This window comes from Daphnia magna, linkage group LG3 (assembly GCF_020631705.1).
Source record: "Daphnia magna isolate NIES linkage group LG3, ASM2063170v1.1, whole genome shotgun sequence".
NCBI classification, from domain to species: Eukaryota; Metazoa; Arthropoda; class Branchiopoda; order Diplostraca; family Daphniidae; genus Daphnia; species Daphnia magna.
The window spans coordinates 13,764,138-13,832,274 of NC_059184.1; the positions used below are offsets into that span (position 1 = coordinate 13,764,138).

The 68,137-nt window shown below is 40.4% G+C and overlaps 6 protein-coding genes and 3 long non-coding RNA genes across 13 annotated transcripts in view; 6 read left to right on the plus strand and 3 right to left on the minus strand.

Annotated features, from left to right (window-relative positions):
- Nucleotides 1–10,953: 10,953 nt before the first annotated feature.
- LOC116918431 lies at nt 10,954–29,845 on the minus strand. The gene is made up of 34 exons (XR_006644425.1): nt 29,695–29,845; nt 29,212–29,327; nt 29,053–29,143; nt 28,875–28,988; nt 28,708–28,791; nt 28,526–28,646; nt 24,145–24,372; nt 23,793–24,074; nt 23,377–23,734; nt 23,013–23,308; nt 22,862–22,894; nt 22,595–22,716; nt 22,356–22,501; nt 20,754–21,121; nt 20,577–20,669; nt 20,197–20,503; nt 19,998–20,127; nt 19,781–19,925; nt 19,518–19,704; nt 19,318–19,431; nt 19,002–19,077; nt 18,781–18,916; nt 18,093–18,260; nt 17,769–17,961; nt 17,423–17,640; nt 17,244–17,322; nt 17,130–17,183; nt 16,769–17,071; nt 16,622–16,707; nt 15,271–15,416; nt 13,482–13,592; nt 13,178–13,416; nt 12,658–13,103; nt 10,954–12,293 (listed from the first exon to the last, which is right to left on the minus strand). It is a non-coding gene; the product is annotated as an uncharacterized LOC116918431 (long non-coding RNA).
- On the plus strand, nt 11,781–17,132 carry LOC116918420 (bumetanide-sensitive sodium-(potassium)-chloride cotransporter). The gene is made up of 24 exons (XM_032924123.2): nt 11,781–11,859; nt 11,927–11,976; nt 12,039–12,224; nt 12,332–12,589; nt 12,666–12,834; nt 12,919–13,014; nt 13,097–13,115; nt 13,192–13,429; nt 13,512–13,626; nt 13,699–13,838; nt 13,900–14,005; nt 14,075–14,175; nt 14,244–14,481; nt 14,546–14,667; nt 14,733–14,868; nt 14,931–15,142; nt 15,217–15,458; nt 15,522–15,736; nt 15,806–15,941; nt 16,006–16,115; nt 16,190–16,304; nt 16,367–16,506; nt 16,566–16,677; nt 16,761–17,132. The coding sequence occupies exons 2-24, from the start codon at nt 11,953–11,955 to the stop codon at nt 16,894–16,896; spliced, it is 3,366 nt and encodes a 1,121-aa protein (XP_032780014.2). The 5' UTR covers nt 11,781–11,859; nt 11,927–11,952; the 3' UTR covers nt 16,897–17,132.
- On the plus strand, nt 18,767–24,185 carry LOC116918422 (bumetanide-sensitive sodium-(potassium)-chloride cotransporter). 3 transcript variants are annotated; one of them, XM_032924125.2, is made up of 23 exons: nt 18,767–18,902; nt 19,323–19,433; nt 19,527–19,721; nt 19,793–19,952; nt 20,025–20,120; nt 20,186–20,204; nt 20,283–20,520; nt 20,579–20,693; nt 20,777–20,916; nt 20,997–21,102; nt 21,172–21,260; nt 21,337–21,574; nt 21,633–21,754; nt 21,821–21,956; nt 22,032–22,243; nt 22,302–22,543; nt 22,613–22,773; nt 22,847–22,982; nt 23,036–23,145; nt 23,214–23,328; nt 23,400–23,539; nt 23,595–23,709; nt 23,785–24,185. In XM_032924125.2, the coding sequence occupies exons 1-23, from the start codon at nt 18,858–18,860 to the stop codon at nt 23,918–23,920; spliced, it is 3,177 nt and encodes a 1,058-aa protein (XP_032780016.2). In that variant the 5' UTR covers nt 18,767–18,857; the 3' UTR covers nt 23,921–24,185. The 3 variants fall into 3 exon arrangements, with proteins under 3 accessions (XP_032780016.2, XP_032780017.2, XP_032780018.2); XM_032924126.2 differs by having other exon boundaries at nt 19,796–19,952; XM_032924127.2 differs by having other exon boundaries at nt 19,530–19,721.
- LOC116918425 (putative ankyrin repeat protein RF_0381) lies at nt 24,900–28,003 on the plus strand. Of its 2 annotated transcripts, XM_032924131.2 has the most exons (5): nt 24,900–25,196; nt 25,260–25,750; nt 25,838–25,953; nt 26,046–27,216; nt 27,247–28,003. In XM_032924131.2, exons 1-5 carry the CDS (start codon nt 24,991–24,993, stop codon nt 27,843–27,845), a joined length of 2,583 nt encoding a protein of 860 aa, XP_032780022.2. In that variant the 5' UTR covers nt 24,900–24,990; the 3' UTR covers nt 27,846–28,003. The 2 variants fall into 2 exon arrangements, with proteins under 2 accessions (XP_032780022.2, XP_032780020.2); XM_032924129.2 differs by having other exon boundaries at nt 26,046–28,003.
- On the plus strand, nt 28,832–29,332 carry LOC123470713. The gene is made up of 2 exons (XR_006644427.1): nt 28,832–29,171; nt 29,231–29,332. It is a non-coding gene; the product is annotated as an uncharacterized LOC123470713 (long non-coding RNA).
- A 2,737-nt stretch (nt 29,846–32,582) lies between the features above and the next one.
- LOC116918160 (hemicentin-2) lies at nt 32,583–42,259 on the minus strand. 2 transcript variants are annotated; one of them, XM_045171291.1, is made up of 8 exons: nt 41,836–42,259; nt 37,744–37,936; nt 36,860–37,117; nt 36,584–36,783; nt 35,181–36,452; nt 33,960–35,147; nt 33,513–33,863; nt 32,583–33,425 (listed from the first exon to the last, which is right to left on the minus strand). In XM_045171291.1, exons 1-8 carry the CDS (start codon nt 41,870–41,872, stop codon nt 33,217–33,219), a joined length of 3,708 nt encoding a protein of 1,235 aa, XP_045027226.1. In that variant the 5' UTR covers nt 41,873–42,259; the 3' UTR covers nt 32,583–33,216. The 2 variants fall into 2 exon arrangements, with proteins under 2 accessions (XP_045027226.1, XP_032779666.2); XM_032923775.2 differs by having other exon boundaries at nt 33,960–36,452.
- An 11,790-nt stretch (nt 42,260–54,049) lies between these two features.
- The window catches only part of LOC116918158, a 17,528-nt gene continuing 3,440 nt past the window's right edge, over nt 54,050–68,137 (plus strand). Inside the window, exons 1-18 of the mRNA XM_032923769.2 lie at nt 54,050–54,373; nt 56,186–56,357; nt 56,539–56,761; nt 56,889–57,162; nt 57,228–57,416; nt 57,507–57,745; nt 57,829–58,204; nt 58,278–58,348; nt 58,436–59,661; nt 60,094–60,221; nt 61,804–61,970; nt 62,032–62,672; nt 63,033–63,580; nt 63,713–63,907; nt 66,881–67,114; nt 67,169–67,406; nt 67,466–67,862; nt 67,939–68,137. The exon at nt 67,939–68,137 is cut by the window's right edge and continues 1,263 nt beyond it. Of these exons, the coding sequence (XP_032779660.2) occupies nt 54,065–54,373; nt 56,186–56,357; nt 56,539–56,761; nt 56,889–57,162; nt 57,228–57,416; nt 57,507–57,745; nt 57,829–58,204; nt 58,278–58,348; nt 58,436–59,661; nt 60,094–60,221; nt 61,804–61,970; nt 62,032–62,672; nt 63,033–63,580; nt 63,713–63,907; nt 66,881–67,114; nt 67,169–67,406; nt 67,466–67,862; nt 67,939–68,137 (5,826 nt within the window). The 5' untranslated portion in view covers nt 54,050–54,064. The remainder of the gene's footprint in view (nt 54,374–56,185; nt 56,358–56,538; nt 56,762–56,888; nt 57,163–57,227; nt 57,417–57,506; nt 57,746–57,828; nt 58,205–58,277; nt 58,349–58,435; nt 59,662–60,093; nt 60,222–61,803; nt 61,971–62,031; nt 62,673–63,032; nt 63,581–63,712; nt 63,908–66,880; nt 67,115–67,168; nt 67,407–67,465; nt 67,863–67,938) is intronic.
- LOC123470711 lies at nt 60,460–61,621 on the plus strand. The gene is made up of 2 exons (XM_045171293.1): nt 60,460–60,623; nt 60,690–61,621. The coding sequence occupies exon 2, from the start codon at nt 60,690–60,692 to the stop codon at nt 61,494–61,496; it is 807 nt and encodes a 268-aa protein (XP_045027228.1). The 5' UTR covers nt 60,460–60,623; the 3' UTR covers nt 61,497–61,621.
- Nucleotides 64,365–65,419, minus strand: LOC123470712. The gene is made up of 2 exons (XR_006644426.1): nt 65,155–65,419; nt 64,365–65,067 (listed from the first exon to the last, which is right to left on the minus strand). It is a non-coding gene; the product is annotated as an uncharacterized LOC123470712 (long non-coding RNA).

The window sequence follows — 68,137 nt, forward strand, 5'->3', positions numbered from 1 at the left end:
CAACTTAATTTGTGGTTTTTAACGTTTAAATAAAAAACTATAAGACCAATAGAAAAATAAACATGATTTCCGTGATTTTCATTCAATTCTGAATCGAAATCATGTATTTTAAGCTTAATTTGAAATTTGGCCAAAAATGAAAAAGTGGGAAGGGTATAGCCTTCCCACTTTTGCCAAAATCGGCCAAAAACGACATCTCTTCAAATTCTCCCAAAAATCACACGATATAATCGAAATTAAACGCTGATTTCGATTTAGTTAATGGTTTTCTGGTTAAACTAGCCGTTTTAAAAATTAACGAAGACAGTGCTGTTAGCGCACCAACTTAATTTGTGGTTTTTAACGTTTAAAATAAAAACTATAAGACCAATAGAAAAATAAGACTGATTTCCGTGATTTTTATTCAATTCTGAATCGAAATCATGTATTTTTAAGCTTAATTTGAAATTTGGCCAAAAATGAAAAAGTGGGAAGGGTATAGCCTTCCCATTTTTGCCAAAATCGGCCAAAAACGACATCTCTTCAAATTCTCCAAAAATCACACGATATAATCGAAATTAAACGCTGATTTCGATTTAGTTAATGGTTTTCTGGTTAAACTAGCCGTTTTAAAAATTAACGAAGACAGTGCTGTTAGCGCACCAACTTAATTTGTGGTTTTTAACGTTTAAATAAAAAACTATAAGAACAATAGAAAAATAAGCCTGATTTCCGTGATTTTCATTCAATTCTGAATCGAAATCATGTATTTTAAGCTTAATTTGAAATTTGGCCAAAAATGAAAAAGTGGGAAGGGTATAGCCTTCCCACTTTTTGCCAAAATCGGCCAAAAACGACATCTCTTCAAATTCTCCAAAAATCACACGATATAATCGAAATTAAACGCTGATTTCGATTTAGTTAATGGTTTTCTGGTTAAACTAGCCGTTTTAAAAATTAACGAAGACAGTGCTGTTAGCGCACCAACTTAATTTGTGGTTTTTAACGTTTAAATAAAAAACTATAAGACCAATAGAAAAATAAACATGATTTTTGTAATTTTTATTTAATTCTCTAATCGAAATCATGTATTTTAAGCCTTAATTTGAAATTTGGCCAAAAATGAAAAAGTGGGAAGGGTATAGCCTTCCCACTTTTGCCAAAAATCGGCCAAAAACGACATCTCTTCAAATTCTCCAAAAATCACACGATATAATCGAAATTAAACGCTGATTTCGATTTAGTTAATGGTTTTCTGGTTAAACTAGCCGTTTTAAAAATTAACGAAGACAGTGCTGTTAGCGCACCAACTTAATTTGTGGTTTTTAACGTTTAAATAAAAAACTATAAGAACAATAGAAAAATAAGCCTGATTTCCGTGATTTTCATTCAATTCTGAATCGAAATCATGTATTTTGCTTAAAATTTGAAATTTGGCCAAAAATGAAAAAGTGGGAAGGGTATAGCCTTCCCACTTTTGCCAAAATCGGCCAAAAACGACATCTCTTCAAATTCTCCAAAAATCACACGATATAATCGAAATTAAACGCTGATTTCGATTTAGTTAATGGTTTTCTGGTTAAACTAGCCGTTTTTAAAAATTAACGAAGACAGTGCTGTTAGCGCACCAACTTAATTTGTGGTTTTTAACGTTTAAATAAAAAACTATAAGAACAATAGAAAAATAAGCCTGATTTCCGTGATTTTCATTCAATTCTGAATCGAAATCATGTATTTTAAGCTTAATTTGAAATTTGGCCAAAAATGAAAAAGTGGGAAGGGTATAGCCTTCCCACTTTTGCCAAAATCGGCCAAAAACGACATCTCTTCAAATTCTCCAAAAATCACACGATATAATCGAAATTAAACGCTGATTTCGATTTAGTTAATGGTTTTCTGGTTAAACTAGCCGTTTTAAAAATTAACGAAGACAGTGCTGTTAGCGCACCAACTTAATTTGTGGTTTTTAACGTTTAAATAAAAAACTATAAGACCAATAGAAAAATAAACATGATTTTTGTAATTTTTATTTAATTCTCAATCGAAATCATGTATTTTCCGCTTAATTTGAAATTTGGCCAAAAATGAAAAAGTGGGAAGGGTATAGCCTTCCCACTTTTTGCCAAAATCGGCCAAAAACGACATCTCTTCAAATTCTCCAAAAATCACACGATATAATCGAAATTAAACGCTGATTTCGATTTAGTTAATGGTTTTCTGGTTAAACTAGCCGTTTTAAAAATTAACGAAGACAGTGCTGTTAGCGCACCAACTTAATTTGTGGTTTTTAACGTTTAAATAAAAAACTATAAGAACAATAGAAAAATAAGCCTGATTTCCGTGATTTTCATTCAATTCTGAATCGAAATCATGTATTTTAAGCTTAATTTGAAATTTGGCCAAAAATGAAAAAGTGGGAAGGGTATAGCCTTCCCACTTTTGCCAAAATCGGCCAAAAACGACATCTCTTCAAATTCTCCAAAAATCACACGATATAATCGAAATTAAACGCTGATTTCGATTTAGTTAATGGTTTTCTGGTTAAACTAGCCGTTTTAAAAATTAACGAAGACAGTGCTGTTAGCGCACCAACTTAATTTGTGGTTTTTAACGTTTAAATAAAAAACTATAAGAACAATAGAAAAATAAGCCTGATTTCCGTGATTTTCATTCAATTCTGAATCGAAATCATGTATTTTAAGCTTAATTTGAAATTTGGCCAAAAATGAAAAAGTGGGAAGGGTATAGCCTTCCCACTTTTGCCAAAATCGGCCAAAAACGACATCTCTTCAAATTCTCCAAAAATCACACGATATAATCGAAATTAAACGCTGATTTCGATTTAGTTAATGGTTTTCTGGTTAAACTAGCCGTTTTAAAAATTAACGAAGACAGTGCTGTTAGCGCACCAACTTAATTTGTGGTTTTTAACGTTTAAATAAAAAACTATAAGACCAATAGAAAAATAAGCCTGATTTTTGTGATTTTTATTTAATTCTCAATCGAAATCATGTATTTTAAGCTTAATTTGAAATTTGGCCAAAAATGAAAAAGTGGGAAGGGTATAGCCTTCCCACTTTTGCCAAAATCGGCCAAAAACGACATCTCTTCAAATTCTCCAAAAATCACACGATATAATCGAAATTAAACGCTGATTTCGATTTAGTTAATGGTTTTCTGGTTAAACTAGCCGTTTTAAAAATTAACGAAGACAGTGCTGTTAGCGCACCAACTTAATTTGTGGTTTTTAACGTTTAAATAAAAAACTATAAGAACAATAGAAAAATAAGCCTGATTTCCGTGATTTTCATTCAATTCTGAATCGAAATCATGTATTTTAAGCTTAATTTGAAATTTGGCCAAAAATGAAAAAAGTGGGAAGGGTATAGCCTTCCCACTTTTGCCAAAATCGGCCAAAAACGACATCTCTTCAAATTCTCCAAAAATCACACGATATAATCGAAATTAAACGCTGATTTCGATTTAGTTAATGGTTTTCTGGTTAAACTAGCCGTTTTAAAAATTAACGAAGACAGTGCTGTTAGCGCACCAACTTAATTTGTGGTTTTTAACGTTTAAATAAAAAACTATAAGAACAATAGAAAAATAAGCCTGATTTCCGTGATTTTCATTCAATTCTGAATCGAAATCATGTATTTTAAGCTTAATTTGAAATTTGGCCAAAAATGAAAAAGTGGGAAGGGTATAGCCTTCCCACTTTTGCCAAAATCGGCCAAAAACGACATCTCTTCAAATTCTCCAAAAATCACACGATATAATCGAAATTAAACGCTGATTTCGATTTAGTTAATGGTTTTCTGGTTAAACTAGCCGTTTTAAAAATTAACGAAGACAGTGCTGTTAGCGCACCAACTTAATTTGTGGTTTTTAACGTTTAAATAAAAAACTATAAGAACAATAGAAAAATAAGCCTGATTTCCGTGATTTTCATTCAATTCTGAATCGAAATCATGTATTTTAAGCTTAATTTGAAATTTGGCCAAAAATGAAAAAGTGGGAAGGGTATAGCCTTCCCACTTTTGCCAAAATCGGCCAAAAACGACATCTCTTCAAATTCTCCAAAAATCACACGATATAATCGAAATTAAACGCTGATTTCGATTTAGTTAATGGTTTTCTGGTTAAACTAGCCGTTTTAAAAATTAACGAAGACAGTGCTGTTAGCGCACCAACTTAATTTGTGGTTTTTAACGTTTAAATAAAAAACTATAAGAACAATAGAAAAATAAGCCTGATTTCCGTGATTTTCATTCAATTCTGAATCGAAATCATGTATTTTAAGCTTAATTTGAAATTTGGCCAAAAAAAATGAAAAAGTGGGAAGGGTATAGCCTTCCCACTTTTGCCAAAATCGGCCAAAAACGACATCTCTTCAAATTCTCCAAAAATCACACGATATAATCGAAATTAAACGCTGATTTCGATTTAGTTAATGGTTTTCTGGTTAAACTAGCCGTTTTAAAAATTAACGAAGACAGTGCTGTTAGCGCACCAACTTAATTTGTGGTTTTTAACGTTTAAATAAAAAACTATAAGACCAATAGAAAAATAAACATGATTTTTGTAATTTTTATTTAATTCTCAATCGAAATCATGTATTTTCGCTTAATTTGAAATTTGGCCAAAAATGAAAAAGTGGGAAGGGTATAGCCTTCCCACTTTTTGCCAAAATCGGCCAAAAACGACATCTCTTCAAATTCTCCAAAAATCACACGATATAATCGAAATTAAACGCTGATTTCGATTTAGTTAATGGTTTTCTGGTTAAACTAGCCGTTTTAAAAATTAACGAAGACAGTGCTGTTAGCGCACCAACTTAATTTGTGGTTTTTAACGTTTAAATAAAAAACTATAAGAACAATAGAAAAATAAGCCTGATTTCCGTGATTTTCATTTAATTCTGAATCGAAATCATGTATTTTAAGCTTAATTTGAAATTTGGCCCAAAAATGAAAAAGTGGGAAGGGTATAGCCTTCCCACTTTTGCCAAAATCGGCCAAAAACGACATCTCTTCAAATTCTCCAAAAATCACACGATATAATCGAAATTAAACGCTGATTTCGATTTAGTTAATGGTTTTCTGGTTAAACTAGCCGTTTTAAAAATTAACGAAGACAGTGCTGTTAGCGCACCAACTTAATTTGTGGTTTTTAACGTTTAAATAAAAAACTATAAGAACAATAGAAAAATAAGCCTGATTTCCGTGATTTTCATTCAATTCTGAATCGAAATCATGTATTTTAAGCTTAATTTGAAATTTGGCCAAAAATGAAAAAGTGGGAAGGGTATAGCCTTCCCACTTTTGCCAAAATCGGCCAAAAACGACATCTCTTCAAATTCTCCAAAAATCACACGATATAATCGAAATTAAACGCTGATTTCGATTTAGTTAATGGTTTTCTGGTTAAACTAGCCGTTTTAAAAATTAACGAAGACAGTGCTGTTAGCGCACCAACTTAATTTGTGGTTTTTAACGTTTAAATAAAAAACTATAAGACCAATAGAAAAATAAACATGATTTTTGTAATTTTTATTTAATTCTCAATCGAAATCATGTATTTTCAGCTTAATTTGAAATTTGGCCAAAAATGAAAAAGTGGGAAGGGTATAGCCTTCCCACTTTTGCCAAAATCGGCCAAAAACGACATCTCTTCAAATTCTCCAAAAATCACACGATATAATCGAAATTAAACGCTGATTTCGATTTAGTTAATGGTTTTCTGGTTAAACTAGCCGTTTTAAAAATTAACGAAGACAGTGCTGTTAGCGCACCAACTTAATTTGTGGTTTTTAACGTTTAAATAAAAAACTATAAGAACAATAGAAAAATAAGCCTGATTTCCGTGATTTTCATTCAATTCTGAATCGAAATCATGTATTTTAAGCTTAATTTGAAATTTGGCCAAAAATGAAAAAGTGGGAAGGGTATAGCCTTCCCACTTTTGCCAAAATCGGCCAAAAACGACATCTCTTCAAATTCTCCAAAAATCACACGATATAATCGAAATTAAACGCTGATTTCGATTTAGTTAATGGTTTTCTGGTTAAACTAGCCGTTTTAAAAATTAACGAAGACAGTGCTGTTAGCGCACCAACTTAATTTGTGGTTTTTAACGTTTAAATAAAAAACTATAAGACCAATAGAAAAATAAACATGATTTTTGTGATTTTTATTTAATTCTCAATCGAAATCATGTATTTTCAGCTTAATTTGAAATTTGGCCAAAAATGAAAAAGTGGGAAGGGTATAGCCTTCCCACTTTTGCCAAAATCGGCCAAAAACGACATCTCTTCAAATTCTCCAAAAATCACACGATATAATCGAAATTAAACGCTGATTTCGATTTAGTTAATGGTTTTCTGGTTAAACTAGCCGTTTTAAAAATTAACGAAGACAGTGCTGTTAGCGCACCAACTTAATTTGTGGTTTTTAACGTTTAAATAAAAAACTATAAGAACAATAGAAAAATAAGCCTGATTTCCGTGATTTTCATTCAATTCTGAATCGAAATCATGTATTTTAAGCTTAATTTGAAATTTGGCCAAAAATGAAAAAGTGGGAAGGGTATAGCCTTCCCACTTTTGCCAAAATCGGCCAAAAACGACATCTCTTCAAATTCTCCAAAAATCACACGATATAATCGAAATTAAACGCTGATTTCGATTTAGTTAATGGTTTTCTGGTTAAACTAGCCGTTTTAAAAATTAACGAAGACAGTGCTGTTAGCGCACCAACTTAATTTGTGGTTTTTAACGTTTAAATAAAAAACTATAAGAACAATAGAAAAATAAGCCTGATTTCCGTGATTTTCATTCAATTCTGAATCGAAATCATGTATTTTAAGCTTAATTTGAAATTTGGCCAAAAATGAAAAAGTGGGAAGGGTATAGCCTTCCCACTTTTGCCAAAATCGGCCAAAAACGACATCTCTTCAAATTCTCCAAAAATCACACGATATAATCGAAATTAAACGCTGATTTCGATTTAGTTAATGGTTTTCTGGTTAAACTAGCCGTTTTAAAAATTAACGAAGACAGTGCTGTTAGCGCACCAACTTAATTTGTGGTTTTTAACGTTTAAATAAAAAACTATAAGACCAATAGAAAAATAAACATGATTTTTGTAATTTTTATTTAATTCTCAATCGAAATCATGTATTTTCCGCTTAATTTGAAATTTGGCCAAAAAGAAAAAAGTGGGAAGGGTATAGCCTTCCCACTTTTGCCAAAATCGGCCAAAAACGACATCTCTTCAAATTCTCCAAAAATCACACGATATAATCGAAATTAAACGCTGATTTCGATTTAGTTAATGGTTTTCTGGTTAAACTAGCCGTTTTAAAAATTAACGAAGACAGTGCTGTTAGCGCACCAACTTAATTTGTGGTTTTTAACGTTTAAATAAAAAACTATAAGAACAATAGAAAAATAAGCCTGATTTCCGTGATTTTCATTCAATTCTGAATCGAAATCATGTATTTTCCGCTTAATTTGAAATTTGGCCAAAAATGAAAAAGTGGGAAGGGTATAGCCTTCCCACTTTTGCCAAAATCGGCCAAAAACGACATCTCTTCAAATTCTCCAAAAATCACACGATATAATCGAAATTAAACGCTGATTTCGATTTAGTTAATGGTTTTCTGGTTAAACTAGCCGTTTTAAAAATTAACGAAGACAGTGCTGTTAGCGCACCAACTTAATTTGTGGTTTTTAACGTTTAAATAAAAAACTATAAGACCAATAGAAAAATAAACATGATTTTTGTAATTTTTATTTAATTCTCAATCGAAATCATGTATTTTCCGCTTAATTTGAAATTTGGCCAAAAATGAAAAAGTGGGAAGGGTATAGCCTTCCCACTTTTGCCAAAATCGGCCAAAAACGACATCTCTTCAAATTCTCCAAAAATCACACGATATAATCGAAATTAAACGCTGATTTCGATTTAGTTAATGGTTTTCTGGTTAAACTAGCCGTTTTAAAAATTAACGAAGACAGTGCTGTTAGCGCACCAACTTAATTTGTGGTTTTTAACGTTTAAATAAAAAACTATAAGAACAATAGAAAAATAAGCCTGATTTCCGTGATTTTCATTCAATTCTGAATCGAAATCATGTATTTTAAGCTTAATTTGAAATTTGGCCAAAAATGAAAAAGTGGGAAGGGTATAGCCTTCCCACTTTTGCCAAAATCGGCCAAAAACGACATCTCTTCAAATTCTCCAAAAATCACACGATATAATCGAAATTAAACGCTGATTTCGATTTAGTTAATGGTTTTCTGGTTAAACTAGCCGTTTTAAAAATTAACGAAGACAGTGCTGTTAGCGCACCAACTTAATTTGTGGTTTTTAACGTTTAAATAAAAAACTATAAGAACAATAGAAAAATAAGCCTGATTTCCGTGATTTTCATTCAATTCTGAATCAAAATCATGTATTTTAAGCTTAATTTGAAATTTGGCCAAAAATGAAAAAATTGGGAAGGGTATAGCCTTCCCACTTTTGCCAAAATCGGTCAAAAACGACATCTCTTCAAATTCTCCAAAAATCACACGATATAATCGAAATTAAACGCTGATTTCGATTTAGTTAATGGTTTTCTGGTTAAACTAGCCGTTTTAAAAATTAACGAAGACAGTGCTGTTAGCGCACCAACTTAATTTGTGGTTTTTAACGTTTAAATAAAAAACTATAAGAACAATAGAAAAATAAGCCTGATTTCCGTGATTTTCATTCAATTCTGAATCGAAATCATGTATTTTAAGCTTAATTTGAAATTTGGCCAAAAATGAAAAAGTGGGAAGGGTATAGCCTTCCCACTTTTGCCAAAATCGGCCAAAAACGACATCTCTTCAAATTCTCCAAAAATCACACGATATAATCGAAATTAAACGCTGATTTCGATTTAGTTAATGGTTTTCTGGTTAAACTAGCCGTTTTAGAAATTAACGAAGACAGTGCTGTTAGCGCACCAACTTAATTTGTGGTTTTTAACGTTTAAATAAAAAACTATAAGAACAATAGAAAAATAAGCCTGATTTCCGTGATTTTCATTCAATTCTGAATCGAAATCATGTATTTTAAGCTTAATTTGAAATTTGGCCAAAAATGAAAAAGTGGGAAGGGTATAGCCTTCCCACTTTTGCCAAAATCGGCCAAAAACGACATCTCTTCAAATTCTCCAAAAATCACACGATATAATCGAAATTAAACGCTGATTTCGATTTAGTTAATGGTTTTCTGGTTAAACTAGCCGTTTTAAAAATTAACGAAGACAGTGCTGTTAGCGCACCAACTTAATTTGTGGTTTTTAACGTTTAAATAAAAAACTATAAGACCAATAGAAAAATAAACATGATTTTTGTAATTTTTATTTAATTCTCAATCGAAATCATGTATTTTCAGCTTAATTTGAAATTTGGCTAAAAATGAAAAAGTGGGAAGGGTATAGCCTTCCCACTTTTGCCAAAATCGGCCAAAAACGACATCTCTTCAAATTCTCCAAAAATCACACGATATAATCGAAATTAAACGCTGATTTCGATTTAGTTAATGGTTTTCTGGTTAAACTAGCCGTTTTAAAAATTAACGAAGACAGTGCTGTTAGCGCACCAACTTAATTTGTGGTTTTTAACGTTTAAATAAAAAACTATAAGAACAATAGAAAAATAAGCCTGATTTCCGTGATTTTCATTCAATTCTGAATCGAAATCATGTATTTTAAGCTTAATTTGAAATTTGGCCAAAAATGAAAAAGTGGGAAGGGTATAGCCTTCCCACTTTTGCCAAAATCGGCCAAAAACGACATCTCTTCAAATTCTCCAAAAATCACACGATATAATCGAAATTAAACGCTGATTTCGATTTAGTTAATGGTTTTCTGGTTAAACTAGCCGTTTTAAAAATTAACGAAGACAGTGCTGTTAGCGCACCAACTTAATTTGTGGTTTTTAACGTTTAAATAAAAAACTATAAGAACAATAGAAAAATAAGCCTGATTTCCGTGATTTTCATTCAATTCTGAATCGAAATCATGTATTTTAAGCTTAATTTGAAATTTGGCCAAAAATGAAAAAGTGGGAAGGGTATAGCCTTCCCACTTTTGCCAAAATCGGCCAAAAACGACATCTCTTCAAATTCTCCAAAAATCACACGATATAATCGAAATTAAACGCTGATTTCGATTTAGTTAATGGTTTTCTGGTTAAACTAGCCGTTTTAAAAATTAACGAAGACAGTGCTGTTAGCGCACCAACTTAATTTGTGGTTTTTAACGTTTAAATAAAAAACTATAAGACCAATAGAAAAATAAACCTGATTTTTGTAATTTTTATTTAATTCTCAATCGAAATCATGTATTTTCAGCTTAATTTGAAATTTGGCCAAAAATGAAAAAGTGGGAAGGGTATAGCCTTCCCACTTTTGCCAAAATCGGCCAAAAACGACATCTGTTCAAATTCTCCAAAAATCACACGATATAATCGAAATTAAACGCTGATTTCGATTTAGTTAATGGTTTTCTGGTTAAACTAGCCGTTTTAAAAATTAACGAAGACAGTGCTGTTAGCGCACCAACTTAATTTGTGGTTTTTAACGTTTAAATAAAAAACTATAAGACCAATAGAAAAATAAACCTGATTTTTGTAATTTTTATTTAATTCTCAATCGAAATCATGTATTTTCAGCTTAATTTGAAATTTGGCCAAAAATGAAAAAGTGGGAAGGGTATAGCCTTCCCACTTTTGCCAAAATCGGCCAAAAACGACATCTGTTCAAATTCTCCAAAAATCACACGATATAATCGAAATTAAACGCTGATTTCGATTTAGTTAATGGTTTTCTGGTTAAACTAGCCGTTTTAAAAATTAACGAAGACAGTGCTGTTAGCGCACCAACTTAATTTGTGGTTTTTAACGTTTAAATAAAAAACTATAAGACCAATAGAAAAATAAACCTGATTTTTGTAATTTTTATTTAATTCTCAATCGAAATCATGTATTTTCAGCTATATTTGAAATTTGGCCAAAAATGAAAAAGTGGGAAGGGTATATCCTTCCGATTCCTTCCTATATACATTTACCTGAATCTTGATATCGTGAATGAAACTTCATCTTTCTTCAGTTGCGGAAATCTTTAAGAGTTTGACATTTCAAAAAGCGCAAAAATCCATGGGAAATACATATACTTGTCAAGAATTAGTTATCTGGGGATTGCCAGCACGCCGTACTGCAGTTCAATAAGCACAGCTAACACATTGCATTATTTATCACCGATTTTTCTTCCAGAATGCATTTTACAATTTTCCGATTCCAAGCACAAAGGCACCTATTGGACGTCACTGCAGACGCAAGAAGAATTTCCATTAAAATGACTAGGCACTTGCATCCCTTTCCAAAATATCTTATTCGATTGACGTAGAAATGTCGCAAGCAAGCGGCCACCGTATAAATGATTTGAAACGTAGACACATCAGTTCAAACAAACCCAATTTTAATTATTAACAATTTAGGATTCCAATGCCGATTTTGCGCTTTTTGTTAAATAGGCCATCATCGCTCTTTGACGCAGACAACTTCAGCTCTTTTGATCAAACAATCATCTATTCTAGCTTCTCTTTGCCAGATGTTTACAAAGGATATGTCGATCCTTCATTAACTTTGTTTACTTAGATTAAGAATTCTAGGCACGGCGAAACAGAATATGTTTTTCTGTTTTGCGTCAGTGCTGAAGTCATATAAACCCTCATGTTTTGAGGTAAGAATCACATTAGGAACGACCCCTTATCCGACGGAGGACAAAAATGCAGACGAAATACGGCCGAGTGTGAAAATTCCCTCAAACAATACGAAATTTGGGAGTAATTTCGCTAGCGGTTACACTCCCTTTGTTTTTCTTTTAATCTATTGGCATTTCAATTTGTTTAGCCGTGGTAGAAGACCAAAGGAGCACAATGGATAATCAAGCATTTGAAAACGTGAGTGATAATAGAGTGAAAACAAAAGCTTACCTCGACGTAAAGTTTCTTGCATTCGAAAGCCAACAGAAAAAGACGGATCCACTAGGGCAAATGCGAACACAACGCTTGATGTGCCCAGCCCACCAACTAATACCATCCGGGTTCGGAAGTTAACTCCTAAAATCAATATGATACATTATCAAAAGAGCCAAACAGATCTCTTACCGACATTACATGAAATACCAACAGCAAACGATAACGAACAGGTAACATTTCCATCAAATATCAATAACCCGAGCAGAACAGTAGAGGATTTGTTTTTTCTTCCACCAATTCTGAAAACCAAAAGATTCAACGTCTGTATTTACCATAGGAACAAAGTCCATTGGGGCACATGAACGAAAACAACCCTGAACATGCTGGAGCATCTGCTTTGATTCAAAAAGGAAAAGCTTCGGCCGCTACGTTTCGCAAATTGGTGCGAAACATGAGCCGCGATGTCATGCCCAGTATTGACAATTACCGTACGTCATATCAAAGACAAACATCAGTCCGACCGAGCTTACATGAGCTATGTAATCCCGAGGCTGCAGTTGCCAACGAGGAAGTGCTACTTGGTGATTTGAACGATGTAACAAGTCTCTACGCACTAATTTAAGTATTTATAGTAAATTAATGCAAATAATATGTATGCAATACCTTGTCAGACACCGACTGAGGAGAGCCCAGCCAAAATTGAAGAAGCTCTAGAAGAAACCGTGGTAGAGAAAGTCAAATTCGGTTGGATAGAAGGCGTTTTGATCCGCAATATGATGAGCATCTGGGGGGTGATGCTTTTTCTGAGGCTTTCATGGGTGGTAGCCCAAGCAGGAATAGGTGACTTATTTCCTCATTGGCTAAAAAGTAGTACCCCCTTTGTTGCACACCTGACCATTTTTCGTAATTTTTTTCCCCACAAAGCTGAAACCTTGGTGATTATCGCCATTTCGACTTTTATAACTTTGGTGACTGCCTTATCCATGTCTGCCGTCTCAACCAATGGAGAAATCGGTGGAGGTAAAACACCGTTAATTTGTTCTGCCAATTAACATCCCAGATTCTTATCGCAGCAACACGTCTGTTTCTATTTTATATTCAGGCGGTACCTACTTCGTGATGTAAGTTACTCAACCCACAGGGGATTTTTACTAATAAACGAAAAATTGAAAAGGGGACATACTTTGAGCAATTTAGGTCGAGAGTGTTGGGTCCAGAATTCGGCGGTTCAATCGGCATCATCTTTACCATCGCCAACGCAATGGACTGCGCACTCAATCTAGTTGGTTTTTCTCAAACCGTTCAGGACATGATGAAAGAATACGGTGGGTACATCATCTTCGATGGAGGCCTCAACGACATCCGCGTCATCGGCACCGCGACAACAATATTTACATGTACTGTTTGCGGCCTTGGACCCTACTATGAAACAAAGGTAGAATTGTGTTACTCCATGTTAAGGTAATTCTAAACCAATCAGTCCACACCTGTCTCTTTCACAACTTCGGGTATGCTAGATGAAGAACATTATGATGGTTATCATGCTGGTAGCCTTGTCAAATTTCGTTGCCGGCAGCATCGTGGGTCCCGAGAACGAACTGGAAGAAGCAAAAGGATTCATTGGCTACAGTGGTACTGTGTTGACACATAGAGAAATCATTGCATTTATTAACACTACAAATTTGACCATATTTTTATGTGCAGTCGATACACTCAACGAAAATTGGAAATCTGCCTACTTCGTCACAGACGGTCAGATGCAGAATTTTATTTCCGTCTTCTCGGTTTACTTCCCAGCAAGTATCGGTATTCTTGCTGGAGCAAACGTGTCCGGTGACTTGAAGGTTAGCAAATTCTTTTTGAATAAAAGAAGCGCAATACTTAAAATCTTCATCTAAAACTTAGAACCCCAATTCGGCTATTCCTAAAGGAACGATTTTGGCGATCATACTTTGCAGCATTGTTTACGCTGTAGTAGCCATAGTTTTAGGTGCAACAATGGTGCGGCAAGGTGACACATTTTTTGGAAAATGTTTTAGGAAATGTTAGTGCAACTCGGATTTTTAATTTTTCTTTTTAGCTACTGGAAGCGTCATAGACTTGGCTAATGGAACTAGCTTACTTTGTTCTACTTTGGTGAATGGTACAAACTGCACTAGTGGACTTAATTATGATTACCAGGTACATCACGTTTTTAGATCGATTCATTGAAAGGGATCTAAGAAAATTTCCCTGACAAAACAAAACAGGCGATGTCTTTGGTCTCTGCTTATGCGCCACTAAACTATTTGGGCTGCATCTCCGCTACAATGAGTTCGGCTCTGTCAGATTTCGTTTCTTGTCCGGCTCTACTTGAAGTCATCGCGGCCGACAATATCTATCCTTATTGGATGATTGGTTTCTTGGGGAAAGGATACGGAAAATCAAAGCAGCCACTGCGCGCAATCACGTTTACTTTCCTTTTGACTTTAGCTTTCGTACTTATAGGTAAACATCAATGAATGGCAAAAAGAGTTTCATTCACCTACGTTAACTTTACCGATGTTTTTAGCCAAATTAGACACGATAGCGCTGTTGATCTCGGATTTCTTCCTCGCTACATTTGCCCTCATGAACTTTTCAACTTTTCACATCAGCTTAGTGAAACCAATTGGATGGCGTCCAACTTTCAAGGTAAACAATTATCTATTTTAGCTTCAACACAAAATCACATGCGCAAAAGGGGTTTTCTAATTTAGTACTACAACACTTGGCTGAGTCTCTTGACGGGCATTCTATGTATCGCTTCCATAATCCTCATCAGTCTTCCCATAGCTATGATAACAATAGCTATCGTCCTGTTTTTCTACTTGTTGGTTCTTTACCGCAAACCAGGTAAGTCACTCACGAAAACACGGGAATATAAATAGCAACACATCACCGTTTTCTTCCTCTAGAGGTTAACTGGGGATCATCTACCCAAGCGCAGACATACAGGGCTGCACTGTCAAGCATTCAACAACTTGCCCATATTGAGGAACATGTCAAGAACTACCGGCCACAAATCTTAGTCCTAACAGGACCTCCCAATACCCGCCCTGCTTTGGTCGATTTCGCTTACCTAATTTGTAAGAATAATTCGCTGATGATCTGCGGGAACATCGTTCAAGTAACCGAAATTTCCATGGACTGTTTTAAGATATCGTACTAATTTTTTTTTTTTTTTGTGGGAATACACTATAGGAACGGCTAACGTACGATATGCGTTCTAAGCTGCAACAAAAGGCTTATAGATACCTGCGATTCACGAACATTAAAGGATTTTGCGTCGTCGCGGATAATTCAAATCTCCATTCGGGTGTGGCTGCAATGCTCGGCCTCACAGGAGTAGGCAAAGTCTATCCGAACATCCTCATGATGGGATACAAAAATGATTGGGCAACCTGTGAAGGAAATTCATTAGATCAATACGTATTGGCTATCACGTAAGTTTATGATGCAACACGCGATAGAAACCAAACTACTTGAAAAAATTGAACACATTTTAGGGCTGGTTTCGAAATGAACGTGGCGGTCGCTATTCTTCGCCTTCAAGAAGGACTAGATTGTACGGAAATATTGGCTGACATCGACGACTTTATCCTGAATAAAACTGCTACTGGAAACACGGAATCGTTCGACAGCGTCGCAGACCAATGCAATAGCTCAACATCTACTCTGAATTCCAACTTATCGCCATTCCCAACGACTAGCCCTACAAGAAGTAACGAACAACTCATTTGTGGTTTAAGTTCGCAGAAAGATATTTTTCTTGTCTTTTTAAATCTGCCAGTTAGCCCCATGAGCAGCGTGGAATCCGTAGACGAATCCGAGTCGAGAGCCGACACTGAAGGAAGAGGTGCTGTAATGCTCGGCGTCACGAAAAACAAGCAAAGCAAAAAAAAGAAAAAACAGGCTATTACTTTTAGGTATTCTTAATACCCCTTCTCTTGATCCTCAGCAAAGATATCAAAATTTGCTTGATTGCGATAGGGACCCCGAAGGAAACGAGCTGCCAAAAAGCGTAATGAACAAGATAATCCTATTCCAGAGAAAACAGAAGAAAGACACTATCGACGTTTGGTGGCTGAGCGATGATGGAGGTATGATTCCAGCCATTGGTTTCTACATCTCTATCGTCTCATTCATTCCATGCCACTTATGTTGATTTGATTAGGTTTGACACTACTATTGCCGGTCCTTATTAACAGTCGATCAAATTGGTCAGAAACTAAACTGCGCATTTTCTGCACGGCTTCCGGTGTCGAAGAACTGGAAAAGGAACACAAAGGGTTGGTCTTTCTATACTAATTTACATAACTTTCGTAACTATCTCCCGATTTAAAAAATTTAGGATGGCAGTTTTACTTTCGAAATTCCGAATAGATTACTCTGACCTTGTGATCATTAGTTATACGAATACGGCTCCCAAAAACAAAACCAAGACGTGGTTTGATGGCATAGTTCGACCTTTCTTGCAACCAGGGACTAATGGTTTGATCTTTACCCGATCCATCTTCCCGCAACTGACTAATAGTTCTAAATACTCTTAGGGCCTCGTATAAAGCAGGCGGAATTCGAAGCTTACCAATATAAAACCGATCGTTACCTGAGGTTACGGGAGTTACTCTTGGATCATTCTTCGGATTCCAACCTGGTTGTTATGTAATAAGGCGTTTCAAAATTTAATTCCACCTGTTGTGCAAGAACGATAATAAGTTTCGTATTTTCACATTTTCAAAAACTAGGACCTTACCCATTCCCCGAAAAGGAGCCTGCAGTGCTCATTTGTACATGGCTTGGTTGGAGGCTCTTACAGCAAATATGCCACCTTTTATGCTCGTTCGAGGAAATCAAACGTCTGTTTTGACATTTTACTCCTAAAAGCGTCAAGTAGAATAGTCAATAAAGTTTTCTTTTCAATTTTCTTAAAAATCCTTTACCATTGCCCATATGCGCCCGATTTCTAATTTTGTTTATCTCATGACCTGACTTTTGTTACACCATTTCGATCAAACATCTGAAGAGGGTCTTCCTTTTCTGGCATACAAAGAAACATCTACCATAAAACAGTCTAGATGGCATCATTTTAAAACAGAATAAAAGAAATTTATTACTTTGTTGTGTTTTTCACTTTAGCTTTAACGGCACTTGATGGTTTTTTCTTCTTCCTGCAACTCAATGGGATGGATAGAAGCTAGGTTTGATAATGCACATTCACGGCAATTTACCTTTCAAATCGCTTGTTTGGCCATTGAAGGTTAGAAACTAGATGAAGAGATTTACGACCGAGTCGACATGTCGTTTGGTCTACAGAAAAATATCATCATAAGCATGCTTTTGCTTATAAATAGAAATTTAGGGTGCAGCGTAAAAACAAAACACACTTTGTTTTGACGGCCAGACGTACCTGCCAATGGATCCATTTAATTAACGCTACTAGGTTGTGGTTGCATCTGGGATCTTGTTGACATAAAAAGTCTAGGGATAGCCTAAATTTTAGGTGACAGCAACTTTCAATTTGTTGACATGTTATATAACATGTAATACGTAATTTGTAATATGTCGCCCACTTATGCAGCTCGTAGGAACTTTTGACCAGTAACCTACCAGTACCAGTACCGGGACCTAAATTTTAACAAACATGAATAAAACACCGCAATAGTTAAGGTACTTCAACAGCAAGATAGTTTAGTATCCTACTAGCATATTACCCGATTAAAAATTCACTTAATTTCTTAGACAAAAAAACTCACCCTGAAAAGTCCCAAGTTTCTTTAACACCTTGAAGTTTCGTAGACTCGATGCTAACGTCGGCTCGTCCGGCATGGGTATCGACTATAGGCAACGCGTTTCTAAGCACAAGTAGCCATGGATGAAAATGGTGACTAACAACTTATGTTAGTAAAGACGAAGAACGTTGATGCAGCGAATGACGACACAACTGTGCTACATTAAATAAAGCGAGATAAAAAATTTTGGTTACGATAATTTCACAGCAGACGCAGCACGAACAACGCAAACATTGCTTTGGGAATGCACCACGATATTTATTTATACGATGTTTTAAATCTTGATACCTGAAGCTGGTCTTTCTTCATTTGAAGTCGATGGCGTAAAGAATTTGGAAGCATTTGCACAACTTTAGAAAACAGCCAGCAAAATAATGCTGTCTCTTGCTTTTATCAAATTCGATTTTATATTCCTAGATGTTACGTGTTTTCTTGGTGGGGGTACCGGTTCGATAACTAGAGAGCGAATAAAAATGATCAGAAAAGCCAAGCAAAATACCTTACTTAACTGCTTTCGGGACTAGTGATGGACGTGTTTTCTAGTTCGTCTTTGTATGAGCTACATGGAAAATCCTTCTTCAGTGTGCAAAATTACAATCAAGTTGTGGCAAATGTTAACTTTCATCTCTTAGTGCTTTTTCATTAGGTACCCCCAGTAGATTTTTGTTTTCCAACACCAAGTGAACAAAATTTAATTCCAAAGGTTAGACCACAATGGCAATAGGATAAGGAATAAGCCTAGATTAAGATAAACATCGTTTCATCTTACGTCACTTTTGGCCTACTTACTGAACTTTGATAGCAATTTTAGTCTACTATTTCGACTTCGAACTTTACTAGACCCCATACACGTATCCGTACAATGAGAAACACGACACTATAAATAAAAATGTGAATAGGACTAGAACTACTGTTGTACACACTAGAGACAGTCATAACTATTGAAGAGTGATGTGTCAAATTCTGGTATAGTTACCTCTTGACTATTGAGTCAGAAACGTTGTTGTCCCTTTTCAGCGCAAATTTCGTAACATAAATCAGGTATACTGCAACATGGAAGATACGTTTGAAAACAGCGCGAGGAAATCATCGACCGAGGTAAAGAAGCACACCTGTAACAAAACCATTTAATCATCTAGATTTATTGATCACATATGTAATCCTTATACTGATTAATGCCTTTGCAAAATTACTTACATTACGCTAAAATGGCATGGTTTTTCATCACGATCATACGCAATTACTGTAACGACTTCATCGTTCCCTCTGGAATCTATAATTGAGGTCAAAGAACAAACAATTTAAGGCTACATCGTGATACAGGTCAATGTGCGAATAAAAGGGTGTTTGGGTGAGGTATAAAGTGTATAAAGTTAAACCAAACGTGAAGAGATAAGGTGCTTTGATAGAGTGCTTTATCTGCAAATGACCAATAAATACCCAAAAACCCAGATTTAATGGGAGCAGTAACGTCTTTGTCAGTGCTAAGTTCGACAAATAATTTCACACTTACAACAGGAACGAAGAAACAGTTCGGTGCGAAAAATATCAAGCGAGAGACCAAACCGCCGGATTACACTGGCTACAATTACATCAGGCGTTATCATGGATACCAGCGACTTAAAACCTGTAAGGATGCAAAATGCTTTATAAAAACAAAACAATATTCGAAATAATGTTTTATGTTTTCCTTTCTGCTTTAAATGTCCTTACCGATTCCAGCAGCCAATTGGCAGCGAAGAAAACGTCGCATCAGAGCAGGAAGCAATTGTAGCAAGGGCAACCTTGACTTTTTCCAGAAATCCTGATCGTAAGATTAGTCGTGACACCACACCTCATATTGACAACTATCGAACTCAACATTCGTTGATCCGGCCAACATTGCCCGAACTCTTTAATCCTAACGGAAATAACCAGGTATTATTATCACATACTGCATATTCTCTGTCTCGCCCTTGCATGGCAAATCCGATTACTTTCACAACCAGCAGCAACCAGTTGAAGAGGAGGCAGTTGAAGCACATCACGATAATCGAGTAGGCGACAAATTCGGCTGGATCGAAGGAGTTCTCATTCGCAACATGATGAGCATTTGGGGTGTTATGCTCTTCTTGAGGTTGACTTGGGTGGTCGGACAAGCGGGAATAGGTTACTGCCATTAAATATTATGGTAGAAAATATAATTAACATTACTGAAGTTGAGATTTTTTGCGGCAATAGGCGAAACTTTGATTATCATCGCGATTTCAACATTCATCACTTTGGTGACGGCTTTGTCCATGTCCGCTATCTCAACGAACGGAGAAATCGGCGGCGGTATGACCTAGAATTTAAAAAGTTTCATACGCTCGCAAGTAACACTTAACAACTTGAATTTTCAGGTGGAACTTACTTCGTTATGTAAGTTAAGACGTCATTCATTTTCTAGCTGCACGAGGAATATTCACGCTAAGACGTTGCCTCCATGCCACACTACAGGTCGAGAGTGTTGGGTCCGGAATTTGGCGGTTCGATCGGAATCATCTTCGCCATCGCCAATGCGATGGATTGTTCTCTCAATGTGGTTGGTTTCTCGCAAGCCGTGCAGGACATGATGAAGGAATATGGAGGCGTAATTATCGTCGACGGAGGAATCAATGATATTCGCATCATCGGCACCATTACTTTGATATTCATCTCTGCCATCTGCGGTCTTGGAGCTAAATATGAAACCAAGGTTAAACACCATTAAAACTGAAAAATAAGATCTTAAAATTAAAAAACTGTCTCAACAGATGAAGGATGTCATGTTCGTCATTATGATGGCAGCGTTTACGAATTTCATTACTGGGAGCATCATGGGGCCTTCTACCGAGGCTGAAGAAGCTAGGGGATTCATCGGATATAGCAGTAATGTTCAAACAATCAAGCTACATTTCTGCACAAAAAATTATTATGAAGTGTTAATACCTTAATACAATTTCTGAGTGTAGTCGACTTGCTGAACGAAAATTGGAAACCGGGATATACCGTCACTGCTGGTCAAATGCAAAATTTCATATCAGTTTTTTCTGTTTATTTTCCAGCCAGTATCGGTATTCTTGCCGGAGCCAATGTTTCAGGGGATTTAAAGGTAAATGCTTTTGCGTTTATCCAGTTTCGATCTTCAAGTAAACGGGCATATCTAAACAAGTTACTTTTGATTTCGCACAGGATCCCAACAAGGCTATTCCTAAAGGGACTATTTTAGCTATTATTATTTGCAGCATCTCGTACGCTGGAGTAGCAATCATTTGTGCGGCTACGGTTGCTCGTGCAGGTATCCCAGTAGTCATTTCCTGTATAAAAATAAAATAACGTTATTCAAAATGTGATCCATACATGACAGCAACTGGAATCGTTGAAGATCTTAACAATGGAACAAATTTGAACTGCACAATTAACGAATGTAATTACGGCCTTTATTACGACTATCAGGTAAAAGAGACAAGGCAGAAAAATGCCACCATTTTCTTGATTCAAATCAAATACTAATGAGAAATCAACAAATTAGGCCATGGCTTTAGTTTCTGCTTTTGGTCCACTCAATTACGTGGGGTGCTTTGCCGCAGCTTTGAGCTCTGCCTTGTCAGATTTCGTTTCTTGCCCAGCTCTGCTCGAAGTCATCGCAGCCGATAAGCTTTACCCTTACTGGATGGTCGGCTTCTGGGGAAAAGGCTACGGGCCATCAAACAAGCCATTTCGTGCTTTCGCTTTTACTTTTGTATTGGCTATGGCTTTCGTGCTTATCGGTAAATCGGGCTCGCATTTATATTACGGGACAAGCTAGTAATCACATTTTTCCTTCAGCTGAATTGGATGTCATTGCGCTGCTCATTTCAAATTTGTTCCTTGCTACGTTCGCACTGATGAATTTCTCGACATTCCATGTCAGCTTAATTAAACCGATTGGATGGCGGCCGACTTTTAAGGTATTAAACTTCAATACAAAACGAACGAATTTAATGGGTGCTAAACTTAAATTTTGACATTTTCAGTATTACAATACTTGGTTGAGTCTGCTGACGGGAATTCTTTCGATCGCTTGCATGATGCTCATAAGTCTTCCCACAGCCATGATAACAATAGCTATCGTCCTGTTTTTCTACTTGGTGGTTCTTTATCGAAGCCCAGGTAAAACTCGCGGCTCTAGTTTTTTAATTTTATGCATTCCTAATTAGTTTCGAAATTTGATAACATTTATCGAAGAGGTAAACTGGGGATCATCCACGCAAGCGCAAACCTATCGGGCCGCGTTGATCAGCATTCAACAACTTGTACACATAGAGGAACACGTAAAGAATTACAGGCCACAAATTCTAGTTTTAACCGGATATCCCGGCACTCGCCCTGCCTTGGTTGATTTCGCCTACCTCATTTGCAAGAATAATTCGCTCATGATCTGCGGCAATGTCGTCGAGGTAAACCTTCTTTTCTTTACTCATTTATGTCCCACCCTTAACTTATTGTTTTCAACAGGAAAAGCTAACATTTGAGGCGCGTTTAAAGTTACAACAGAAAGCCTATAGATACCTGCGGTTCACAAACATCAAGGGATTTTGTACCGTTGCAGATAACTCGGATCTCCAAACAGGGGCGGCTGCAATGCTTGGCCTCGCGGGCGTAGGCAAAGTCAAGCCCAACATCCTGATGATGGGGTATAAAAATAACTGGTCAACCTGTGACAGAAATTCATTGGATCAATATGTGCTAACCATACAGTAAGTTATTGCGGAATTGAACGAGATGAAAGGTATTGGTGAAACACTTACGCTAATCGTCCATTTCAGTACGGGATTCGAAATGCATGTGGCAGTGGCTATCCTTCGTCTCAAAGAGGGATTAGACTGCTCGGAAATTGTGGCCGACATCGACCAACTCATTTCGCAATCTTCTGATAAAAAGGTGAAAGACAAGAAAAGAAAAACAGTTGATAATTCAGTGGTTTCAGGTAACTAATTAAATAGCTTTACTGGTCGTACAGAAAAGAAATTTTTTATTTACTCATCCTTTTCACTTCAAAGCGAAGGAAAACATACCAACAATAGTCGAGCCTTCAACAGAGTCGACCGCTGTACATATAGAAATCCGACCGGTCAAAGTAACAAAGAAAGATCAAAAGATAAAAAATAAAAAGGTGGAAGAGAGAATCGCTCTGAGGTAAGCAAACTTTTAAATCATTTCCAATACCTTTCATGATTTCAATCGTACAGGGACGTTGCCGGAAACCCACTACCAAAGAGCGTACTAAACAGTATCGTCTTGTTCCAGAGAAAGCAGAAAAAAGACACCATCGACGTTTGGTGGCTAAGCGATGATGGAGGTAGTCGAAGCATTGAAAATATGCGCTAGTATTTCCAAAACACTTTTTCTGTCGTGTCATTCAACTAGGGTTAACACTCCTGCTGCCCGTCATCATAAACAGCCGATCAAATTGGTCAGAAACTAAACTGCGCATTTTCTGTACGGCGTCCGGGGTCCACGAACTGGAAAACGAACAGATAGGGTTGGTTTTTGAACTGAAAGGTTATATGAACAAATGACCATGATTTACATGCTTGCCTTTTTATCATCCAGCATGGCAATGTTGCTATCGAAATTCCGGATTGATTACTCCGATCTCGTGATTATTACTGACGTGGATGTTCCACCGAAAAGCAAAACCAAGAAGTGGTTCGACGACTTAATCCGACCCCTTTTGCAATCAGCAAATAACGGTTTGCTTTTTATCGAATATTCATCAACGATTTCGATAACGTCTCTCAATTACAGAAGGGCCTCAATTAACGGCCGGAGAACTCGAGGCTTTCCAATATAAAACGGATCGTTACCTGAGATTGCGGGAATTGCTGCTAGACCATTCATCTGATTCGAACTTGGTTTTCATGTAAGAAAACTGATTTCCCTGATATCTAAAATAATAACAATTGCTAATCACATTTTCGTTTTAAAATTAAATAAGGACCTTACCCGTAACTCGAAAAGGAGCCTTCAGTGCCCCACTGTACATGGCTTGGTTGGAGGCACTTACTGCTAATATGCCACCATTCGTGCTCGTTCGCGGAAATCAAACATCCGTTTTGACATTTTACTCTTAAAATGTTGACATGAAAAAGCTCTGCGTCTATGATATTGACTGTCGTTACTCGGTGTACTTGCAGCTTCTTCCTCTTGGCTGACTTGCAGCTCTTCCTCACTTGCATTCTAGCAATTGTTTTGGTTTCTGCTTACGTACGGTTTCTCAAGAGACTCCTAGACAACATAAAGGAAAAGTTCCAAGTTTATGAAAAAGAAAGTTATTTAGTTATTATTATTTGTTGACCTGTATCTTGACGTTATCAATTACACTTCATCGTTCCACAACTGCGGTAATGTGAAAATGTTGGCCGTCACTGTGCGTCCATCTGTCGGTATCGCGTCAAGTTGACCATTTCGTCTAAATCCTGGTGTCATTGAAGACAATAAAATCTCCATTAGGTTATTATGCATTTGGCCTCCTTTCAAAATATTTCATTCGGTTGGCGTAGAAATGTCGTAACTAAAAATCCACCTGTATAAATGATTTAAAAAGTTCGATTCAGTTACGTGATAGAAACAACATTTCAAACCAACTCTACTTCAATTGTTAACAATTCAGTATTATTCCCTGTCCAACGTGCGCATTTAATATGAATAGGCCGTATATTGCTCGTTAGATAAAGGGATAGCATAGGATGAGACTGACCCAGAGCGGCACTACGTGCAAAGCGAAGGCGCAACACACATTTGGCGATAACAAATGTTAAGTAGAGACTTGCATCAATAAAAAAAAAATGCATTTAGAGTTAATTCCGTTTCGAAAACATGTAACTAGCTTTCTTCGACAAGAAAATTATCGGGCGAAATTTTAACGAAAAGCATCAAATTGACTATATGAAAATTTCATGCGGATTGACATGTAGGCGGAAGCAGCAGTTATTGTTAAAGGCTTTCATCCAAACCTTTGTTCAACAAATAACCCAACAGATAACCTCAAACCGATTTCAGTTTCCATAATCTAATGTCAAATTTTCCCCTAGCAACTTGCACACGTCCCTGTTTCGCTAGTCTTCAAGTGCAATCAAATGAATGAGTTGAAACGTTGTCGCATTCTTGCTCAAATACTGTCGCAAATGAAAACGTCCAGAAAATGCAGTACGACAAGAAGGAATTGTTAGGAAAAGGTGGATACGGTTCAGTGTTCCTTGGCTCATTTGAAGGCAAAACGGTAGCAGTCAAACGAATTGAGCTGATTGGTGAAGACGTCCTAGATGACAACGAGCTAAAAGCTCTCCAGCAGTTAGATCATCCGCATGTTATCAAACTCCTTCACTTCGAAAGCGATGATAACTTCAAGTAAGATTTTTTAAATGTCATTTCGAATGAGAAACAGAACCTGCACAGTTATTGGCCTTTCAGGTACATAGTTTTGGAACTATGCAACGCATCATTGGATAAGCTGTTCCTAAAACCAGGCGATTCTGAGAAATACAACGGACCTATGCCAATTCAGATCGAAATTTTCCTCCATTTAGCATATGGTCTTGAATATATCCATTCGCAGAAGGTAATCCACCGAGACATTAAGCCAGAAAACATTCTGATTTTCGTGCAAGGCGAACAAGCCACATTGAAGTGGAGTGATTTTGGATTGTGCCGACCCGTGAATGAACGAGGAACATTCACAATGACCGGAATCAAAGGAACTCGGCTTTGGTTAGCTCCTGAGTTGTTTGAAATTCTTGATAAAGACCAAGCCCAGGAAAAAACAACACGAGGCAACGTCAACAGCGATGTCTTCGCAGAAGGCCTTGTCTTCGGTTGCATTCTCTTGAATGGAAACCATCTCTACGGCCCAGACGATGAAATTATGACAAACATCAAACACAATAAAGCGATTAATATGGATAGTGAGTTTTTTTTTTTTGTTTTAAGATCAGTCACTATCACAGGCACATACGCACTAACGTTAAACCATTTAATATGTTTCATTGTAGATATTCACGATTCGCATTGGGCACGTAGTTTATTAGAACAAATGTTGACTACCACACCTGAAACGAGAATCACATCACGAGATGTCGTTAGTGAGCTTCAATCCATTAAAACGAAAGTAAAAATCTTGTGTAAATTGAAGAAGCTATCAACATGAATTAATGATCCAAAATTATTTAACGCGCTTTAACACTCATATTCTCTATTTAGCTTGCCGAGGAAGAAAAACATTGGCTTCAACTATGTGCAGACACGAGTCCAAAATCAAACTTTCCGGAAACGATCAATTCTTTAGTTCAGCGTGGAATCAATGTGACATCAAAGGACGAAAAAGGATGGAATGCTCTACATTTTGTCTGTGCAAACAATTCAAGCTCAAACTTAATGGAAGAAATCGAGTTGTTAATCAAACTCGGCATCGACGTTAATGCAAGGGGAAAAGACGGATGGAATGCGCTTCATTTATTATGTCAATTTAATTCCAGCGAAAAACTAATTGAAGCGATTAGATTTTTAATTAAAGTCGGAGTCGACAAAAATGCAAAGACCGATGACGGATTGAGCGTATTTCATAATTTGTGTGCAACCAATTCAAGCACAAACCTAACTGACGTAATCGAACTTTTAATCCAAGAAGGAATCGACGTTAACGCAAGGAGCAAAGACGGATGGAACGTACTGCATACTTTGTGTGCAAACAATTCAAGCTCAAAGTTAATAGACGCAATCAAAAAGTTAATCGAACTCGGAATCAACGTGAACGCAAAGAGCAACAGTGGATTAAACGCACTACATATTTTGTGTGCAAAAAACTCAAGCTCAAACTTAGTTGATGCAATCAAGGTTTTAATCGAACTCGGAGTCGACAAGAACGCCAAGGACAAAGATGGATTTAACGTCTTCCACTTTCTGTGCGCAAACAATTCAAATCAGAACTTAATTGATGCAATCACCTTCTTCGTTGGACAACAAGGAATCGACGTCTATTCAAAGAGAAACAACGGATGGAACGTACTCCACACCCTGTGTGCAAACAATTACAGTCCAAAGTTGGTTGAAACCATCGAGTTTTTGATAAAACTTGGAATCGACAAAAATGCAAAGAGCAACAAGGGACTGAGCGTACTCCACGTTTTGTGCGCACACAATTCAAGCCAATATTTAACTGATGCAATAAAAATCTTAATCCAGAACGGAATGGATGGAAACGAAAAAGACAAAGACGGGTTTAACGTACTCCATACTTTGTGCGCATACAATTCAAGCCCAAACTTAATTGACGCCATCAAATGCTTAATCGAACACAGAATTGACATGGTGGCAAATATCGACAACGGATGGAACATTTTACATATTATGTGCGCAAACAACCCAAACCCAAATTTAGCCTGCGCAAACAACCGAAACCCAAATTTAGCCGGCGCAATTGGGTTCTTAGTTAAGCTCGGCATCGACGCGGATGCTGTGGGAAAAGACGGACACAACATACTTCATGCCTTGTGCATCAATAATTCAAATCCAAACTTGGTCGCTGTAATGGATTTCTTAATAAAATTTGGAATCGATGTCAACGCAAAAGACGAAGAGGGGCATAACGTACTGCATACCCTCTGCGCAAACAATTCATCCTCAAATTTAATTGGCGCAATCAAACTTTTAGTTCAAGAAGGAATAGATGTGAATGCAACGGACAAAGACGGACGAGACGCACTCCATTACGTGTGTGCGAATAATTCAAGCAAACATTTAGTTGAAGCCATCAAACTGTTGATCCACCTTGGAATTGATAGCCATGCAAAGGACAAAAACGGATGGAATGCGCTCCATTTTCTGTGCAAATATAATTCCAGCGAAAATCTATCCGATGCGGTCAAATATCTAATCCAACTAGGAATTGAGATTGATTCCAACGGTCATGATGCGCAAGTCCTGTTACGCAACAATTACAAAGGAGGCAACTTGGAGGAAATCATGAAACTGTTTGACAAGACAGACCCTGCCAATAGTTAATCAACAAAAACAATTTTGACTGTCGTAGCTGTGAGCCTAAGGCCAGCGAACCGTAACAACATCCAAAGAAAGGCTGTCGTCACAATTGCATGCTATGAACATTATTATCTGAACCTGATAAACAAGTTAATCAATACACTCTAGACTGGCAATTGAATTCTAAATGAGCATTTCTGTCTTGGCTTGAAGAAAGTTGACTACAATTACACCCGTTTGCGTGTGATAAAACCTCAATAGCTGCAAACTCACAGGTAACACATTTTCCTCTAGAATTAATTTACCTTACTCATTAGTTATGTCGGCAAAAATTAAAGGCCTAAGATTATTTGGCCTCGCAAAGAAACGTTTGCTTTGTGTGCAAAGCTACGGCTGCATCCAAGTGACATGACAGGTCACATGGATCATTTACGTGGGGCATCAGATAATGCTTATCTATAGGTGCACAATAGTATTAACTAGCCTCAAGAGTAACTTACAACGCAGTTTGATTATTTACAATAGATAAATAGTCACAACACGCTGCAAATTTGACGTTTTCTAGTGCACCACAACGTAAAACCCACGGATTTTAGGACAAGAAAACAACCTTAAAAATAATAACTGTTTGACAGCCTCCTTATCAGCTCTGCAACCACATGCAACCACGCAATAATATGACTAAGCAGAATATGGTTACTAACCTTTTCATTTCGACCCAGTCGCGGCGAAGTGTATCGCTGGTTTCTACCCGATTATATCACGAGCCTTGAAGCAAACAACAGCGATCTGCTTCGTACACAAATTTAACGTTTCCACCTGCTTCTGTAAAAAATGATACGTCAGCCTTTTAGAGTCGATGACTATTAATAATTTATATAAATACATGACATCACGGCATGGATCCGAACTGAAAATACTGCTGTCAAATGCGGATTCCTAATCCAGCGTCGTTACGTCATCGTCCGTACTATAAGTAAATTCATTACAAATGAAACAAATTTTGAACCAAACTGCTTTTCAGCTCTAATGCTACTTTGTCGTATCTGTTACCGTTTCTGTCGAATGGTTTGATAGAATTTCACAGCAGTTTTCCTATCGACTGATTTGGTAAAATCTCACAGCTGTGGGCGGAATTTGACAAATGTCCCAGCATCTAAATGTGGGCTGTAACAATAGAAAATATTAGGACTACCATTTGCCGAATGAGGCAAAAGAAAAGAAAAAATACTTGGATGTTGTCACTTTACATTTCTCTGTAAGTCCGGTAATCTTTTACGAGAAATAATACATTTGCAACGGGAAACAGCACTCTTAGAAACCTGCAAACAGTCACTGAAATTATTCCAAGTAATGTTATTGGTTATTATTATTCTTTTTTTATTATTACTAAATTATTTCTTCTGTAGATTTAAAGAAGGGTCAACGGATGCTCTTCTACCTACAGCGACGGTGTCTTGTTGGACGAAGCAAAACTGAAGGGGATGTAATATCAAATTGGATTGCCTACAGAAAACTAAAAAATGTAGTTGGCAGTTGTAAAACACAAAACAATTACTGGATAGCCACAGCAATAAAAGAAAAAGTAAAAAAAAATTGAGAAGTGACCCGAGATTCCAACAGAATCTTTTAAATATATGGTTGGTTTCCAACATTTTACGCCCAACAAGTCATTTTCAGGTAACAGAAAGCAAGTTTATACATCAACCAAGGTAATTACGCATATTAATGTTCTTGCAACAACTACAGAGCCTTGTCTCACAATGCGGAAAGTTTAAACAATTATCTTTCTCACAAATCTTACTCAATATCCATGCACTGGTTTCTCTCGATTCGCTTGAAATTAAATCAATATGTGTTTCATATAACTCACCAGTCCCATTTTCGACCTGATAGGCGTTGTGGATATAAAAATCGGCGCAGTTGTTAAGACGAAGCCTTCCGTCATGCATCTGCCTACATAAGAGAGCTTCTTAGCCATTTCTAGTTCCACTCAGCGTTTTCCCTATAGATAGGAAGAGGTAGTTATTACTTGCGTTAAGAATGAAAACTCGTGATCATAGAAGTAAGAAATGAGACACGGTTTACATCTAAATTTTCTTTTGAAAAAAAAAAAAGAAAACAAAAAAAAAGGATTGAAAATTGGGCTTAATGAAATAGATCTAGTTTTTTGTATTCTCAAATATATAAATATTTGTGTTTTCAAAAATAGTGTATGAATGTTTTACCTTAAACCCTGATGGATCATATCACTTTGGCACATTCCCTGTATTATGTAGCAGTCAACAGTATGATGGTACTGTGGAATGGGCCAATAGAAAACAGCCGCTAAGTAGTTACCACTCTTCTCGGTTCTCTGTAAAACAAAGATTTGTTTGAATTACACACTCTACTTGAAGGCAACATGCACTGCTCAGATGAGGCACACAACAAAGTTTTAGAAACATATGAGAGAGTTGGAGCACTTTTTTCTAGTGATGTTACGTTTAACTTAACGGATAACGTAAAACATGCGTTAACGTACCATTTTGAGGGTCCGTTAACTTAACGGATAAACGTAAACGTAATATTATTTTCAGGCGTTAAATTTTGACGTTATTTGCAGAAAAAACAGCGTTGCCTTTTTAAAATCCTGTAGGTTGACAACCAAAACAATGGGCATTACCCATTCTGCCAGCCTATTGAAAAGTTGAAAACGCTGCTTTCTTTTACTTTTAGTCTGCTAGTTATTCACAATTTATGAATTTAGTAAATTAGGATATTCCTATTATCCTAACCTGTGCAGAAAAACGCAATAAATTTAATAATCAAGATTTTTTAATTATTTTACAATTATTTTTTTCTTTAACGTAACGTAAAAATAACGTGTAACGTACGTTAACGTGCTGTTTCAAACAACGCGTTAAATAACGTATTAACTTAACGTATAAATTTCAAAGCTACGTTAATTTAACGGATAACGTAAACGTAGTCAAAATCCTATAACGTAACATCACTACTTTTTTCTAGTGCAATGATCACATTTGTAAAGATCATTTCCCACTAAACAATTGGGCTCAAATCCAATATGACAAAAACTAGTTAAGAATAAAAAAAAAAAACTAATAGTTAGAAGAAAGGTTACAGTAAAAGTAGATCAAGCATAACGAATTCCAAGATTAAAAGTGCAAACCTAATTTCCTTGCAATTCATTATCCTTACCTAAACATGACACTAGAGTAGATTTACAGCTAACCTTTGTCCCAAGTGAGGGAATATCTTGCAAAGCCCTTCGAGCCAAAAGTTTCATCTGTAGCACTTCATATTTGTCAATCAGTTTTAAACACGGACATCAATCCATTTCTAGTAAAAGCTTTCTGTAAATAGAACTTTAGGAATTTTGTAGGAATTTTGACTTCCATATTTAGTTATTTCCATATTACCTCGTGTTCTTGTCATTCAAGTGGTAGATTGTCTCCTTTTAGGTTTAATACTTCTCCAACCAAAAGATTTCTGGGTTTAGCACTGTACTGCCATCAACTTCTCCGTTTAATGTAATAGACATTTCGGTAATTAGATCAATGGTTCTGCACGTGTACTCATCGAAACCTTTGACCTTCCAGTGGCATTGTCTTTGGATTTGAAATGTTTCAATTTTTCTTATTTTGGGCTCCACATAAGCTACAAAAGCACTGAAAATCATATGATTAAAAGCTTCGTGGCGAACATTAATGAGCAGTACACGTGGTTCAGCGTACACAGTTTAGATAAAGAAAGTTGGAACAAGACGCCAGTTGTACACATTTCCAAGTGAACAAAAATGGCGCTTCCACTTGACAAGGACGGAAGTTTCTACAGCATTGCCAGATCTCTTGATTTCTAATTAATAATAATGTGGCAGCGCTGTTAGCAAGGTTGTTCTATTTTGCCAAAAAGACGCCAGAGGGCTGGCTATTCCAAGCGCGGGAAGCATGAATCACATCCAGCAAATCAACAAATTCACTAAGAATCTAATTCAAACATAACTTTTTAAATTCATCTAAGCAGCTTTCATTTGTTATAATCCAATACACGTGTCTTTAGTTGCATTCATTTGTGCTAGACCTAGAAAAAAATTTTATCTCTGTTTGCTTCTACGGCATTTATTCTTGTTTTTCTTTTTTTTTTTATGAGTCAACTTTACAAATAGAAAAACTGTACAACAACGTAAAAAAAGAACACGCAATAAACAAAAGGGAAAAAAAACAAGGTCAAAACAGATGGACAGGTTGTAAAAAAATGGTGGGAAGAAAAGAGCAGCACGAGGGTTCACGTTGGAAGGAAGCAATTTGAGCATTCGTCCGTTGATAATTGTTCATTTTTGTTTCCATTTATGTCTCAGGGAAAAAAAAAAGAAGTTAAAAAAAAAAAGAAAAGAGACAAAACATTAAAAAAACATTAAGGAGTGGAGAGAAAAAATTGGCATGCATCGAGAAGTACAGAGTTGCGGTGGATTTAAAAAAAAAATCCTCCGTTTGGATTGCAATATGGTTATCTTCAACACTTTTTCGTTTCACGTCCTATGTACAAAAACGAGTCGTTTTTCTTTTTTAAGACATTCGGGAGGGATGAAGGGAAACGTCAGGAGGGGGTGGGCAAACTTGTGTTTCGTATGTACACGACGCTTGAATGAAAATGGTCACAAAAACAAAAGTATTTGGAAACAAACCAAAAAAAATTATTGTATAACTAGTCAATGATAGCGACATTCGAATAAAATATCGCACAAATAATTTTTTTTTAATTTAAGTTTTCTTTTTTTTTTTCTTCGAAAATGAATTTGTTGTCGGTTTTCCCATCGCTTTTTGAAAATCCAATAGAACTTCATTAATTATTAACTATTTATAACAAGACCTCTTAACTGATGAGGACCAGGTCCAGTATTCCCTTCAATCTTTTTTTTTTTTTTTTTTCTTTTCCTTCAGCGAGATCAAAATGGCGACAAAACAAATAACAGGCAGGCAAATTCCCCCCTTCCCACCAGAGGCAGCACTTGAATATCCTTCTTTGAGCCTTCCTATCACAATCCAAACTCAATTATTATTTTTTATTGAAAGGGAAAAAAAGGAAAAAAGGAAAACTTGTTGTTGTTTTGCCAATAAACCAAAAAAAAGATGGTCGCCATCAAACAGGCCAGGGTGATGCAAAAAATGATGATGATTGTCGTCGCTCCGTTAAATGGTAAAACCTCGAAAGGCGTTTTGGCACACACGGCGAAAACTTTCTCGGGTCATAAACTCTGATTTAAATATAAATGATCGAGAAAGAGATGTGAGAGGGAGACGAAGGGAGTGGAGTGCTGTTGTACAACATCTAATAATAATAAATCTTTAAAGAAATAATCATATTAGCATCTGTTTTTTTTTCTTTTTTCTGTCTACACGATGATCTCGCGGATGACTCTGCGATTCCGTGAATTGGGTGTTGAATAGCCGCTCTCGAGCGACTCATCAAACGAGAGATGGTGCTGAGGTGGCGCCATTTGTTGCTGTTGCTGCTGTTGTTGTTGCTGGTGCTGTTTCATCTCCTCCGGTTCGGCCTCCATGTACGGATCTGGCAAGCCACTCACGTTGTGATATGTTGATTCTAAGAATTAATTAAAAAAACCAAAAAAAAGTCAGCGTCATCGTTCAACGGAAAGAAGAGAAGAAAATAAGAATAGCAATAATTTACCGAGATGTTCCATGCGTTTGCCATTTTTATGGACGGCGGCATAAGGATCTCCGTTGGCCGTCACGACGCCGTAATTGTTGCGCTGCATGTAGTCATCGCCGTTGCTGGGCGTATAGTGACTGTAGTCTTCGAATCCGCCGTACCCACCGTGAGTCATGGGGTCATAGTGGTACGACCTGTCCGGCAGGGTTCCATTGCCCAGTTGGTGATCGCCACCACCGCCGCCGTTCACTCCGCCAACGCCGCCATTTTGGCTGGCCAATTTCAACTGCCATAGAGAGTCTTGAGAATTGACGGAGCCGCCATTGTTCGAATTGGAATAACTGTGTTCCGTGTACGCCATATTGACCCCTTGTGTTGGAAATAATGATTACCGTAGTTTTTTAAACGTCATTTTTTTTCAAAAAGAAATCAAATCAAGTAAGAAAAAGAAAAAAGAAAACTTACAATCGCCTCCGCCGTTGGCGTGTCCGTTGTTCTGAGCGCTAGCCACTGCGTAGCCGTAACCATTTTGGGTAGCGTAAAGGGCGTTCTTGCTGGCCGCATCGTCCAGCATGCTGCCGTGGCTCGTATTCATCAGACTCTGATCGCGTCCTTTATTCTCCAGGCCAGCGTAATAAGGTGGAGGAGGCTGTTGCTGCTGCTGCTGCTGCTGTTGTTGTTGCTGCTGTTGGCCAATGGTGGGACGGGCCGAATGGGCCTTCTCCATTTCGAGCAATTTCTTCAGCTTTTGGGCCCTTCGTCGACGATAGCAATAAAAGATGGCGAACAAGACAAAGACGAGCGATCCGACGACGCAAGCCACGATGATGGCCACCATGTACTTGGCCGGCAATTCAGTCAAGGCTTTGGTCGGCTCTTGAACGAGGTCGCCCGTCACGGCCACCACGGCCTCGCTGCACAGCGTCGTGTTCATCTCGAGACACAGTTTGATGCGGATATCGTCCACGTCGTCCTTGACCAAGTCCACCACTTCGCGGCTGACTGGCGATCGCACGGAGATCTTTTGCGAAAGGGCCCAGTCGCCATCGACGCGGCTCTCCACCATGGCCATCAACGGCAATTGCGAGTCGACGTTGAACGAAATCGTTTTCGTTTTGGGCTCGTACGCCACCTGTTTCGGCTCGGGAATGCGCGACAGATCGACGACGGTGGACGCAGTCAAGGCGCTGCTGACCGGACTCTTGCCCTTCGTGTTCTCCGCTCGCACTTGAAACGTGTACGATTGCAGCTGTTCCAGGCCCCGGATGACGCACGGGTTGGCGTATTGGCAGTCGTCCTCTTGCTGCTGGCCAGCCTCGCCGCCACCCAGCGAGGCCGACGACGAAGAAACGGCCCGATAGAGGACAGTGTAGATGGTGTTTTCGAACCCTCCGTTGAAAGCTTCGTCCCACTCGAGCGTCAGCGAATCGTAGCCCGACTGGACCACCCTCAAATTGGTCGGTTTCTCGGGAGCGCTGGTGGCTTGCAGACGGACGGCGGCCGCATTTTCGCCTTCCGCGTTCCACATTTTGCAAGTGTAATCGCCATAGTCGGACTCTTTGACGTCGTTGATCCGCAACATGCCCTGGTAGATGTCGTGACCGTTGGCCGCGTTCGTGATCGACGTCACGTTCATTTCGTATTTGCTGTCGCTGGCCGTCGCGCCGCCGCCGCCGCCACCGCCGCCGCCGCCGATAATGGGCACGTCGCGTAACGACCATTCGAAATTGGGACGAGGGTAGGCCTGGACTTGGCACAGCAACTGGACGCTGGAGGATCCGACGTTGGACGCCACTTTGGGCCGGTGATCGAGCAGAATGGGCGCGTGTTCGATTTTGAGGGTCAGGGTGGATTCGATGCGCCGGATTTGGTTCTCGAAGGCGCAGGTGTAGACGCCGCGATCGTCGGCCGTCAATTGAGACAAGGCCGGACGTTCGGAGCCGTGAAAACGAAGTGTCGAACGAACGGTAAAGATGGCGTTGCGACCTTCAGACTCGTCCGTCACCAGTTCGTAAGCGCCCGAACTGCTGCCGGGCAAAATCTCGACTCCGTCCTTGAGCCAAGTGATGGATGGCTTGGGTTTGCCCTGGGCAGAGCACGTCATGTTGAAATCAGCGTCCTGGGCTTTCTTCTGCAAGACGGGCGGCAACTGGCCAATGAAGCGCGGCGGTTGAAAGACCCGCAAATTAACATAACTCGAACCGCCAGTGCCCAGGTCGTTGTTCGGCTGGCAGTAATAGGTGCCTTCGCTGTTCTGACGGGCCACGTGGATCGTCAGTTCCGAAGACGTGCCCAAGATGGTGCCCTCGGCTCCGGCCTTCCACCAGCGGTACTGGGGGACGGGCCAGCCGGGCGGATCGGCGACGCAAGTCAAAGTGATGGAGGCCTCGTCGACGGCGATCGGCTCTTCGGGCGAAATGCGGGCCGTTCCAGGCTCGTGTTTGACCAGCAATTGAAACGTGGCGTTGCCGGATCGTTCCGTCGACGCGATCGTGTTGGTCGCCCGGCAAAGGTATCGGCCGTTGTCGTTGGCCGAGACTCTGTTGAGTCGCAGCACCGGGCCGTTGGATCTGAATTGAGCGTCGCCTTCCTTGATCCATTCGACGGAGGTGGGCGCCGGTTTGGCCGAGACGTTGCACGGGACGACGACGCTGGCGCCGATGTCGACTTCCTTGCGAGCTTCGCCGATGGTGACGACGGGCGGATGGAGCACGTCCAACTGCAGTTCGGCTTCGCCCACCTGGCCGAGTCCGTTGTCCGCTGAGCAAACGTAGAGGCCGTCGTCGTCGAGGCTGACGGAGCGCAGCGTGTGATTGAAGCTGGTGGCGATGAAGCGTCCGGATCGAGTCCAGCGGACGCTGTACACGGCCGGTTTGGCATCGACTTGGCATTGGATTTGAACGGATCCGCCACGTTCGACGTTTAAAGGGCTGGGACTCACACGCACCCTCGGAGCATCTGTTTATTTTTTTTTTTTTCAAATTAAACAATAGAATTTAATTTAAATTTTAAAAAAAATGAATGACGACGACCATTGCAAACGGCTGGACTGACGTCAGGGGCTTGGTTCAAAGTTGGAGAAAACTTACAATTGACGGTGAGAGCGACGTTGGCTTCCTTCTTGTCGTTAATGTCCATGGCGCGGTTCCAGGCCACGCAGCGGTATTCAGAGCCATCGTCTTCCTTTTGCGGTCGCACCATCAGCGTCGATAGCGTCGCCACACTTCGACTTCCGCCCGGTTTTGTTATCGCACCTTCCAACGGATTCGCTTCTCCCTTCCGGTACCATCTGCCCAATGAAGGCAACAGCCAAAACATTGAAATCAACTCTGTGCGCGTGTTTTCCGTTGTCGATCGATCGTTACCTTAAAACGGGATCGGGACTGCCTCCGGCGCTGGAACACACCAATTCAGTGGGTTGTCCTTCGACGGCCACGGGACTGACGGGGTTGATTTGCGGAGCCGACGGTGGCACTAAAACGACCAAATCCACCGATTGGCTGTGCAATTCAATTCCGGTGCCTTGTTCCTTGAGGCGGCATTCGAAACGGCCATTGTCGCGATCGTACGTGGCTCCAGACACCAACAAATCGTACTGGCCCTCGGCCGGTTTGAAACTGATTCTGTTTTTTGTTTTGTTTTTTATTTTTTTTTTTTTTAAGAAATAAAATAAGAAAGAAACAATCAAAAACTAATCATGAAATTCCTTTCGTTAGATGATATTTATAGAACTTGTATGTGTAGGAAAAAGAAAATGTTCCCCTTCTTTTTCTTTAATGACGTACCCCTTCTTCTTTCTTATTATGATTTTCCAACAGAAAAATCCCTTTAAGGCATCACACACACACAAAAGTGGCCTTTAATCATAGATGTAGGTAGTGAACCCCTCGAGGGCACTGGAACACCTGGTCTACGATCAGACAACAGCAACTCCTCCTGTGTGTCGAGAGCAGCAGCAAAAGAAGAAGAAAGATTCTTTCCCCCCGTTGCTGAATATGATATTCATACATAATAAATGCATTCTTTAAGGGGCTGGCTGTCTGTCCCTCTTCTTTTTCTTTTCTTTTTTCTTTATCAACTTTAATAGAAAAATATTCCCCTAGCCACGCAGATGACTTTTTATTTCTCTCTTTTTCCCTTTATTTTTCAATACAGACTTTTTGATGTATGTGCCATGACCCACCCCCCTTCAACCCCCGCTGATGAACGTTCCCAGACAGGTAGAAGGAGAGAGAGAGAGAATGTTTACCTGTAATTCTTCTCTAGTGGCGATTCACCAATGGCGACGTTGTCCTTTTCTTTAATGTTGGCCCGAATCCAGTAAAAGGTGTGACGTTTGTCCATCAGCACCGGATTGAAACGGCATTCGAGCGTCACGTCTTCGCCGACCCGAACATCCACGGCCAATGCGACAGCGACAAACAGCGCCACCGCTAAGAAAGCTTGATGGAAAAACCAAGAAAAATCAGAAATGAGGCCAAAGTGTCAATATCATAAAGGTCTTTTTCTCTTTTTCTTTTTTTAATATTTATTTATACACGTAGAAATAGAATGGAGAAAAAAAAAAAGATGTCACCGTCATCGTTCTTTTTTGCGCTTCAATTGAGGACAACAACACAATCCAATGGCCTACTCTTTCTCTCTCTCTCTCTCTCTCTTTCTGTGAATGGATATGACACTAGTCGCATAGGAGAGAAATGGTTAAACGTCAGGTAACATTAGAGGTTGGAAAAGGAGGTAGAGAAAACAGAAAATCACACGCATGGAAATGTGAAAACGGCACACCGGATGCGGTTTGGATTTTAGTGGCGGTCTAGCGGTGAACGATGAAAAATCGAATAACCAGTCAGAAGAAAAGGTGGGAGAGTTAACAAGCATTTCTTTATTTAACTGCACGTACAATTTAAAAACGCAACCCTCCCCCCCTCCTTTGTACGGTGAACGCCACAGAGTTTCACACGCTCTCCGACTGACATTTGCACTTGGCAGTCGATGGAGGTGGGCAAAGAAGAGACGGTCAGACCGGACGTTCGTCTCCTCTCTCTCTCGTCAGGTGAATTTATTTCGTTTCTCATGGCAAAGTGAAGTGGCCTCGTGCGATCGACACATCCAGAGAAAGATGCAAGATGCAAAATCTAGGGATCCTTAAACGATCGGAGCCGTTTGATTTACGGCTTAAACATTTTTGGTTGAAAACAGAATGGAAATGAGATGAATAAACCATGCCGACGCCAATAAACTAGGGATTGTGTGTATAGACGCTTTCATTGGCCGTTGAAGCAGAGGTCGAAAAGGCCCTGCAGACTGGAAACGTTCGTGATCTGGATGAATCGGGGGGGGGCTTTTCAAAGTGGGAGGATTTGAAAAAGAATAACTGCCGCGCTATCTTGCAGCCATCACGCAAACTATGGCAACGCCCCTACGCCGATTGGCCATCATTTTTGATTATCTTTGGGCCAGCAACTGACGATCCAGCCAAACTCTTAAAAAAAGATGTCGCCCCAAGACTTTTTCCTTTCTTCTCCTTTCTTTTTTTAGGAAAATTTGAATCTCAAAGTCCACCAAGACACAAAACACTTGAGGGGTCGTTCAAACAAAAATGGCCGCAACAGCTCGGCGTCCGTTGAATTTACAACTGTTTTTGGACGTTGCCAAAAAAGGTGTGTGCGTGCGTGTCTTTTCCTTTTGCAACGGATCCCCTGCACAAGATGGAAAACTGAACGAAAACTGAAAGAAAACTGAAAGAAAACTAAAAGAAAACTAAAAGAAAAAAAGAGAGGCAAACAACGCCCTGAGGGTAACGTTGACCTGCTATCGGGACCCAAGAAGAAGCAAGACATTCCTCCACAGTCTCTCTTCTTTCCCAAAAGAAAACTCTGAAAAGAGATGCCTAAATAGCTGCCCCATCATATTAAATAGAAAACTGAGGAGAAATCGTAGAATATTTTTTTTGGAGGGGACCACCACCACGACCGGAGCCGAAATGATATCAGATATCCCGCAACGACGGATACCTCGGTGTTTTCTTTCTCTTTCGATCGAATTACCTCCTTTTTTTTATTCTTCTCTTACCTTTAGTAGCAGCCAGGCAAAAGTCATCCCAAAAATGACGGGTTACTCTCGGGTTACCATCCGAACCACCAAAAAATGACGTTTCTCTTGCTTCTCGCAATATTTAAATGAAATCGCCAAGATGAGGTCGAACGTATCAGGAAGAAGGGAACACGTCTCCATGTAGGGGAAAACAGAAAAAATCCCGTTTGGTGTGCCGGCAGTTTTGGCTCGTGGCCATCACTTGCGTTAAAGCTTTTAGTCTCTCTGGTCTGGACACAACTCTACAGCAGGGATAGTGCATTCAACACGCATTACTCCTTTTTCTTTTGTGTTTAAAAGGCAGATTTTTTTTTTCTAAATCTTCTAAAAAGGAAATAATTTACATTTTGTTGAAGCTCGATATCTTTTTCGTCTCTTTGAAACGTTGCCTATTAAACAGAAATGTCTTTTCCTGATGAGTCACTTTCATCATCGTCAAGTTCGGTTACGAGATCCAGCCGCTACCGTGACCAACCCGAAAAGACGAGAAAATGATTCAGCTTCATTGGCTGATTTTTTGTTTTTCCTTCTTCTTTCTTTAAAACGAAAAGAAAAAAAACTCGAGATTGAGGTCACACTTCCGCCATCTCTCCTTCAAATTCACGACCGCGAAAAATGAAGGGAAAATGCGATACATCAAATCACATCGAAGAATAGTTTGACTTTGTTCTTTTAGGGAGGGGGGCATATCACGTGATCGCCTGATTACCAAGAGGGGGAGAGAAAAATGGAGGGGAAAAAGAAGAGAATTCCAATCAACTTGAATTTTCCATTTAAGGGAGGGGAGAGAAATCGTTCCAGACATCAAAAGTGTAGTAAAAAAAAGAAAGAAAGAAAAACTAGTCTGGCAGGTTTCTCTCGTCTTCTACCTAAAACATTTTTTTTCTTTTCTACCTGGAGGAAAGAGAGAACCTTTTCTCCAGGTAGATTCATCAAACTCCCCTTTTTCGCCTGCAGGGGTAGTTAACTCCTCCTTCTTGATGTTGTTTCTTCTTCTTTCCTACTTTTGGAGAGAATATTCAAGTGGAGGGGAACGAGAGATGTGTCGAGGGGCCACGGAGGTTCTTTGACCTCGAGACATCTTTTGATTCTTACCTTTCCTTACCTTCCCTTCTCAAAACATACATTTCCCTAAACACAACTCATTTTCAAAGATTCATCCGACATTTTTCGTTTCTCTCTTTCAAGTTGCATCTAGAGATGATGATTGTGTACACATTCACCCCACATTAAATTTTAATTCAATTTCCCAATTCTCCGTGTCTCTGCGTGTGCATATAAAAATTATGATTTTAATGATAATCATAAAAAAGAAAAAAGAAAAATAAGAGGAAACATCCAAACGAGGGGTGGTATGGGAGCTCCTGGTTCTCACGCAACCCCTCGACATCCGCACGGAATCTTTTCTATTCGTTAATTGCGTAGAGTCCCCTGTCTATGGCGTGTTACCTGCAGGGCATGTGTACAACGTGTGTGTACCCCACCTTACGAAATACCCCCCCCCCCAAAAAAATAAATGAACGCTACTTGAATTAAATTCACGTCGACTACGATTAAATGGCCACGTTGTAGCAATAGCCACCAAGTCTTACTTCACATATCAGCTGCTAAAAGCTTTTGAAATCGATTTCACCATTTGTTTTTTCTCTTCGATTTCGAGAAGGGCCAAACAGAGTGCGGGTGATTTGGAAATCATGCGGGGAAAGGACAAACAGGTGAAGGGTCCAGTCGGATCTTTTTCCTCCAACGCGTCAAAAGACATCACGTGGCGCCTCTACACCCTTTTTTTAAAAGTTTTCTTATCTCTCAAAAGTCCTATTGAAATTCCACCTGGGCTTGTGCCTATGGGGGGGGAGAAGAAAGATGTCATGGACGCGTCCACCAAAAACGGATAAGGTGAAAAAGATTTTTAAAAAAAGAAAATGTATTTTCTCTACAGGAAACATCCCCCTCCCTCTAGAAAAAAATAAAGGGGTTGTGACCTCCTATTTGAAAGTGGAGGGAGAGAAAAAAAAAAAAACCCAACCGGGTACTATTTTTTCTACCTGTCCAGTACTGAGAACTACCTGAGGCCCTTTTTTTTGTTTTGCCTCCCCTACCTTCCCGCCAGTACAGACACACTAATTACACACCCAGGTAAGGGAATAACTATTTTTTGTTGCCTCTTCTTCATTTATAAAAAAATTGGGGGGGTTGAAGGACATGTTGTTGGAAATGAGAAAAAAAAATAAAACACCCAAAAACATACCGAGGACAAATTGCCGTTGTTGCCAGGTCATATCCATTTTTTGTTTTGTTTTCTGTAATTATATATCGACTCTTCTTCTCCAACTAGTGTCTCGTTCAGATGAAACACCAACCCAAAAGTGAATTCTTTCCAACACCACACACACACTCGTTTTGTTTTCTTCTCACTTCACTGGACGCACATGGGCGGGATGTTTGGTGGCCGAATCATCCACTGGAAATTTAAAAAATTCTTCCCGATGGTGACGGGCAAAAAAAAAAACAAAAAATGTCGCCAAATGACACGTCAACAAACACTACACAGCCAAAAGAAAAACAAAATGTGCTGGATGTGCGATCGCAAAATGAGGCGCGACGGAGTTGTACTTGGCGTTTACTAACCGTCACGGCAACTGGTAACCGACTGACCCGCCACCGCTGACTAACACCACCAAAAACGAAACACTCGAAAAATGGTTTCCAGCGTTGCAATCCAAACGTGGAGGGAGAGCCATCGAACAAGGGAGGGCGCGCGAGCCTCGGGGTAAACTCTCTCTCCAGATGGCTCCACCTCCTTTTTTCTTTTCGGCAACCAATAGAAATGAGGCTAATGTTTCCCCAAAGAACATTTTTAAATATCCTCTGTCCAGTTTTCAGTTTTAATGAGCATCCCCCCCAAAAAGAAAATACAAAATAGAACATGCACAATAATTTCGATTCATATCAGGACCAAATATCAGTTTTTCCTTTCTAATAAATAAGTAGCTCATCTTTGCGTTCACATTTCACTGACTGCTGCTGGACATTTGACCTGTGAAACGAGAGAGAATCCGGTCATCCCAGTAGCTTCTGATTATGGGATTCTTCTGCTTGTGTGCATCGTATTGGTAAGAAACGTAATGGCTGCCTCGCATGTTCTTCTCCCCCACACACACTTGATGACTACCACGGAAGGGACATTCGATCCCCCAATTGTCTGGTGATACTAGAAGATGCATATTACATCTATATTTCTACGACACGTTATATTTGTGTGTGTGTGTGTGTGAAGAAGGAGGGTTTGTTCTAGTTTGTCAGCGCCCAGGAAGTGTCTGTTGGTTTCCCCCCGCTGGCCATCTGCGCCATATCGAAAGAAAAGAAAACAAAAGATTTTTTTTTTTTTCTTCTTGTGTTTATTGTAGGGGACAATTTTTCCTTGCAGAAAACGACTGATAAGATGAGGTTTCAAAAACAGGTGAGACAACAAAACTAACGCGAGACACCTGCTCCAGTGTTTTGTCGCCATTTTGAATTCGTTTGCTGTAGATAAAGTTTTCGAAGAGATCGTTTGGAGAAAAAATAAATCCTGAAAATATACATCGTCCATAACAAGAAACGCTTTTATTTTTTATTTTTTCTATTTTTTAAAAGGAAACCGAGGTTGTTTTTGGGGTGTCGTGTGTGCTGTCTCGTAAATTGTCTTTTACATAAAGAAAGAAAAAGGTCCATGGAAGAGAAAAGTTGTTTCTTTTTCTGACCATCAAAAAAAGTTGTCCAGCGTTTCAGGTTCCTCACAACAAACGTGCGCTAGTAAAAATTGGTATTCTCGACTCGACCTCATCTCCTTGTCTACAAGATAAAGAGAGAGAGAGAGAGAAATAGAAAGAAAAACGAAATGGCCATTAAGAAGAAAACGAAAGAAAGGCATCAGGCGGGAGCAACTGATAATATTCCGGAGCCAAATGACAAAGCAGACGAAACTCGGCAGACGATAAACCAGAAAATGGGGACAAGATGGACGCTGTTGTGTGATCCTGTGTGATTAGAACATCACCACCACTAGAAAATCAAAACTAAAAGTCGGCCGATGTCACGCTCGGCCGACCACGTCATCACCTGTGGCTTGTTGGTGAGCTTCTGTATATTACCTACACCGCATTTTGTGGCTGCCAAATGTTTTTGTTTTTTCTTTCACTTAAGATTAGCAACCATGCATGACACTGTATTTGGTGACCACAACCATTCGCCAGCAAGTCAAACAGCGAGCAATGAGTCATGACCGAAATAGTTTGTGTTCCACGTCCACATTGTTACCGTTTGACGCAATATCCGCCCGCTTTACTGGCCCCGTTGAAAGAGACGTGCATAATTGTGTTGTCTGATGAAGAAAGGAAAGTTCTCTTCTTGCAACAACTAGACAAAAGGAGAAGATGCAAGAGGTCACGGTCACACAACCTTTTGCCTGGGCTGTGCTCTCTGTGTGTGTGTGTGTGTGTGCGTGTGTGAACGACGAAGACGACAATGTTTATTAGAACCTGGCCACCAGCTCATAGAGTACAACAACGCGGCTAGTGTAGACGTGATAATCGATTCCGTGAGAAAAAACTAAAGAAAGAAAATAATGGCGACACCTCAATTTTCTCGCTTCCTTCCTTTTCTTTTTTGTTTCATTGTTGTTGCTCAAGAAAGAAAAGAAAAAGGACAAAAGTTCACAACCAAAAAATTTAAAAGCAGCTGCCTGGAACCCAAAAGTCAAGTGGTTGTTGGATTGGGACCTTCTCTCAACAAAAAAAAAAAATGAAACTTGTAGCTTCATCGAGGCTCTCCGGCCTAGTAAAAAAAGTCAAATCAATAACTTCCGCTGGACAAAACAAGAGCCCGACGCACACACAAAAGATTGGGTTACTCTCTTGTATATACTACCCCCCCTGTGTTATTGCTCCGGTGCCCCCAAAGTTTGTACAGGGCACACTCTGTCGTCTTGAGGAGCAGCTGTGATTCTTCAACACGGCCAGGGTGTAGGGTAAGAAGTCCTTTTTTTTTTTTCCTTTTTTTTAACAGAAGGCGAATGTAGATAGCACAGTTGGTCATCGAAGAGTTTTTTTAGTTGTTGTAAAAAATATTTCAAAAAATAAAAGGTGGACCTTTAGAAATAGAAAGAGGCCATTTTGCAAGTGGTCAACGTGTCCAGCTGTCCATCGACCATATATACCTGCCCCTCTTTTGTTAAGGAAAAGTCTCAATTTTGCTCTTTGAAATGTCGTAAAAGTCTTGAAAATGTCGATAGAGGCGAAAGAAATTCGTTTTGTATTCAAAAATATTTTTTACAACTCATTTACAGCTCTCTCGTGCGCATTCCCCGTAGATCTGTTTACTGTTGTATTTCTCTCGTGCGACACACTGGTTTATCTGTACGTGTTTTTCCAAAGGAACGTGAAGAGACGTTTTTTTTTTTTCTGGTCAAAGGCAGAAGACATTGGACGTTGGAAGGAAGAAAACCTGTCCGTCTCATGCCGTTCCTGTTTGCCTCGTCTCTTTAGCTGCTAAATGAAATGGTCGCTATCTTCTATATCCTTTTCATTGCTTTACTTCTTTTCTTTCTGTCGAGGTTCAATAGAAAATGGAAAGATATAGTAACCCCCATCTTGGCTATAGACGACGTGAATCTCTCCCGAATGAATAACCGGACGACAACATCAAAAGGATTTGTTTTTTTTTCTTTTTTCTTTTAAAGGGGGTCACAGAAAATCCTTTGATTTCCCCTCCCCATTTTCCTCTCCATTAGTTACCATTATACACCAGGGTGGGTGTTCTGTTGCCTCGTGTTTTTTTTTTTTTCTTTTCAAAATGGGTAGTTTATATAATATTTAATAACACACGATAAAGCAAGAGTCAATTAAAGCGTGATTCCCGTTGTTTGGTGTTTCCATACGATTCGCTTCGCTTCCATCTGTTTTGTATTTTTTTTTTCCAACCCCGAATTTCATGTTTCTCTTTTTTAATTTATTTTCTTTTCTTTTAAATATTAGGCGACTGCCAAAACAATGAAGAAGAATAAAAAAAAAAAGACTTTTCCTTTTCAACCTTGTGGAATTGTTTGCAACTCCCGGACCCATCGTGAAAGAACAACACGGTCGGGATCTATAAGGAATGAATGGCACTTTTCATTTGCCAACTCACCAGGAGGTAAAAGAAAACAAAAACGTACTGCACTTTCCTAACTGGACATTGTTCTTCGTATATGTTCGTTCTTCTTTAGAGCCACGACAGACAATGAAAAAAGACATCGTTTCATTTTCATTGGAAAAAAAGGGCCCCTCCGGTCCAGCATTCATCCTTGGAACGATACGAAGATGTATGGACCGTTTGACGAACCCTTGCTCTGCCTACGACCTCATCAGTCGCTATAAATGAAAACCAAATTCAAATGCACGCTGGATGTTGGAACTGTTGCGATGTCTGCAGCTTCAGGACTATCCTGAATCGTGACTCTACATGTAAGTGAAAAGCTTCTTCTCTTTTACAATAAAAACACCCTAAACATATTCCCTGCTGTTATTTCGACAGCGGGGGGAGAATATTCTGGTGGCATTTCTCCACTTGAGAATAGAGAGAGGTGTGGGGGGGGGTTTCTTTAGTTAGACAGGCGTAAGAGAAACACGTATATGCAGAGGCACATGTGCGTCATTACGTTGCACGTCACGTTCTTTTGCCACAGCTCTTTGTTTTTCGCTTGCAGCAATTTCCAGGAAAGTGAAGATGGCCAGACAAAAACCCCAAACTCTTTTCTTCTTCTTCTTCTTCTTCTTCTTCTTCTTTACCAGGAGAAAAAACACGAAAACAAAAAAAGATGATAATAAACCGCCCGCCGGGGTTAGTAGTTGGCCGGATTTCGTGAATCTTTTACCAAGCCTCTCTGTTTTTTTATTTTTTCAAAACGAAAACGAAGAAGAAACGGACCGTCAATGGACCATCTAGAAATGCCATTGTCTTGATTCTTTTTAAGTTAAAAAAAAAAAACCATTTAAAATCTACTGAAAGGGAAATGGTGTTTTGCGTGTCTGCTCGAGAAATATTTCTCATCATCTCGTTCCGTCTTTCACATCTCGTATCCATCATCCATCTAGGCTACACGGCAGCGAGTAGATTGGCCGTTGGTGGCGCACGCCAACAGACCCCCACGAAAACATTTGACAGTTGCACGCAGTGAAAGTGGATTCTGCCATCTATTCACTTGTAGTATAGACCTACAACGTATAGTGCGCAGTACACGTTCGTCAAAAGAGTATGAAGCCCACCAAATTAAGGTTAATCAGCCACTGTCTTGCAATCATAGTCATGTAAGGAGACGCTCACGATTTGCATCCAAAGGTAGTCTGCTATTCTCTCGTCTAATAACAACAAATAGAAATCCCTTTCAGGCAGCGACTATACTATAGAGCTGCTGGCCATATAAGGCGCAATCTGGCATCTATTTAAATCAGTGGCATTAGCTGCAGGGTTGTGTTACGATGACATTTTCTCTCTCTCTCTCATTTTCGCTCTATAGAAAGAAGAGAGAGAGAGAGAACGGGGACGAGAAAGTGTTGTTCAAAAGACACAATGCGTTTTTCCCATCTTTTATTTTCATTTCTGATTTGACGAACGAAAAGAGGCTTTTTCTTTTGTGTGAAAATGATCGAGACAACACTATTGAATCAGCACATTTGATTCTTTGTCGTGTGTACCTGTGTGTACGTGTGTGTACGTGTGTGTACGTGTGTGTCGTGATGGAAGCAAAAGAAACGCGTGGACGTTGGAGAGGAGACGGGACAATAGACGATTGAATAGAAGATGACGGTGATCCTTTTCAATAGCCGGGAGCTGTTATTGCCACAAGAACTGGTTAAAGGGCCCCGTCATACAATCGAAACGAGAGGATTTCTCTCCCTTCTTTGAGCAGCTCTGCCAACACCGCGCCCAGCCTCTCAGTCGTCGCCAACAGTTTTGTCAACAACCAACTTCTCCTTTCTTTTGACCATTTTCTGGCCAGGCTTCTGTCATTGATTCGTCTTCCATGTCCAATTGTCCAGTGTCTACTACGCCGTTATCTATGCAGACCGCGATGACAAAGAGATGGCAGCAGGTTCTTTTCTTCCGTTCTTGTGGCCGCCGTCAGCCAAAGATTCAACCGGACAAGTGGAAACGTTCCTCCTCCCAATTAATAATTTAGCGCATTCATATAGAATTTTCTTTTTCTTTTCTTTATTTCACCTTTGGCTGGGAATAGCGAACCAGTCGGCTAGATGGCATCATTTTCTTTCTTTTTTCGTTGTTTCCTTCCAAGTTTTCAGTACAGAGCTGGAACAAAACAGAAAATCCGGATGAGAAAGATCTCATTGTGTCCAGCTTGACGCGGCTCTATTCTTTCGAATGCCCATCTTCCCAACTAATCCATAAAAAGAACTGGAAGCTATATGGGCGTTGTCTTTTGTTACTAGTCGCCTCAAGGCTCTTTCGTTGCTGTCTCGCATTTTTACCTGTTTCGTTTTTTCCCTGATGATGTAGAAAATCTATTCGAAAACGAGAGAGAGAGAGAGGGGGGCAAACACGCACACGTCATTATTCTCTTTCGTCTTCCAGGAGCTAATAAAAGATAATAATAATAAGAACAACGCAATACAAGAAAAGGCCAACTTTAAATAGAACGAGGGCGGCTCTGCCTCCATTTCTTTTCCCCCTTTATTCGTATTTTAATTAAGTTTATTTATTAGTGGTCGGATTGGCATAACTTTCAACGTCAACAGAAACACCTTGTCTCTTTTTTTTTTTTAATTTTCGCCAAAGGGTCAAATATCAAACGATGGGGATGGAAAATATGGCGTAGACCTTTCGGCACATTGACGCACCTGATGTATCGTTCGATTAGCCAGTGTCGCCTTCCATGTTTTATTAGCTTTTTTCTTCCGTCCCCTAAGAAATAATGTCTTGCACGAGTTTTATCGGATGCGAGAGATCAAGAAAAAATATTAAAAAAACAAGAGACGGGTTAGAAGAAACGCTAACAACGTCTTGCGTATGCGCGTTGTTGGAAGAGAAGGGGAGGTGCATGGCTTCAGGCGTGAATACACAACGAAGCTGAAGCAACAAGTTTTTTTTCCCCCCCTTGGTCTTGTCCATTTCTCTTCCATCATCATCGCGTTCCTCTTCTTCTGGTTGTTGTTGTTGTTGTTGTTGGCCTTGAGCGAAGAAGAAGAACAAAACACGCACCTAACACACAGACACACACACGCTCCGGGTGCACCGGCTGATGTGGAAGAAGCCAAAAGAGAAGCAAGTCTCTCTCTCTCGGCGTCTGCTCCATAGTTTTTTTTTGTTTTTGTTGTTGTTGTATTATGGAAGATGGAACTAGCAGTAGTAGACTATACATAGATAACATGAAAAAACAAAAAACAAAAAAACGATGCTGTTTAACCTTGAGCGGACGGTGCTCCCTGTCGTTCCTCTTCACCTATTATTTCTACACATCACGAATGGATATTTATTATTATAACCCCCTGCAACGATTTTTGTTGTGTTTCTCTTTTCAACTTGTTGTTGACGTCGCCATCACAAAAGATTATTTCACTTGATGGAATGACCCAAACTTTCTTTTGTTTTTTCTCTTCTATGAAAAAGAAAATGGACTCCAATTGTTTGGCTAAACTATCGGCTACTATGGACGTGCTGCACAATGGATGGAATGAAACGACACATTTCTCCTCTACTCGTTTTGAAAAGAACAAAGAAGAGACGATCACTGCCACAATCTACTAATCATACTTAAGTTCTATCCGTAGAAGAAAGGCCCTCTAACGGCCGGAAGGATTCCTTAGTCCTTCCGCCCTATAAACGCTGGGTGGCTTGTACAGTACCAACAAGAAGAAAATATCTCATCGATGGATATATTTAAAAAAAAAAAACTGCACCCCCTCCTTTAGTTTTTTTTAAACCCCCCACTTAATTTTTTTTCTTTTTTAAATCTTTTTTAGGTTTTGCGCTGACCACCTGCTGTTGGCCCTCACCCTCAGCTCAATCCGCACACACTTTGACCTGTTGTGCTTTAGCTTAGACACCGTAAGATGTTGTTGGAGCCTCGTATTGGAAGAAAAGAGAAAAGCAAAAATAGATGGCACGCGCTTCTTCAACCTTTTTTTTCTTATTCTTACGCGCCTCCTTCATAACCCCCCCCACCGAAAAAGGTAAGAGGCAAAGTGACAGAGATCGAACGGCTGTAAATGCGAAAAAGACAAACTGAGGCCTTGCCTCTTCTCTACTCGCTTGTATAGACGTGCTGTTGTTGTTGTTGGATTTATACCGAGTCGTTTGAGACATGGAAGAAACAGCAGGGGGTCACAACTTTCTTACGTTTTTGTTTTTTTTCTTTAAAAAAAGGGAGGAGCGAAATCGGAAAATTCTTGCTCTGTTTCGGTTGGAATTTTGTTTGGGAGGCGGAGGGTGGGGGTGTTCGGGCGTGTTATCAGACAGCCATCCGTTGTTATGTAACGCGTCACACGAAATGTTGTTTTTTGATGCTTCATTAACGTGATGATTGTCTTCCGTTTCCTCTAGACATAGTCAACACATTTTTGGAAGTGTTGCGGGCGTGTAATGTTTTGTAATCACGACGGGAAAAATGGGTTTCACGCCGTTGGCATTCAACGTTTCCGACATTCTGCGTGGCCCTTTGAAGACTTGGCAAACGCGTATAATAGACAACGTTCACTTCAGAGATGATTTTCCTCGTTTTCAATCTCATTTCGACGCGGAGAAGAAAAGAGAACGTCGTTAAATGATGGAATAAGAAAGGCAATATGTTATACGTGTCTGCGTATGAATTATGGTTTTGCGCGGTGGAATGGGGGGGGATGGGGAGAAGGGCAATCAAACGAAGAATTCCAAAAGAAGAAGAAGAACATCTTCTTGTAAACTCGGAAAGAAAATGGGCGCTGGCTTGGGTGCATTCTTCTGCGCAGCTCGTTTATTCCGTTTTCCAATTAACACCTGTCGGCCGTTGCTGCCCACACCAACGGCCATTGTCTTCTATATGCATTATTGTCCGTATATATCGCCATCCATTGATTCAAGAATCAAGAAAGGATAGACGAGCCGGGTTCTCTCCCTGTCGTTTGATTTTTTTCGTGTCACGACCAACAGAAAAGAAAAGCCGTTTCCTCTTCTATATGTAACTGGTTGCCATGTGCTGCTGTACAGTCCTTTTAAATCGCATTTGCCCCAACGGCTTCTTTTTTTTCTTCTCCTCTTCTCCAACGGTTTTTCACGCCAGCTGCCTGTAGAGTATATAGTAGCTCCCCTCCTCCAGTCCCTTTCTCTTTTTGATATTTATACACACCGCCATCGAAACGAATACAACATCGACGCCAAAGGGACAGACAACGGTCGCTTTGGATGATGATGATGGTGGAGGGGGGGATGGTTATAGAAGCGATGGCGGTTACGTTTATTTTGAAGTCTATCAAGATTCGTTCCTTTTTTTTTGTGTGTGTGTGTGTGTGTGTGTGTGTTTGGAAGGAGAACTATAGGAGATTATACGTTGGGTCCCTTTAAATTTTTCTCTTTTTTATTTATTTATTTATTTATTTATTTATTTATTTGGAAAAAAAAAGAAGCTCTTGGCATTGACGTGTCAAAACAACAACTTAAAAATGATTATTATTTTGCCTTTTTTTTACGATGCCGTCTTAGGAGGAAATAAATCGACATTTTTCGTGATGTTGGCAGCTGCCCGTTTTGCGGTTGCCATTTCGATACGACGAGAAACAAGTCGAAAGAACACAAGCCAATCTTATTTAGCGCTGACGTCATTGCAAATGAAAACTGAAAAATGTGTCGTTTGACGCATTTCTTCATTGGCCGTTTTGTGATGGGCTCTTTTTCTTATTGGAAAAAAGAGACGCCATCTATTGTCTGCGCGCAATCTTTCAATATTACAATGCGTCGTATATGCATAATTGTCTATAGCTCTGGCTTTCTTCCAGTCTGCAATACATAGACACAAGGAATAAAGAAAGAAAGAGCCGACGCCCGTACCACAAACAACAAAACCAGACGATCTAAAGGGTCGTGACCTGTTGAAACAAAAGCAATCGCCAAATGAAAAGAATGAAATCGTAAACAAATGACCCGGGGATCGTTGATGTGAAGTCGGTCGTTTTCCTCGTTAGTGAGCGCGCTGGCTGAAATGAAACATTCCACACAAAAGAACAAGATAAATATGAAATAATATATTATGCACGGTAGTCTTTTTTTTGTCTTCCTTTTTTTCCTGTTTGTCTGGCGGCTAGCGGGAACGAACGGACCCAGGTATCGGTTCCCATCAGCCGTTCATCACATCAACCCCAGAAAAAGTTCTACTCCTCCTTGTTTTTGTGTTTTTCTTTCTGGCCTTGCCTTATTTGGGAAGGCCAAAACTTGGAAATTGGTGTTATTTAAATGACCTGTTGAGAGATGAGTTGCCTTTCACCAAAAATCTCGTCCCTCCTTCTTCTTCACTGGAAAAAAAAAAAAGAGGAAGAAAAAAAGGTAATTTTCTTTAGCCTCTCATTACCTGTTGATTGTAACCGGAGCCCCCCATACTCTTTTTCCCTTCGTTTTTCATTTGTACACGTGTACGAAAAATCATTCCTCCCCCTTCAGTTTTTTTTGTTTTCTAAATCCAAATAAAAATGGATTTTTTTTTTTAAATTCTGAGAAACATTCTTTTTTTTTAACTGTTTTTCTTTCTTTCTAAATGCATTGGCTCACTAAAAATAAAAAAAATATCGAACGTCCGGGTCTCGATCGTTTTCCCAACCAGAAAAAGAAAACGAAAATGCGTCTAAACGCTAAAACAAAACGAAAAGAGGTGGAGTGACCTAATCAAAGATGATTTTTCTTTTCTTTTTACGACGATGGCGAGCCTGTACGTCTATTTAAAAAAAGAAAAGAAAATGAGATCGATAAAAAGAGTTAACAAGACTTGGAAGTTAATGGTGACTAAATATTTGGCATTCAGGGCTGGTCCTTTTGCAGTAGTTGCGGTTCATAACATTGGAGCTCATTAGTGTATATACAGCCAAAACGCCACCCGTCAAACGTAGACGACTACTAGCCATAGCAAACAACGACAACGCCCATCTAAAACGTATTTAAATTTCATTTCTTTCCTGTCACGTCTTTTTTTTTTTTTTTTTTTTGGGCTGTTTGAATTTGATTTTTTTTTTCAAATGAAAAAGTCTGGAGAAATCCAAACGGCCACACCCATCAAAAGATTTCAATCAAAGAGACCTCGTCAGCATCAGACACGTGTTTATTTCAAAAGTTTTCCCAGACATGCAGGACACTTTTCCAAATGTGTTTTGAATACGAAATTGGCACACAATTGAGGCTGTATATTAAACATTGTACACAGCTCTCTCTATGTACTGTAGGAAAGGAAGAACCGAGGGCTCTTTAATGAAGGCGGCACACGCGCTAGACAAACTTCTCGGTCGCCGCCATTCCCCCAATTTCATTAGAAAACGAAAAAAAAGATAAGCGAGAAAACGGGGCCGACGTGGCGCCATTCGAAACCAAAAAAATAATAATCTTTCAAAAAGAAAAAGACCATAAAAATAATAACATCTTATACAAGTTGGCGCGAGAGGCGCACGTCAAAAAAAAGTTTAAACAACAACAACCAGATCTCGATCGGAGAATAATAACCAACTTTGTCTTTCGTTTTTGAGTACCTCTATAGCGTCTCATCGGCATCAAATCAATTACTCATTAGGCAGCAGGATTATACATCTAAGGCGCTATCGGCCACTATTTTTAGATTAGCATCGAATGTGCGCAGCAGAGCGCACCTTTCTTATCCTAGTTGGCCGAGACCATCATTCAAAGTGAACGCAAAAGAATCAAAACGCATTTCAAAGTAATACTCATAATCGAAACGTGTGTGTGTGTCTGTGTGTGTGTAGAATGGGCGAAATGAGTGCCGCACCCAAAAAACATCGACCTGCCGGGGCCCAGCCCAAAAGTCAACACAATCAAAACAAATGAAAGCACGTAGAGCAAGGCGAAGAGATGAATGGAACGTTTGATCATATCATCGTTTACGAGCGTCTGTTATATCTTTGTCCATCTATACCATCTAAAAGTGTAGCCTACGTTTGAATGCACAAACAGGACGGGGGGGGGGGATGGGGGCATTCAAATTTTGGGCGCGGCTGGCGTCGGCGTCATGGCGGAGAAAAATAAATCGCCAAACCGTTTGAACAACAATTTCCAGCCATTGGGAGACGATAGACATTCAGCAACCAGCCAACCTGTCGGATATCCTATTTTTGTCACCTGTTCCCTTCTGACTTTCCTCTGATTTTTGTGGAGGCTTTTTTCGTTCATCTTTCTGTTTTTGATTTTTTGAGTCAAAGATTCGAATCGGTGTAGTGTGTCTGTGTGTGTGTGTAGGTCTACGTGATTTAAGGGCAAAGATGGCAAAGAAGGGTGGAGACGAGAAAGACTTATTCGAGGACCCAGCCCCAACTAGCGATTTCGATCGAGATGAAGATCAACTAGAGACGATTCCTTGTGACCGTGGTGGTGGGATGGAGGAAGAGAAGGGCGTTGGCCATCGCAGGAGGAAGGAAAGTAACAAACGCAATCCGGCCGTTGGTATCTTGCGCATCGACACATCCGCTACTGCTGCTGCTGGGGCCGCCACCGGATTCGACAGTCGCCGGAAGAGTTCAGCCAGTTCAGTTGGAGATTTCCGTTGCGGTGGCGCCACCTTAAATCCTCAAGTGAGTCGCTATTTATTTCGGGTTTTTTTTTTTTCTTTTCAACAAATCCAACACGTTTTTGTTCCATCATAAAAACGAGTTTTCAATAGAAAATTCACGCCTGTTTTTTTTTTTTTGTTTCTCTTTTCAATCGGATCGTGGTTCAATATTTCTTTGCACCTCACGCGTCTGGCCGCTTCTTGTCTTGGAAAAACAAAAGCTTCTAAACTCTTTTTTTCTTTTTCTCACCTGTACGACGAATGTTTTAGCATTTCCAGCCATTCGTCACAGCGTCTTTTCAAAATAATAAAAGCTCCTTTTTTTTATATCGCACGAAACATCGTTGGTTGCAACGGCATTTGATTGTATATTGCCCCTTCAAAAAAATTGGGAAAAGGACGTTTTATCGCATGCAAATTGTTTAGAGATTTCTGCTTGATCCATGGCGATAGAAGATGTTCTCAAAGTAGAGGATTCTTGTTTGTTTTAAGAATCCGGTCAACGACCGTGCGTCTGTCAGACTGGACCATATTGTGGGGACGATATGGGACCCCTATATTCGCCACAACGCGATCCATAGTAAAGACAAAAGGCGCTGTTAGCCGTTAGACGACAATAAGGTAAAGAAGAAAAGGAAAAAAACGTTAGACGCTCGTCTTTTGGAAAGAAGAACGAAACCAAAGTGAAAGAAATTGGGGTTGATTGGGCTGTTTCGCGTGGCAAAACGAAAGGGATCCGTCACACTCCTATTCGAGGTGTACATCAGACAAACGCCCTCTCAAAAAGGAATTGCCTTTAATGTCGTCTTTCTGCAATCTGCTGCGTCCTATCAACGAACGCACGAAGAAAACTCTGTTCACGAATCAGCGCAACGTTCGCTGTCCCCCCTGATGAATTTCATTTTCCTTCTACGACAGACGTCTTTTCCATAAAGTCGTGGTGATTACAGTAGAGGGGGGGATTCTTTTGCCCGAAAAAGGACCGTGTTCTCGATCAATCGCATCAACACTATAAGAAGAATAAGAAAACGGGTCCTTCTTCGATTCTCTCCCCTTCTATAATTATTTTTATTATTTCAAATAGGATGGAGTTGATTGTTTGAAGTGAGGGGCAAGTCCTTGCACACATTTCTGTGGATCTGTGCGGAGTGCGTAAAAGGCTGAATATTATAGATCACAATTCAGCTTTTCTACATCTAGTAGATGTATTGCCTCTAGATGTAGAAATGCTGAATTTGCGTGGCATGGAAAACAAACGTTTATCTTTTTTTTTAGAAAGGATACGGAGAAAAATGATTTGTCAGCTCTTATCAAAAGTGGGTCCGCGTTTCTGGTGCGTGCGCTCTCCTTTTTCAGCTCGTCGGGTGAATATCTCTCACTGAAATTGTGGTATACAACAGTCAAGTTCTAATTTGTCGGACACGCACTGCCCCGTCTGTTTTGCATGTACATTTATCACGCACAAAAATATGAAAACACAGCCAAGGACGGAGGAAAGAATATGCAAATGTTTACCTGTCAACTGGCACACACCGACGGAATCGTAGTAGACCCAAAGAACCAAAGAAGAAAACCAAAAACAGTTAGCCAACTCGAAATGGGCCAGCAGCCTTTTCCATTCGATCCATCATCGGAGCATTTCAAAGAGAAGGGCATATGCCTTGAAGCTTGTCCGTCTATATCCGAGCTCACGTGTTATTCGGAAATTTGCATATTGGGTTGTGCTCACTCGATCGTACGTTTGACATCGATCCATTTCTGTAAATCTCCAATATGTTTGCATTTGTAGTTACGTGTTTTTTTGTCTGTCCGTGTTTCGTTTTCGTTATCCCAGCAGGCGGATGAGGATAGATCTCCACTGCCATCGGCCGATCGCCTTTCCGTCAGTTTCATCATGGCCGAGAGGGCAGACGCATCCAGCGTGGGCACACCATCCGTCAGGATGGATTCACCTCTCAGCGCCATCCACCATCTATCCAATCATCAACCCCACTACTTGGATATCGGTACACATACCACCGATGTCGCATGTGTTGCAATCCCGTTTACGACACTCATTTCACATCCGTTAGCTTTTTTGACGAGGGCAGAACCGGACGTCCTGTCATAACTAAACATTTCTCTACTTTCTTTGTGATGACGGTTCGTAATGGCCATATTATCATTGAAATCCTCTGTACCATTTAGATGACGACTATGATGACGATGAATATTCAATTGCGGCCTCGAGTATCCTGCAACATCAACGACGCTCCGCTGTAGGAGGAAGGTCAAGTTTCCATCGACGTACGAGGTCTCTGCGTCGTGGACGCCGACCTTCGTCGCCCTTTCCGGGCGATGAATTGTCCTCCATGGGCGGACGTAGACGCACTTCACGCGGCCTCTCCGTCGCCACCATCAGCTCGGCCGAGTATGAATATATACAACCAACAACACAAAACATGACGTATTCAAATAAGTTTTAATGAATCATTGGCACGGTCGATTTCGATTGGAACAAAACCAAACAAAAAAAAACAAACAAAAAATGCGAGTAGGATTGGAATGGAAGAGACGGGCGGCGGCAATCATTTTTACGACCAACAAGAGCAGCGTGAATCCGAATCAGCCGCTGCCCTTGAGCACGTCGCTCTGCATAAGGAAGTGGTGCAGAACATGCGCTATCAGCCGTGGGACATGGGCCGCAAGTTGAGAGTCTTGCGACGGGCTAAATCGTTCGTCCGCCAACACGAAGGAGCCCTCCAGCAGCGGCTGGCCGAATCACGGACAGCTAAAGATGTTTTCGCCCGCGGACGTCTACTGCTTGCCAAAGTTTATTTACGCCATCTAGTAGTCGATGCCGTTACTATTTCTCATTTTTTTTCCATATCAAACAGGCCGTTCAATTGAGCGTGCGGGAAATTCGAAATTTGATTTCGTTCTTGGTGCCGTGGGAAGCGCGAATCAAAGAAATCGAATCGCTTTTCGGATCGGCTGTCGCTTCCTATTTCACTTTTCTGCGTTGGGTCTTTTGGATCAATTTGGTATTGACGACCTGCTTCGCCATCTTTGTCGTCGTGCCAGAGGTACCTACTACTACCTTCAAACGGCAGTTCTTTTCACACTGGAACAAAGACAAAAAAAAGATGAGATTAATCCTTTCATCAACAACTCAGGTATTGGCCACTGAATGGGACGTTAGCGGCGAACGTAAAGGATTACTGCCGCAAGAGAAACGGACGGCGACGGATTTGCAAACCTTGTGGGATTTCGAAGGCATCCTCAAATACTCGCCCATCTTTTACGGTTTCTACAGCAACGCTTACGAGACCAACGAAGGATATAAATTGCCGTTTGCCTATTTCTTCACTGGACTCGTCCTCTACATGTACAGCTTCGTCGCTATCCTCAGAAAGTACATCCCATCATTTTCCACTCTTATAGAAACGGAAAAAAGATTTCCCTAAATGAATTTGCGGCCTTACTGGCGTTATGCAGAATGGCCAAGAACTCGAGGATGGCCAAATTATCGGACAAAGACGACGAATGCACTTTTACCTGGAAATTATTCACCGGATGGGACTTCATGATCGGTCATCCGGAGACGGGCGAGAACCGACGTTCGGCCATCACGTTGGGGTTCAAAGAGGCATTGCTGGAGGAAGCGGAAAAAGAACGGGCGACCGAGAAATTGACTCGCAACGTCATCTGTCGACGTTTGGCAGCCAATTTTCTCGTTCTCGTCCTGCTCTGCTCATCGGCCTACATCGTCGTCTTGGTCGTCGAGCGATCCACCGAGCCGGAAGCCGAATCCAGTTGGTGGCGTCAGAACGAAATCACAGTCATCCTCTCACTCATCTCCATCATCTTTCCGGTAATTCATTTTTCTTCTTTCTTTGTCTTTGTTTCTACCAACTATTTCTCATTGAATTCAAAAAATGACGTAGAACATTTTTGAGCTGATTGGAATCATGGAAACGTATCATCCGCGCAGGCAATTGCGCTGGCAATTGGCGAGGTAATTTCAACTTGAATCAATCACACAAGTACTGATGCACTGTATAGAATAGTATATTTCGCAATTGTATTGCGATTGCAACGACAGGATCATGATATTGAACTTACTCAACTTGTACACGCTGATCTTCGCTCTGTTCGGGAAAGTGAACGCCATGACGAGTCGATTGGCCGTCATGAAATCCAACATTAGCCGGCAAGGATTGAATATAGCCGATTTACTGGAACACGAGGACAAATCGTCCTCGTTATTGTTGACGCCCATTTTCAATTCCACGTCGGAGACGAACGCCTTTTACGACGTCACCCAACCGACGACCCTCTTCATCTTGAACGCCACAGAGAATCCAGTTGATATGGAAACGTACGGCGCATCAACTGAACCGGTGACGGATCAGCAAGACGACGAGAAACAATCTCTGACTGGAACCTGTTTCCAAATGATGGTCGATTGTTCCACCTTGGAAATACCGACGGAAGCTCCAACTGCGTCCATCAGCACGAATTCGCCTGTTGCTACGACAACGACGACGACCACGACCACGACTTTCATTTCGGAAGAAGACGAACTCATTTACGACGACGAAGAAGATTACGAAAATGTTCCAGAACGTCTGAAACGGCAGGCGCTTTTAGACCAGGCAGAAACGACGACTGGCAATCCGTCGTCGTTGAAATCTACTCCGCAAAGTATCGGACGACTGTTGGATTCCCTCAATTCGATCCTGCGCAATTTGAAACGCAACACGACCATCCGCATTCCGTACACGACGCTGCCCATTTCGACGAGCACAGAGCCAGTGCCTACAACCACAACTCCGGCTGCCGTCGATGCCAAAACATCGGAAGCGACCGGTACGCCGGAATCGCTCGACGATCTCATGCGTTGGCACACGGCTGGATTGATTTTGACGACGCAAGAAGAGGAGGATGTCGAAGACAATTCTTCATTGGCCAGCAGCATTTACTATGACCTGTTCATTTTTAATCAAACCGATCCGCCGGATGAGTTGATTGCGACAGGCAATGATACGGCAACCACCCAACATCCGGTCGCTTCGAGTGAAAGTCCCATCCGGAACATGTGCCCGTTGGTTGTTTGTCCGTGGAACGACACTGTCGGCTATTTCAGCAGTTTAACGACCAACATTCCAGGAGAAGAAGAAGACGACCATAATGGGACCAGTAATGGAGTGCCGTGTCGCGGTGATAATCCGCAAGGATGCACTCCATTTTGGACGAGTTCTAGAGATGAAGACATCACATCGTTTCATTCATCTGTCCACTTTTCCAGCAGCACTACTCTGCCAAACGGTAAACCATTCACTATTTGAACTAAAGCAAGCCTATATGTACATCAATTAGTGATGAGAATAGACTCAAGTATAGGCTAAACTATTTAATCGTGGATTTTAGCGAATTTCTTTGGAGGGGCGGAGGAGTTTCTCGGAAAGTTGAAATAGCTTCCAATAAATTAGGCAAGTAAAATGAGACGTAGAATAAAATGAACAAAAGATTAGAGAAAGAACAACGTTTAAAGACTTTGAACGGAAACGAAGCATTTGCAAGAAAGATATTTAGTGATCTTTGAAGAGAATACCTGTCCAGCCTTTTGTGTGTTCTTCTTTTAGACATAGAGAAAGACAGGGGTTGTGTGCAGTGGAGAGAGAATACAACAAGAAAAGAGAATAGAGTCAATGAACAGCGCCTTATAATCGAATTAAATCATTCCTTCATTTTTCGTAGAAGAAATGGCGGCGATTAGCAAAATGCCAAGACCGACATTGGATCCAACGACCCGTTTGGAACTGCGCAAACTCTGCTGGGAAACCATGTTCGGCCAGGAACTCGTCAAATTAACCATCATGGATCTGGCAAGTTCATTAACAGTCTCTCCCCCTTTTTCTTTTTTTCATTACCCGCCAGTTGCTAATTAGGATAAGATCCTTATTGTCCCCCTCCGCAAGAGAAACTTGATTGAATTGAGTTTCAAGCATCTATACAAGCACGTGAGGCAGGGTAGGATAGTTTGGGGGGGGGGCCTATTAAATGCTTACTCTACCTCCAACGCAATGACGCCCACCATTTTCAAGGACGTGGATATCCTAGGGTGTTTTTCAATGACGCAATCTTTCACGTTTCGAATGAGTTAAAGCGCGAAAATTAGCCAACATCGGCCGACTATATAAAGGGCAGTGAACTTTGACTTGATCGGCTCAGTCGTACAGCTCGTTTGGTCCTGCACACGTTATCATCGTGTCTGAAAAATCTGAAAAGTAAGTCCTTTTCTAATAAATTAAATTTGTGTCAACATTTCGATGTTAATTGAGTCATAAATATAGATGACTACGATCGCCCCGACGCTGTACTCGACCACGATTGCCCCGGCTTACGTTACGACTGGTCCGTCTTACAGCGTTGTCGACGCTGGTCCGGCTTACATTTCTCCTCAAATGTCGATCCCCATTCCGTTGACTCCGATGGTAATGATGCCCGAGCATCTGCTGGTGGAACAAGACACGGAAGAGTTCGGCTTCTCTAAATTGTTGAAGAAAGTCATCGCTCTGCCGTTGGCCATTGTTCTTCCCATCGCCATTCCGCTGATCGTCATCATCAAATACCTCTTAGCTGGCCGAGGTCTTATTAACAAGCCTTTCATCAACAGCGCAGGATTCGCGACGCAAGTTCCAGTAACGCCAGAGTTCCAGCAAACGACGCCCTTCTTCACCACCACTCCGATGCCCAACGTCTACGGCGGACCCCAGAATTACGGCAGCGCGCCGCAGGGATACGGGGAAGCGCCGCAAGGATATGGCGGAGCACCACAGGATTTCCAGGGTGGACCCCAAGGATGGAATCGGAAGCGCCGTGAAGCCAACGAGACTAGTTCCGGCCTTCCGTCGATGAGTTTGGCGCAAGTCGAGAAATTGACGCAAGTCGTGTTTGCTGCCATGCGTTCGCAGGAATGCATCCAGCGTTTGGTCTGCGAATTGGGTTCCATGTCCAAATCGTTTTCGGACACTGCCCATTCTGTGACGGTGGCCGTAGAGTCGTTTGTTCCGGAATCGATCAAAGAGTCGTACCAAGTGTTTGTCAAAGCGGACCATTGCGAACAATACGTTTGCGGTTCGCTGGCAGTCAAGAAGTGATGCAATGTCTACGTTAACCCAAAATACCCTAATGTTGCAATTCTCTACAGTGCAGTTCAGCTTTTAAATCTGATATCATTTACGTCTTGTGCAAAATAAAAGTGAAAGCATGCTTTATTAATTGATATACGTTTACCTTTTGTTTCGTTTTTTTTTTTTTATTATTTTATTGTTTCGTTTGGCTCTGTTTTCGCAGTTTGTGCAAACCTGTAGAAAGGCAAACTGGCGGACATTTCTTTTTTTACATCTCGGGAAAACTGCAACTTACGTGAAATTAATTGGCTCTTGTGTCTCTTGTCCATCTTAGGTGTTCACGACGATATCGATTTTAATAATCGACTTCATCCGGGCCATTTTCGTCCGCGTCTTCAACGGATGTTGGTGCTGGGATTTAGAAAAGTACTTTCCTCAGTACGGCGAATTCAAAATCGCTGAAAATATCCTGCATCTCGTCAACAATCAAGGCATGGTTTGGTAAGTCTCGTTGAATTGTGCACCACGTCTGGCAAATGTACAACGAATGTTAATTTAAAAGGATGGGCATGTTCTTTTCGCCTGGACTACCTGCCATCAACATCTTCAAACTTTTCCTGCTGCTCTACATTCGTTCGTGGGCCGTGCTGACGTGCAACGTGCCGCACGAAGTCATTTTCAAAGCTTCACGTTCCAACAACTTTTACCTGTGGCTCTTGCTGATTATGCTCTTCCTCTGCACTCTGCCCGTCGCCTACGCCATCGTTTGGCTCGAGCCGTCGTGGCATTGCGGCCCGTTTAGCGAATACTCCCGCATCTTTCACGTCATGACGCAGAGTTTATTGAAGGCGACGCCCGACAGTCTTCACTGGGTTCTCAGCTACATCGCCTCGCCCGGCGTTGTCATTCCGCTGCTCGTTCTTCTCATCTTGGTCATCTATTATTTGGTGTCACTCAGCTCGTCGCTCAGAGAGGCCGTCACGGATCTGCGGACGCAACTCAGACGTGAACGAGATGCTGAACGCTTGAAAACGCGCCAGAAAAAGGAAGAAGAAGCTGCTGCTACTGCTGGACCAGCTGTTCCCGACGCTGCAGCCGCAAAGATAATCGCCCAATGGAGGAAAGCTGTGCCTTTCGTTCCGACTAAAACTCAAACGAGTTTGCCCCAAACTTTGGCTAAAGAAGCCGTTGAAAAACGAAACGGTATTCTCATTTCTAATTGTTAATCTTTTTATCTTTTATGGCGAAAAGTTAACAAAGAGATTGCCTTTTTTGTGTTTTCCTTTCTATCCCGTTATATTGAAAGGACGCGATTAATATTAGAACTTGAAGTTCATATGTTTGCATCGTATCCGAAAGGGAAAAGTCAATAAGCCTCTTACGTTTCTAGATAGTTTGCCAATTACAGGCTAGAAGAATAGACGAATAAAATCTCTTGTTTGCAGTGGAATTTCTGCTGTAAAAGAAACATCAACTTGATTGAAAAGAAATGAAAGAAAAACAAGGACAAATGTTTAAAATAAAATAATTAAAAGTCTTGTTTTTATTTGCAACAATAAACAGAAGGAGGTTGTCCTGAATCGACGCATCAACGCGCAGGACCGGTAATTCAAGTATCTCCTCCGGTACAGCCTACGGTGACGGGACGTCACGGCGGCAGACGGGCACAGCCAGCCAATAACGTAAGACCAACAGGCCGCAAAGCTTCAGCCGGACCAGAAGCACGTGCTGAACCGGTTGTTGGATACACCGACGGAAGTGATTTGGATATAAGCGATTCGTTGCCGCGAGATAGTCCTGCCTTGAACGGTCGTGGACCTGCTGCTGGGCGGCCAGTCGAGCCATCGGCCAGTCCACCTGCTCAGCCGGTCTATGCATCGGTGGTCAAGAAGACGAAGAAGAAATCGAGCAGCAGTCCGCCGAGAGTAGGAGCCAAACCGAGTCGGACGTCAATTGGCCAGTCGACAGCAGTCCAGCCAACCGGAAACACGATGACTGAAGCGCCACGTTCTCCGGCTAGAATTCCGCTCATCCGCATCAGCCAAACGGAAAGTGTGGAGCAAGCCGAGAAGAATCCCACAACTCCGATTACAGACAACTCATCGGCGCAGGTATTTTCGTATCTATTTTGTATCTTTTACGTCGCTGAACGTTGTTTTCATTAGCTGCTCATTATTCGCTTGCGCGCCAATTAATTAATGGTCTTTTGCACAATCGTTTTCATAACTTTGATGAACAAAAAGGATGGCACGGCTCACGTGACTGGACTGGTAGCGACATCGCCCACCAAGAGCGGTGCCCTCAATTTGATTTTACAGCGGGCCAAAGAAAGACGGGCAGCGGCCAAACAGCCAATGGTTATCAGCGAGTCGACGGCCGATTTGGTGTTGAACATGGAAGAAACGGCTACTGAGAACCAGCCAGTCGTTGATGAAAAGGTAATTCACAGCCGCAACTTCTATTTACTTTTTTTTTGTTTTCAGAAACGCATTCCAAACTTTATTATGTTAAACGTTTCATTTTCCTGCCCTTTTTTTTTTTCCTTTCTAAACTCGGGGAACGAAGATGGAAGCGCTCGATGAAACTTTGGGTTCCATTTCGGATGATACGCCTACCGTAACGGAAAATCAACAGTGAGAACATAAAAATAACAAGAAAAGACGTGATGGAAAAAAAAAAAGATGCGCGTGCACGGAGAGGAAACAAGTTTGTTGACGTCCAAAGTATATAGAATATAGTGATGATGCTTTTGGCCAATGTGTTGCTCGAGTCTGGTGCGTATCGAAGGAACGCGATCGATACAAGACACGCAGCGTTTGCCGGAATGAAGACAACTTGTCAACTATGAGCCCTGACCGGAATTTATAAAAAAAAAAGAATGAGCTTGAAGCATCATTTGTCTTTAAACATGTATTTTGTATCCTTCAATTTTGTTTCGTCTTGTTTGAACCAAAAACCAATCTGTTTCCAGTCTCTATCCTGCTGTTTTGAAAAGAAAAACATCTTTTTATTTGGTCTAGTCTAATTTTCTTCTTATTGGTGTGTGATTATTGCTGCATTTTTCCAAGTATTTGTCAGCTTCATGTTCCTTTTTAAATATTGAATTCCGCTTCATTTTCTAATTGTTTTGGCCAAACACATTTGCACATTCTTTACAAACAATAAATACACATTTGGTTTTCTTTCTCCGTCATCTCTGCTGTTTTCTGGGACTATTTACTATTTTTGCCAGAGTTTGATGTTGGATGCAATGGCCACTTCCGGATTGTTCCACTGATACGCGCAGAGATGATTGGACGGTTTAAATAAAGCGCCAGTGGGAGAGTATGACGTATAGCAGGAGCCAAACGATCCAAAGTGCTGCCGTAGCCAAGAACAAACGCAACTTTACGATCGATTCCACATCGCTGTTGGTTTCGATATCGCGAGTCGGCACTTTGCTCTGTTCTAACCGTTGATCTGATGACTTCCGGCCGACGGTGTGCGTTGGTTCGGTGGTTGTCGACGTCATTTCATGTTGCACGATGATGACGTCCGCACTTTCACAGCAGCCGCCGCCGGATTCATCTAAAACGACCAGGTTGCAATGACCTGTTGTCTTTGATTTCCACGTCGGCGTAACATCTTTTTCTTTTAAATCAATTTCATTTGAATACTTTTTGTTGTTCTTAGATGATAGACTTACTGTCAAAGTCCTTTGAGAACCGTAGTCGTTTAATGGCAAACAAGCGACCCGAAGTAGCGCGTGACACTCGTCCGACGACTCCATTCACTATTCGACTCGCTTTTTGCAAATTGACTTTGTTGTATACTACAGTACACGTGAACGATCAATGCTGCAACTCATCTCCACTATAGTCAGTGAGTTCGAAACAGTTGACTCGCATTTTGCGGTTGGCTGTTGTTCAGTCGCACTGTCACAGACACACACGATGATGTCTCAACAGCTGTTGCACATTGTCTACGCCGGCAACCAATCGAAAACTCTATTTGCACTTGACTTCAATCGTCGTCTTTTTTTTATTTTTTTAAGACAAATTGTTTGTACAGAAAAGAAAAGTGAAGCTTGTCAACAGCGCCCTCAGTTCGTCTGGCGCTTTGTATATCCAAAAATAAATAACCAGTCACGTCAAGGTGTCTTTTTTCCACCCGCGTGATTGCACTAGTGCTACTCACAAGTAATCCTTCGTACAGACGTGTAATCTCGGAAAATTGGACAGCGGGAAGCTGTTAATGAACCAAAGCTTTGACTTACAGCCATATATCCCTTACTGAGCATCTCTTTTTCGAGTTTAATGTAGACTAGTACAATATAGTCGCAACGAGTACGTAATAATGATACAGGAGTGTAGGAGATACGTAAGCTTCTTTTCAGCGTCATCTCTTTTCCTGATTGGTCTCTCCTAGGAACTCGGATTGGCATTCGTCTTTCGTCTAGTCCAGTCAAACTTGTCTAAATAAATAAGGTCGGTCTCAATTCTACTAGGGAATACAGACACAACTTGACCCCAAAATCAACTTCATCTTCTTAGACCTATTTGTACTGTATATAGGTTTTGATACGAGGCTACAGTGGCAATAAAATGCGCAATCATTTGGAGACCAACTTTTTTTTTCTGTCCATCTATATCATTAGATGTCATTCATTTCGTACCAGGAATATGACTACATTTTTTTTTTCTTTCGTCCTTTCATGTTGGTCATGACTCCGAGCGATCGTTTCCGTTGATTGAAGACACAAAGATTTTTTCCTGTCCAGCATTCTTGATTGCTGTCCCTTTATAGATATCGACACACGGGTGCGTACACTGTACCCCGGCCCAACTTGCTTTTATGTCTCTACCGCCAGGAAGAAATACGTGATCATATCCGGCCGTCAAAAGCAGTAGCCAGAAGTTAGGCAGTCAACAGCAAAAGAATAGCAGCTTAATATGAGATATCTTGCTGTAGATGGGAATCGATCGGAACAGAAACAATGCCCAAGAAAAAAAAAAAAATGCCATTGGAAGACTGTCTGTGTAGCAATAGATACGTCACACGTTATTATAGGCTCCCTCTTAGCCCCTACAACCCAACAGCATCAGTAAACTAAAACATGATGTTGAAGTAGGCACAATCGATCGATTCACGCCAGCAGCAACTGGTTAGATTGTGCCAATCACTTTGATGTGGCTTTAAACATTTTCTTTTTGGTTTTTCATTTTCGGGATTTATTTTTGTTTTCCCACTTATAAAACAGGCAACGTTGTTAACTGTAGCAGACGAAAAATTCAATCTTTCTCCCGAAAGTGTGGGAGCGAGACACGTGCAAGTTGATTACCTAAATCATTTCAAAGTCTTTTGAAAAAGGGACAGTCTCTAACGACCGATATAATTGCACGCCGTATATTGACGTGTTTTTACAACATCAGGTTAAAAGGATGGGCAAGTTAAAAACTCGTATCAAGGGTCCTGGAAACAAAGGAAAACGATGGGCAAAAGGGCAGAGTAGCAGTTCCAATCCGACTATAAAAAAACATCGTGATGTGGCCAAAACCAGGTTTTTCCAGCCATTCTTGTTCGGCCCGCCTGCTGGCCCAACACAAAAAAGTGGTTTAACTGAGGAGGCATTGAAGCAACACACTTACGCATCAGAATCGCTCAAGGTATTCTTAACAGGCGTTTAATTTAGTTTTTGATAAAAATCATGCTCTTTGCAGCCCAGTGATCCTAGTGCTGCTGTTGAAGTCATAACTTCTCCACCGTCGGTGTGCCAGGGAGATTTTGAGGATGATGAAACTTATTCCGTCATTTCTGGGCGCACGTTTCGCTCCAGCAGTTCAGTCAAGACATTTGCTACAGGTTTTTCCAACTGCAGCAATGTATCATTCAATAAATTACATAGAGGTTTTACACCTACCTCTGCTCTGCACAGAGAAATGTTGGCTGTCCTTGCAGGTATACCATCACATGCATTACAATTCAACACAGTTCTTACAGAAGTTATTGTTTTACAGCTGTTTCTGAAGTCATTAAGCAACAAGGAGGCAAAGAAACTGACACGGAATACTTTGCTGTTCTGATGACGACTCTGGAAGTGGCTGAAACTAGCGAAGACTCACTTGGCGCCACCCTAGCTCTTTTGGGTATGGTTATCAAGCGAGTCCCATCCAACGTTCTCAAAGCCAAGTTCTCAACATCAGCAAAAAGTCTGCTCGACTTGCTTGGCCGTTACATCGAGAGCGACAACAGTCTGTTGGTACGCTCACTAGTAGGTTGTCTTGGCGTTCTTCTTCGAAATCAGGATGCTTCGGCCTGGTCCACCTCTTCCACCTTACAAATTTACGATGCATTGCTAACATTTGTGGCAAGCCCTAAGCCACAGGTCCGCAAAGCCGCTCAACACGCAATTTGGTAGCTAATCCTTGCAAATTTTAAAAAAGTAAAATATATTTTTCTTATTTCATTCGCTTTTCTCTCGTCGCTTTAGTTCCATTCTCAAAGGCAGTACCTTTCTAGTTCAAGACGAAAACGCTCCTGTATTGCACCCAGTCGCAGCGCGCACAGGCAAATATTGTTTAGCGTTCATAGAAGAGCACGGATACGGCAGCGAACCTTCTCCTCTGCTTCATCTCTTGAACTTGTTGAAAGAAATTGTAGCTGTATTGCCCCAAAGCGAAGTGAAGCCC

What these genes read in the sequence shown, in the direction of transcription:
- LOC116918420 (XM_032924123.2), top strand. Translation starts at nt 11,953, where the DNA reads ATGGATAATCAAGCATTTGAAAAC. An exon ending in CAATACGTATTGGCTATCAC is followed by an intron (nt 15,459 to 15,521) that starts GTAAGTTTATGA and finishes AACACATTTTAG; the next exon opens with GGCTGGTTTCGAAATGAACG. An exon ending in AACGACTAGCCCTACAAGAA is followed by an intron (nt 15,737 to 15,805) that starts GTAACGAACAAC and finishes TAAATCTGCCAG; the next exon opens with TTAGCCCCATGAGCAGCGTG.
- LOC116918422 (XM_032924125.2), top strand. Translation starts at nt 18,858, where the DNA reads ATGGAAGATACGTTTGAAAACAGCGCGAGGAAATCATCGACCGAG. An exon ending in GGTCGGACAAGCGGGAATAG is followed by an intron (nt 19,953 to 20,024) that starts GTTACTGCCATT and finishes TTGCGGCAATAG; the next exon opens with GCGAAACTTTGATTATCATC. An exon ending in GAAGAGAGAATCGCTCTGAG is followed by an intron (nt 22,983 to 23,035) that starts GTAAGCAAACTT and finishes TCAATCGTACAG; the next exon opens with GGACGTTGCCGGAAACCCAC.
- LOC116918425 (XM_032924129.2), top strand. Translation starts at nt 24,991, where the DNA reads ATGCAGTACGACAAGAAGGAATTGTTAGGAAAAGGTGGATACGGTTCA. An exon ending in GAAAGCGATGATAACTTCAA is followed by an intron (nt 25,197 to 25,259) that starts GTAAGATTTTTT and finishes TTGGCCTTTCAG; the next exon opens with GTACATAGTTTTGGAACTAT. An exon ending in TTCAATCCATTAAAACGAAA is followed by an intron (nt 25,954 to 26,045) that starts GTAAAAATCTTG and finishes TTCTCTATTTAG; the next exon opens with CTTGCCGAGGAAGAAAAACA.
- LOC116918160 (XM_032923775.2), bottom strand. Translation starts at nt 41,872, where the DNA reads ATGGATATGACCTGGCAACAACGGCAATTTGTCCTCG. An exon ending in CGTCGCTCTCACCGTCAATT is followed by an intron (nt 36,453 to 36,583) that starts GTAAGTTTTCTC and finishes AAAAATAAACAG; the next exon opens with ATGCTCCGAGGGTGCGTGTG. An exon ending in CAAACGCATGGAACATCTCG is followed by an intron (nt 33,426 to 33,512) that starts GTAAATTATTGC and finishes ATTAATTCTTAG; the next exon opens with AATCAACATATCACAACGTG.
- LOC123470711 (XM_045171293.1), top strand. Translation starts at nt 60,690, where the DNA reads ATGACTACGATCGCCCCGACGCTGTACTCGACCACGATTGCCCCGGCT.